The following is a 72,089-nucleotide window of genomic DNA, read 5'->3' as shown; positions in this document are numbered from 1 at the left end:
CCTGCCAAATTCCAATCAGAAATTGTGTCCCTGGAGACAGAGGGTAGCAGAAGTGGGTTGCTGTCTTTTTAAGCCCCTCATCAGGAGGAAACCCCCCCCCAAAAAAAAGAGTTCACCCTGCTGCCTCCCCTATCACTTTCAGCAACCCTCCTTGGCCTCTTTTCCTAGAAGTGGAAAGATTAGAGCACATCTATATAATAATAAAAACGTAATATACTGATTAGACCGGACAGCCAAATGACCATCGGACGTCATTCCAGACATCCTTCCGAATGAAGTTGCCATGGTGGGGGCTGAGGCAGAGGCTGTTAGGAGTGATCAAGCAGGCAGGTGAGCATATAGGGGCAATCAGGCGAGCATTTAGGGGCAATCACGCAGGCAGGCGAGTGGTTAGGGACAATTGGGCAGGAAGGCAGAGTGGTTAGGGGTTATCAGGCAGGCAGACAAGCAGTTAGGGGTGATCAGGCAAGCAGGCAGAGGTGGTTAGGGGCGATCAGGCAGGCAGGTGAATGGTTGGGGCAATCAGGCAGGCAGAGTCATTAGGGGTGATCAGGCAGGCAAGTAGTTAGGGGTGATTGGCAGGCAGGCGAGTGGTTAGAGGCAATCAGACAGTCAGGAAGAGGGGTTAGGGGAGATCAGGCAAGCAGGCAGGCCAGCGGTTAGGAGCCAGGGGTCCCGGATTGTGAGAGGGATGTCTGTTTGCCAGTTTGCAAGAGGGTTCAGGCCAGGTTGAGGGACCCCCCCAAACACACACACTCCCATGCACAAATTTCATGCACTGGGCCTCTAGTATATATCTAAAAGAGTAATATGCAAATTGACCAAACAACAGAATGACCAGAATGACCGCTTGACCAGTTGCTATGAGGTGCACTGACCACCTCTTGGTCCCTCCCCCCCCAGGCTGGCAGGCTCCAGTTGCCTGATAGCGAACGGGGAACCGGGGGTGGGTGGTGGCAGGTGACGGGGCTAGCTGCCAGCAGCTGGGAAGATGGCCCTGATCACAGGCCAGGCCTAGGGACCATAGCTGTGCATGAATTTCATGCTCCGGGCCTCTAGTATAATATATCCTTCAGAATCTGGCATTGCAGATCACTCAATAACACCAGCTTGCTAAAAACCAAACAAACAAACAAACAATAAAAGGAAACAGGAGGAAATAGACACAATACAGGTAAAAGATGATTCATCTTTTTATTATTTTTCAATCAATAATACATGTACATGATTCAAAGGTCAAAACAATATAAATAGGGACTCTCTGAAAGGTCTCACTTGGACCCTTGCCTCCATCTACCTTCCCCCCCTTCCCAGCCTCCTACAAAAAATCATTTTATTAGCTTTTTGTGTGTCTTTTTAATATTTAGGTAAATATAAGTAAATATAAATATATAATTTCTTCCTATTTTTATCACAAAATATAGTATACAATCTACTAGTTTTCACCTTAAAATTTTTTTCACTATAAATGTATCCTGATGATCTCTCCATATTAATACACGATGAATTTTTGTTTTTATTGTAGTTTTCTTTGGGGCGTTTCTACATCTGGACTTTGTTTGTGGGGGGCAGGGTTTGCCTAAAAGGGTTTACATTGTATACACATTACTGAACATCATATATATATATATATATATATATATATATATATAATATATATTCATATATATACTAATAAAAGACAAACATGCAAATTGACTGTACCCTCGCTATGCCTTAAGCCATGTCCACCAGCCAATCAGAGCAACTATATGCAAATTAACCCAACCAAGATGGTGGCCAGCAGCCACGGAGCTGGAGCGTGCAGGAGGCTTGGTTGCCCAGTGATGGAGGAAGCCAAGATTTCCACCTGCCGTGGCCAGCTCTGAGTTCCACTCAAGGCAATAAAGTTTCAATTATAGAAGATAAATAAAAACCCGAGATACCTACTTTCAGCCGACTGTGGTCATGGAGCTGGAGCGAGCAAGAGGCTTGGGTTGCCACTGGCGATGGAGGAAGCCAAGCTTCCCACCCCACCCTGGCCGGCTCTGAGCTCCACTCAAGGCTACAAAGTTTCAATTATAGAAGGTAAATAAATCCCAGAATAAAGAAAAAAAGAAAGAAAAAAGAGAGGCTGGGAGCTTCTGTGGCCAGGGGGTTTGACCAGGCTGAAAATGGCCCTCAGCCCCACACCCTGATTGGCCAGGCACCCCAGTGGGGACCCCCCACCCTAAAGGGGGTGTGGCCAGCCTAAAAACAGCCATCAGCCCCTCACCCAGGCTGGCCAAACCTCCATGGGGTGAGGGTCCCCACTGGGGGGGGGGGGCTGGACCAGCCTGCAAACAGCCATCAGCCCTTCACCCAGGCTGGCAAGAAACCCCAGTGGGGACCCCCACCCTAGAGGGGGTGTGACCAGCTGCAAACAGCCATCAGCCCTTCACCCAGGACGGCGAGGAACCCCAGTGGGGACCCCACCCTGAAGGGGGTGTGACCAGCCTGCAAATACCCATCAACCCCTCACCCAGGCTGAACAGGCACCCCAGCAGGACCCCCACCCTGATCTGGGACACCCTTCAGGGCAAACCAGCCATCCCTCACCTGTGTACCAGGCCTCTATCCTATATAATAAAAGGGTAATATGCAAATTGACCCTAACAGCAGAATGACTGGGAATGACTGGTCACTATGACACACACTGACCACCAGGGGGCAGATGCTCAATGCAGTAGCTGTCCCCTAGTAGTCAGTGCGCTCCCACAGGGGGAGCTCTGCTCAGCCACAAGCCAGGCTGGTGGCTGCCAGTACAGCAGTGGTGGTGGGACCCTCTCCCGCTTCCTCAGCAGCACTAAGGATGTCCGACTGCAGCTTAGGTCTACTCCCTGCTGGTAAGTGGACATCCCCTGAGGGCTGCCAGGCTTCCAGAGGGATGTCTGATTGCCAGCTTGGGCCCGTTCCCCCAGGGAGCGGGCCTAAGCCAGCAGGTGGACATCCTCCGAGGGGTCCCAGACTGCAAGAGGGCATAGGCCTGGCTGAGGGACCAACCCAAGTGCACAAATTTTTGTGCACCAGACCTCTAGTATGTGTGTGTATATATATATAGTATAAGATAGCCTCCCAAATGTGGGATTATTAGGTCAACAACAACAAAAAATAGATCTATTACTATTATACTAGAGGCCCAGCTCATGATAATGTGCGCGGTAGCCTGCCACTGTTCATAGCCCTGCCCACCCACCCGCCACCTCACCTCAGTAGCAGCCCCACCCACCCACCCACCACTGCTCTGTGTTTGCCACCCTGCCCACCCAACCTCATGGTGACTGGTCGTTTGGTTATCATGGTCGTCATGGACACTGGCTTTTTATATATATATAGATATAGTCCTAGATTTCTCTCCATAGGAATTGCGCTCTTTCCACCCAAAGCCCCATCAACAGATTATATTGTCAAACTTTTAGATTATTGCCAAAATGGTAGGTAAGAATTTATATTTCAGAAAAGTGTTACTCTGATTTTCTATGATTCTGAATGAAATTGGCATCTTTTACATATATATATATATATATATATATATATATATATATATATATATATTTATACTAGAGGCCCAGTGCACAAAAATTTGTGCACTCGGGGGGGGGGGGGTCACCTCAGCCCGGCCTGCGCCATTCACAGTCCAGGACCCTTTGGGGGATGTCCACCTGTCGACTTAGGCCCACTCCCCGGGGGATCAGGCCTAAGCTTGCAGTCAGACATCCTTCTGGCAGCCAGGGAGCCCTCAGGGGATGTCCGACTAAAGGCTTAGGCCCCCAAGGGATCGGGTCTAAACCATTAGTTGGACATTCTTAGTGCTGCCACGGAGGTGGGAAAGGCTCCTGCCACCACCACTGCTCTGGCCAGCCATGAGCCAGGTTCTGGCTGAGTGGCACTCCCCATATGGAAGTGCACTAACCACCAGGGGGCAGCTCCTGCATTGAGTGCCTGCCCCCTGGTGGCCAGTGCGCATCATAGTAACCGGTAATTCTGCTGTTCAGTCAATGTGCATATTAGCCTTTTTTTATTATTACTAGAGGCCCGGTGCACAAACATTTGTGCACTCGGGGGGGGGGGGTGTCCCTCAGCCAGGCCTGTGCCCTCTCGCAGTCTGGGACCCCTCGGGAGATAACGCCCTGCTGGCTTAGGCCTGCTCCCAGGTGGCAGAGGGCAGGCCCAATCCCTAGGTGCAGCTCCTGGTCGGGCTCAGAGCAGGGCCAATTGGGGAGTTGGGGCGCCACCCCCTGTCATGCACAGAGCAGAGCAGATTGGGAGGGTGCGATGCCACCCTCAGTCACGCTCAGGGTAGGGCCGATTGGGGGGTTGGGGCCCCGCCCCCTGTCACAAGCAAGGCAGGGTCTATGGGGAGTTGCGGCGCCACCCCCTGTCACGCACAGAGCAGGGCCAATCCGGGGGTTGGGGCGCTGCCCTCTGTCATGCACAGAGCAGGGCCCATCAGGGGGTTGGGGAGCTCCCCCCTGTCATGCACAGAGCAGGGCCCATCAGGGGGTTGGGGACCTCCCCCCTGTCACTCACAGAGTAGGGCTGATAGGGGAGTTGGGGCGCCGCCCTCTATCACCCACAGAGCAGGGCCGATCAGGGGGTTGGGGCGCTGCCACTCTCACACTCAGGGCAGGGCCAATGGGGAGGTTATGGCTCTACCCCATCACACACAGAGCAGGGCCTGTGGGGTGGGGGGGTTGGGGCGCCGTATCTTGTCACACACAGAGCCGCAGGGCGATCAGGGGGTTTGGGCACTGCCCCCTGTCATGCTGATCCTGGTGCCGGGAGGCCTCGCGGCTCCGCAGATCCCGGTGCTGGGAGGCATATTACCCTTTTACTATTTAGAATAGAGGCCTGGTGCATGGGTGGGGGCTGGCTGGTTTGCCCTAAAGGGTGTCCTGTATCAGCGTGGGGGTCCCCACTGGGGTGCCTGGCCAGCCTGGATGAGGGGATAATGGCTATTTGCAGCTGGTCACACACCCTTCAGGGTGGGGGTCCCCACTGGGGTGCCTGGCCAGCCTGGGTGAGGGGATGATGGCTGTTTGCAGCTGGTCACACCCCCTTCAGGGTGGGGGTCCCCACTAGGGTGCCTGGCCAGTCTGGGTGAGGGGCTGAGGGCTGTTTTCAGGCTGGCGGGTGACTGAAGCTCCCAATCGCTCCTTTTTTTTCTTTTTCTTTTTTATTCTGGGCCAGCTTTAGCTCTGGCTCTGGCTCTGAGGCCTCCACTGCTGAAAGCAGGTATCTGGTTTTTTTAGGTTCTATAATCGAAACTCTGTATCAACTCCAGCTCTGAGATCCCCACCGGCTGAAAGCAGGTTTCTGGGGTTTTGTTTAGCTTCAATATATATATTTTTATTATTATTAAATCTTTATTGTTCAGATTATTACATTTGTTCCTCTTTTTTCCCCCCATAACTCCCCTCCTCCCAGTTCCTGCCCCACCCTCCGCCCTCACTCCCCACCCACTGTCCTCATGCATAGGTGCATGATTTTTGTCCAGTCTCTTCCAGCATCTCCCACACCCCTTTCCCCCCCCTAGAATAGTCAGTCCATTCCCTTTCTATGTCCCTGATTCTATTATGATCACCAGTTCATTCTGTACATCAGATTATTTATTCACTTGATTCTTAGATTCACTTGTTGATAGATGCATATTTGTTGTTCATAATTTGTATCTTTACCTTTTTCTTCCTCTTCCTCTTCTTAAAGGATACCTTTCAGCATTTCATATAATACTGGTTTGGTGGTGATGAACTCCTTTAGCTTTTCCTTATCTGTGAAGCTCTTTATCTGACCTTCAGTTCTGAATGATAGCTTTGCTGGATAAAGTAATCTTGGTTATAGGTTCTTGGTATTCATCACTTTGAATATTTCTTGCCATTCCCTTCTGGCCTGCAAAGTTTCTGTTGAGAAATCAGCTGACAGTCGTATGGGTATTCCCTTGTAGGTAACTGAGTTTCTTTCTCTTGCTGCTTTTAAGATTCTCTCTTTGTCTTTTGCTCTTGGCATTTTAATTATGATGTGTCTTGGTGTGGTCCTCTTTGGATTCCTTTTGTTTGGGGTTCTTTGTGCTTCCTGGGCCTGTAAGTCTATTTCTTTCACCAGGTGGGGGAAGCTTTCTGTCATTATTTCTTCAAATAGGTTTTCAATATCTTGCTCTCTCATCTTCTGGCACCCCTATAATTCTGATGTTGGTACGCTTGAAGCTGTCCCAGAGGCTCCTTACACTATCTTCATATTTTCGGATTCTTTTTTCATTTTGCTTTTCCAGTTGGGTGTTTTTTGCTTCTTCGCATTTCAAATCGTTGACTTGATTCTTGCGCTCCTCTGGTCTGCTGTTGGATGTCTGTATAATATTCTTTATTTCAGTCAGTGTATGCTTAATTTCTAGTTGGTTCTTTATCACAACATCGAGGGTCTCATTAGATTTCTTGAGGATCTCACTACATTTATCGGCAGTTTCTAGCAAATTATTGAAAGACCTTAAAAGTGCGTTTTTTAGCTCTATATCCTCCATTTCTGTCATGTTTCCTTGTCTCCGCATTATTTATGCTTTCTTGGTGCACCCCCTTGTGGTCTTTGTGCACAGTCTTGTTGTAGTTAAGCCTTGATTGTTGTCGGCAATACCGGGGGTGATTTGACCTCCAGGATAACTTGCTATGAGAGTCAGCTGTATCTGCAGTGTGAGAGCTTCTGTGGTGGATCTCTAGGGAGGTGCTAATCTAGACTTTGCCTCAGGCTATCCGGCAAATGGCTCTGTGCAGGGCTTGGGCAGGGCAGGTCCCCAGGCATCTACAGGGTGGGCGGAGCGAGCAGTTATGGCTGCTCTCAGTTCTGTCCCCAGGGGCTCTGCCTCACAGAGTCCCAGCAACCTCTGCAAACCTCAGAGAGAAAGCTACCTTCGAGTTCCGACCAAAGCCAGACAGTCCCACTTCTCCAGTTTGAGTCTGGGTCCCTAGAGACTCGCCTGGATCTGGAGGTCAGAGTCTGAAACTCCCTCCCGATTGAAAACAACAACCGCCCCCTCTGCCGCCAGCCCGCTCAGCATGCACTCTGCACCTTAGTATTTCACTTCAGCACTGCGTCTCCTCTGAGTCTGGGTATGATATTCTCTTTCCTCCTAGTTGTAGAATTTCCCCTCAGCTAGCCTTCCTGTGGTTCTGGATGATGTCCGTTCCATCTTTTAGTTGTATTTTTGAAGTGGTTGTTCGAGGCAGCAAACTCCGGCGTTAACCTATGCTGCCATCTTGGTTTCCAACTCCTATATTTGTTACAATGTTTCAAACTGCAAGCTCAGAGGCCGGCAAGGCAGGCAGGGAACGTTTCAGTCCTCCGTCACTGAAGCAAGCAAGCCTCATGTTCAGTTTAAGCTGCCTGGCTGCCGGCCGCCATCTTGGCTGGCAGTTAATTTGCATATCGCCCTGATTAGCCATGGGAAGGGTAGCAGTGGTACACTAATTACCATGTTTCTCTTTTATTAGATATGATATAGGATCTATATATATAATATGTTTTTATTTATTTCAGTGAGGAAGGGAGAGGAAGAGAGATAGAAACATCACTGTTGAGAGAAAAATCATTGATTGGCTGCCTCCTGCATGCCCTCTACTGGGGATCAAGCCTGCAACTCAGGCATGTGCCCTAACTGGGAATCTAACTATGACCTCCTGGTTCAGGTCAACACTCAACCACTAAGCCACACTGGCAAGGCATATTTTTATATTTCAAGGGATCTTTGCATTTCTTAGAAATGTCTGTTTATGTCCTATGCCAGTGATGGAGAACCTATGATACACGTGTCAGAGGTGACACATGAACTCATTTTTTTGGTTGATTTTTCTTTGTGAAATGGCATTTAAATATATAAAATAAATATCAAAAATATAAGTCTTTGTTTTACTATGGTTGCAAATATCAAAAAATTTTTATCAATTTCAGGAGACATAGTTGCTCTACCTAATATAAAGAAACAAACACAGGAAAGCAGCCAAAATGCTGGGACAAAGAAATATGGCACAAATGAAATAATGGAAGAAATATCCAGAAATAGAAGTAAATGAAATGGAAGCAAGCAAACTCCTGGATACAGAATTCAAAACAATGTTTATAAGGTAACTCAAGGGTCTTCATGAGAGCTTCAAGGGGCTCAAAGAAAACTTCAAGGGATAGTGCCACTTTCAAGGATTTTAGTGAGAATTTCAAAGATATGAAAAAGGACCCGTCATAAATTAAGCACACACTAACTGAAATAAAGAATAATTTACATGGATTCAACAGTAGAGTAGAGGATTCTAAGAATCAAATAATCCTTTGGAAGATGAGAAAGCAAAAACACCCAATCAAAAGAGCAAAAAGAAAAAAGAATCCAAAAATAAGAATATAGTTTAAGGAGCCTCTGGGACAACTGCAAGTCTACCAACATTCACATTATAGGGGTGCCAGAGGGAAAAGAGAGAGAGAGAGCAAGATATTAAAAACCTATTTGAAGAAATAATGTCAGAAAATTTCCCATACCTGGTGAAAGAAATAGACTTACAAGTCCAGGAAGCACAAAGAGTCCTAAACAAGAGGAACTCAAAGAGGTCCACACTAAGACACATCATAAGTAAAATGCCAAGTGTTAATGAGAGAATCTTAAAAACAGCAAGAGAAAATCAGTTAGTTACATACAAGGGAGCACCCATATGACTATTAGCTGATTTCTCAATGCAAATTGTGCAGGTTAGAAGGAATTGGCAAGAAATATTCAAAGTGATGAATAGCAAGAACCCACAACCAAGATTACTCTACCCAGCAAAGCTATCATTTAGAATGTGAAGGTCAGATAAAGAGCTTCACAGACAAGAAAAAGCTAAAAGAGATCATCACCACCAAACCAGTATTACATGAAATGTTAAAGGATATTCTTTAAGAAGAAGAAGAAAAAAAGATTAAAAATATGAACAATAAAATTACAGTAAATACATATGTATCAACAATTGGATCTAAAAATAAATAAACAAGAAATCTAATGAAAAAATAAACTGATGAATAATATAGAGGCATGGAAACATGGAACAGACTGATGAATCTCAGAGGGAAGGGGGGACAGGGAGAGATTAACCAAAGACCTTTTATGCATATATGTATTACCTATGGACACAGACAATAGGGTGGTGAAGACCTGGGGCAGGGTGGGAACTGGGTGGAGGGGGGCAATGGGGAAACAAAAGGGGATATTTGCAATACTCTCAACAATAAAGATTTCAAATAAAATAAAGGAAAAAGATAAAACTAATATGCTCAGAGAATTTGGAAATTATTGCATCCATAGAATAATAACAGTAGTCTATGAGAAAATAATAAATAGCAAACAGATACATTTGAAATTTAAAAAGACCAAATAAAAAATTTAATCAAAACATAGGAAGATATTGTAGAGAAAAATATCCCCTTTAAAAAGTAAAATAGCTTAAAGTTACACAAGAAAAAATAGCATATGTTAATAGCTAATATTAAGGGATAAAATTATACCAATTTTCTACAATCTCTTCCAGAAAATAGAAGCAGAAGGAATACATCTTAACTTATTCTATGAGGCCAGAAATATCCTAATATAAATACCATACAAAGACATTACAAGAAAACTACAGATAAACATCTCTCATAAACATAGGTACAACATCCTCAGCAAAATATTAGCAAATCAAATCCAACAATGTGGGGACTCTTTCCCTCTCCCCACGTGGGAGTCTGTACTTGTTCTTCAATAAATCTCCACCTTTGCTGTACCATCTTAAGTCTATGGATTCATTCTTCGACTCTGATGGACAAAGAATCTGGGGAACCATCCTGCCCAGGGGAACACTGCGTGTTCCTGTCCAAAAATCATGTATCAAATTGGTGCTTCGGCCAGGAAATTCAGAGGTCAACCCTCTTCACATCAAAGGGTGAGTGTTCTCAGGGAGTCTGTCCCTTTTCTGTCTCTTGTATGATTTTGGAGGCTGATGGACGCCCGACAGCCACTTAAACTTGGCTGCCATCTAAAAAGTGGGCAGTTCTCGCTCCCTCTCTAGCTTCACATACAAAAAAGGGTTAAGGGACTTTATTACCACCAAGCCAGCAATGCAAGAAATGCTAAAGGGACTGCTGTAAAAAGAAGAAACAGGAAGGGAAGAAGGAACACAGGCATAAAGAATAAAAATGGCGACAAACAAGTACCTATCAATAATAACCTTAAATGTAAATGGATTAAATGCTCCAATCAAAAGACATAGGGTAGCTGAATGGATAAGAAAACATGACTCATATATATGCTGTCTACAAGAGATCCAACTCAGAACAAAGGACTCATACAAACTGATAGTGAAGGGATGGAAAAAAATGTTTCAGGTGAATGGAAATGAAAAAAAAAAAAAAAAAAAGCTGGGGTAGCAATACTTGCATCTGACAAATTAGATCTCAAAGTGAAGGACATAACAAGGGATAATGAAGGCCACTTCATAATACTAAGGGGAGCAATTCAAAAAGAGGACACAACTCTGGTAAGCATATAGGCACCCAATACAAGAGCACACAAATACATAAAAAAAAACTTCTGGAAGATATCAAGGGAGAGATCAACAGCAATGCAGTCATAGTAGGGGACTTTAATACCCCACTGACACCACTGGATAAATCTTCTAAACAAAAAATCAGCAAAGAAACAGCACTCCTAACTAACAAGATCAGAAGGAATTGACATCTTCAGAAAATTTCACCCCAAAGCTACAGAATATACATTCTTCTCAAGTGCACATGTGATATTTTTAAAGATAGATCACATATTGAAACACAGGCAAAGTCTCTTCAAATTCAAGAACATAGAAATCATATCAAGCATCTTCTCTAATCACAATGGCATAAAATTAAAAATCAACAACAATGAAAAAAAGCAAACACCTGGAGGCTAAATAGCATGCTAATAAACAATGATTGGGTTGCCAAAGAGATCAAAGAATTTTTTTAAAAGCATCCTGGTAGCAAACAACAATGAAAACACAACAATCCAAAATCTATGAGATACAGTGAAAGCAGTCCTGAGAGGGAAGTTCATAGCTCTACAAGCCTACCTCAAAAAATAAGAAAAAAATGGTAATAAATTATCTAACCCTATAACTCAAAGAATTAGAAACAGAGCAATAAGAAAAGCCCAGAGTAAGCAGAAAGAATGAAATAATAAAAATCAGAGGGGAAATAAACAATGTAGAGACCAAAAAATATATACAAAAGATCAATAAAACCAAGAGCTGGTTCTTTGAAAGGATAAACAAGATTGATGAACCTCTAGCCCAGCCGTGGGCAAACTAAGGCCCGCGGGCCGGATCCGGCCTGTTCGGCTGTTCTATCTGGCCCGCGGAGCCGAAAGAGCGGAGGGTTCTCTTGCTCTCCCCTCCGCTCCTTCACCAGCAGTAGTGTTAACATGGCAACGTCGGGGAAACACGGCTGCAGCTCCTTCTTCTGAGTGGGCGGATTTATATCCGCCCATTCAGTAGAAGGAACAACCTCTCAATCTTCCAGAGGCTCCTTGTAATGCCCGCGGATGCGTCTCCCGACATCACCCTGAGAATGCGTAGACATGTTATCATGGTGATGTAGGGAGACATGCCCCTGGAGAGCACAGTATCAGAGCCTTTCTGAGGTAAGATTAAGAGCTCTACTCAAACACAATTTTTTCCTGTTCCCACATTCTGTACATCACAATGACTTGTTAATAAAACAACAAAGACTTTCAGCTGTAAAAATGCGTGCTACAGGGCATTTGTGTTAACATGCACCACTGCACATTAGCATCAACACAAACATGATGGAAACCTGTGTACCCTGCATTAACCCTAGCTGCGCTGCATTGCAGTACTGCACCACACTGCAACGGCAGCATGGCTAGTGTGAACGAACCCTAATTCAGTGGGTTGAACAAAAAGATTGTATAGAAATGTGATGAACTAAAGATTTTATTACAAAATCGCTTAATTTCAGGGTTTCAGAAGTAATTGGACAAATGAAAAACTGAAAATCAAATGTTCATATCTAATACTTGGATGAAACCCTTTCCTGGTAATGACAGCCTGAAGTCTTGTACTTATGGACATCACCAGATGCTGGGTTTTCTCCTTTGTAATGCTCTGCCAGGCTGTCACAGTAGGGGTATATATATAAATATCCTGCCATTTCCAGCTTTTAATAAGAAAAACTGTTGCAATGGGCATTTAAAAGTGACACTTGGTTGTTTTTTTGTGTGTGTTTTTTTTTAATATATTTTATTGATTTTTTTACAGAGAGGAAGGGAGAGGGACAGAGAGTTAGAAACATAGATGAGAGAGAAACATCGATCAGCTGCCTCCTGCATATCTCCACGGGATGTGCCGCAGCCAAGGTACATGCCCTTGACCAGAATCGAACCTGGGACCCTTAAGTCCGCAGGCCCATGCTCTTATCCACTGAGCCAAACCAGTTAGGGCGGCACTTGGTTGTTTTTATAGAGTCCAGTGGATGCAATCTGACATTGATAATGGGCTCTTTCACACTATGTGCACTGCGGCTGTTTTTTGCCAGTAACGGAAGTGCTAGTGGTAACTACTGGTTACCCATGTTTTGCACTGCCCTAGCACCTCCCATACAAGTGTGTCTGGAAGACACAGCAATGTGCAGCTATGTGTGTTACCATAAACAAAGGGCCTGTGTGAAAGATACACAGGTTTCCTATGGAGGAAAGGGGTTGTTCTCTACGGTCAGGGTGTGCCTCTGTCCCATGTCTGAACTTTTTCAGATGATTTTGTTATACATATATTTTTTAGAAGACCAAAAATGTTATAGTAGAACAAATTTAATCACTTGTTTTTATACTTTACTGTCTTATTTTAGTAAAGAATTTAATAAGAGAAAGGTAGTGTTGGTTTTAGCCCAATATTAAACATGAGTGGACCAAAGAAAAGGAAAGTGGACAGTGAATGCGAGTGTTTAAGAGGGAGTGGACAACAAAATATTTTTTCACCGAAGTCCAATCAATGCCGGTATGTCTGATATGCCAGGAAACACTTGCAGTCTTCAAAGAGTACAATCTCAGCCGTCACTTGCCACAAAGCATGGCAACTATGCTAGCAAGGAGGAAACTGATGCGGATCACCACGACTTACTTTACCACTCTCGTGTCCGCTGGTTGAGTTTGGGCAAAGTTTTCCAACGAGTGTGGGAGCTCAAAGAAGAGATTGGTGCATTTTTGAAATTAAAGGGGAAGTCTGACGAATTTACTGAGCTGAGTGACAAGAATTGGCTGTGTGACTTTGCATTTGCTGTAGATATATTTTCACATTTGAATGAGCTAAATGTGAAGCTACAGGGAAAAGATCAGTATGTACATGACATGTACACTAATGTGAAAGCCTTCAAATCGAAGCTGATTTTCTTTTCCAGACAAATTTCAGACAAAGTCTTCACTCATTTTGCCACACTAGCCACACAGAAGGAGACCATCCAAAACGTGAAGAAATACAGCAAATCACTGGATGACCTGCATGCAGAATTCTGTCGTCGGTTTTCTGATGTTGAAAAAATTGACCAGTCACTTCAACTGGTGGCCTGTCCTTTGTCACAAAACCCTGAAACAGCACCAGTAGAGGTGCAACTGGAACTCATGGATCTTCAGTCTGACTTGTCCTAAAGGAGAAATTCAGCTCTCTTGAACTAAGAGACTTTTATGCTTCACTTAATGAAGCCACTTTTCCAAACATCCGGAGGATGGCACAGAAGATACTGGTGCTGTTTGGGTCAACCTATGTTTGTGAGCAGACATTTAGCGTCACGAACATCAACAAAGCCCCTCACAGATCCAGCTTAACTGACGAACACCTCAGATCTATCCTGAGAATAGACACAACAAAACTAACTCCAGACTTTGATGCATTAGCTAAAAAAGGAGACCAACAACACTGTTCCCACTGAAGTTGATGTTTTAAAGACAAAAAACCTTTCAACCCAGTCTACATTGCCATCTACATCTACGTCCCGGGCATAATTTGGAAGTTGCACTAAAGAAAATGTTTAATTTACTGTTTACACATTTTGTTCTTTTCTATTTGTTTTAGTTTTAAATTATTTTATTATATTTAAGTTTAATTTGAAAGGCTTTTGTACCTTTCCTTTGTTAGGCAATTTTATTTTGCCTTTGCCATCTTCAATATAAAGTATGTTATTGTGCTATAATTCCTTCATTTTTTGAAGTTTCAAATTATAATAATTAGTGTTTACATTCTTCTTGTTAAAATGTTTGAAATGAATAAAACTATAAAAAAAAGACTGTACCCTTTATGTAATGATGTTTACTTTGAATTTATATTAGTTCACACAAACACTCCATCCATGCTTTTGTTCCGGCCCTCCGGTCCAGTTTAAGAACCCATTGTGGCCCTCGAGTCAAAAAGTTGGCCCACCCCTGCTCTAGCCAGTCTCACCAAGAAGCAAAGAGAGAGGACCCAAATAAACAAAATCAGAAATGAAAGAGGTGAAGTAACAACCAACCCCACAGAAATACAAAGGATTATTAAAAAAACACTATGAACAACTCTATTCCAACAAACTAGACAACCTGGAGGAAATGAACATATTCTTAGAAAAGTAAAAGCTTCCAAAACTCAATCAGGGAGATTCTAAAAACCTGAATAGGCCTATAACTATGGAAGAAATTGAAGCAGTCATCAAAAAGCTTCCACCAAACAAAAGCCCAGGGCCAGACGGTTTCACAGCGGAGTTCTACCAAACATTCAAGGAAGAACTAAAACCTATCCGCCTCAGACTATTCCAAAAAATTCAAGAGGAAGAAACACTTCCAAGCTCATTCTATGAAGCCAGCATCACCCTAATACCAAAACCAGATAAAGACAACACAATGAAAGAGATATATAGGCCAATATCCCTCATGAACATAGATGCCAAAATCCTCAACAAAATTCTAGCAAATTGGGAAGATCATACACCCTGACCAAGTAGGTTTTATGCTGGGGATGCAAGGATGGTACAATATCAGCAAATCAGTAAATGTGATACAACACATAAACAAATTGAGAGATAAAAATCACATAGTCATTTCAATTGATGCAGGAAAAGCATTTGACAAAATCCAACATCGTTTCTTGATAAAAAAAACAAAAAACTCTTAGCAAGGTGGGAATAGAAGAATCATACCTCAACATAACAAAAGCCTTATATGACAAACCCACAGTCAACATTGTACTCAGTGGGCAAAAACTAAAACCATTACCCCTAAGAACAGGAACAAGACAAGGATGCCCACTCTCACCACTCCTGTTCAACATAGTACTGGAGGTACTAGCCATTGCGATCAGACAAGAAGAAGATATAAAAGGCATCCAAATTGGAAAAGAAGTAAAACTGTCTTTATTCCCAGATGACATGATATGTACATAGAAAACCTTAAAGACTTCATCAAAAAATTATTAGATTTAATAAATGAATTTGGCAATATAGAAGGATACAAAATTAATGCCAAGAAATCTATGGCATTTCTATACACCAATTGTGAACTTACAGAAAGAGAGACTAAAAAAGCAATCCCATTTACCATTGCACCAAAAAAATTAAGATACCTATGAACAAACTTAATTAAGGAGGTAAAAGACCTTTATGTGGAAAACTACAGGACGTTGAAAAAAGAGATAGAGGAAGACATAGACAGATGGAAGAACATACCATGTTCATGGATTGGTAGAATCAACATCATTAAAATGTCCATACTACCCAAAGCAATGTACAGAGTCAATGCAATACCTATTAAAATACCAATGGCATATTTCAAAAGATCTAGAACTAACTCTCCAAAAATTCATCTGGAATAAACTAAGACCCCGAATAGCCATAGCTATCCTGAGAAAAAAGAACAAAGTTGGAGGGATCACAGTACCAGACATCAAGCTATTATTACCAAGCCACGGTTCTCGAAACTGCCTGGTATTGGCACAAGAACAGACATATAGACCAATGGAACAGAATAGAGAACCCAGAAATTGACCTAAGCCATTATACTCAATTAATATTTGACAAAGGGACAAAAGCATACAATTGAGTCAAAATGTCTCTTTCATAAATGGTGCTGGGAAATTTGGTCAGATACATGCAAAAAAAAATGAAACTAGATCACCAACATACACCACACACAAAAACAAACTCAAAATGGCTAAAGGACCTGAATGTAAGACAGGAAACCATAAAAATCCTACAAGACTCCATAGGCAGCAAAATTGCAGACATATGTAGTAGCAATATCTTTACAGACACAGATCCTAGGGCAAGAGAGGCTAAGGAGAAAATAAACAAATGGGACTACATCAAAATAAAAAGATTTTGCACAGCAAAAGAAACCAAAAAATGGGCAAAGGACCTAAGAGGACATTCAGAAAACCAAGAGACATATGAAAACATGCTCAAAGTCACTAATCATTTGGAGATGCAAATCAAAATAACAATGAGGTACCACCTCACACCTGTGAGAATGGCTATCATCAACAAATCAACAAATGACGAGTGCTGGAGAGGATGTGGAGAAAAAGGAACCCTCGTTCACTGCTGGTGGGAATGCAGACTGGTGCAGCCACTGTGGAAAACAGTATGGCGTTTCCTCCAAAATTTAAAAATGGAACTGCCATTTGACGCAGTAATACCACTTCTAGGAATATTTCCCAAGAAAACAGAAATATCAATCAGAAAGGATATATGCACCCCTATGTTCATAGCAGCACAATTCACAATAGCTAAGATTTGGAAACAGCCTAAATGCCCATCAGCAGATGAGTAGATTAGAAAACTGTGGTACAGCTACACAATTGAATACTATGCTGCTATAAAAAGAAGGAATTCTTACCATTTGCAGCAGCATGGATGGAACTGGAGAGCATTATGCTAAGTGAAATAATCCAGTCAGTGAAAGATAAATACCACATGATCTCAGTCATTTATAGATAATAAAGAACATTATAATCTGGTGAATAAAAAGATAGATACAGAGGCAGAGAAGCATTGAACAGACTGTTAAATTACAGCGGGAAGGCTGGGGAGGTTTGCGGGGGAGGTGAGTGATCAACCGAAGGACTTGTATGCATGCATATAAACATAACCATTGGGCACAAGACACTGGGGGGATGGTGTGAGGGCATGTGCTAGCGGGTAGGGGAGGCCGGAGGAAGGTCAATGGGGAAAAAGAGGAGACATATGTACTATTATTTGTAATACTTTAAACAATAAAGGACACCCAGCAAATTAGAAATGGAGAATAACACAATAAAAAGATTTTTTTTAAAAATGTAGCTAACATAATATTTAAATGTGATAAACTATAATATTTTCCAATAAGATCAGGAACAAGATATGGGTGTACCCCCTAACCACTCCTTTTCAACATTGTACTGGAATTTCTAATTAGTGCAATAAGACAAGAAAATTAAATAAAAGGCATACTGTTTGGGAAGAAAGAAATCAAACTGTCATTGCATGATTATATGAAAAATAAAAAAAAATTGACAAAAAAAAACCCTCTTGGAAATAATAAGCAATGATAGCAAGGATGCAGGATATAAGACAAATACACAAAAGTCAATCACTTTCCTATATACCATCAATGAACAAGTGGAATTTGAAGTAAAAAACACAATACCATTTACATGAACAAAATGAAAAACTTAGGTATAAATCTAACAAAATATGCACAAGATCTATATGAGAAAAACTACAAAACTCTGATGGAAGAAATTAATAAAGAACTAAATAAATGGAAATATATCCCATGTTTATGGATAGGAATACTCAATATTGTCAAGATATCAGTTCTTCCCAACATGATCTATAGACTGAACGCAATCCAAATCAAAATCCCAGGACTTTATTTTGTGGATATTGACAAACTGATTCTGAAGTTTATATGGAGAGCAAAAAATGAAACAGAATGGTCAATGCAATACTAAAGGAGACGAACAAAGTTGAAGGACTGACACTATCCAACTTCAAGACTTACTATAAATCTGCTGCAATCAAGACAGTGTGGTATAGACAAGAGAGTAGACAGATTGCTGGAACAGAATAGAGAGCCCATAAACAGACACACGTAACTATAGTCAACTGATCTTTGACAAGAGACCAAAGGCAATAATGGAGCAAAGGTAGTCTCTTCAACAAATCATGTTGGAACAACTGGACATCCACATGCAAAAAAAGAAGAAGAAGAAGAAGAAGAAGAAGAAGAAGAAGAAGAAGAAGAAGAAGAAGAAGAAGAAGAAGAAGAAGAAGAAGAAGAAGAAGGAGAAGAAGAAGAATCTTAAATATTTTACATAAATTAACTCAAAATGGATCATAGATATAAATGTAAAATGCAATATTGTAAAAGGCCTAGAAGAGAACATAAGATGAAACCTAGATAACCTTAAGTTATGGCAATACCTTTTTAGATAAAACTCCAAAGGCACAATCAATAAAATAAATAACTGATGAGCTTGACTTCATTAAAATGAAAAACTTGTGCTCTGTGAAAGACATTGTCGAGAGAATTAGAAGACAAATCACAGACCAGGAGAAAATATTTGAAAAAGATATATCCAATAAAGAACTGTTATCCAATATACACAAAGAACTCTTAAAGTTCAAGAATAAGAAAACAAGCAACCCATTTGTTATTTTTTTCATTTGCTTTCCTTGCCTAAGGAAATATATAAGAAAAAAGTATTGCTACAAGAAATAATTTTGTTAACCAGTGTCATTGCAATACATTTAATAAAAAGAGGGGGAGGAGAAAACAAGCAACTCAATTAAAAAATGGGCCAAAGTCCTTGACACCTTATCAAATAAGAGATATAGATGATAAATGAGCATATGGAAAGATGGTCTATATCATGTGACTTCAAGGAAATGCAAATTTAAACAATAATATGATAGTACTGCACACTTATTAGAGTGGCTAAAATCCAGAATACTGATAACACCAAATGCTGGTGAAGATATGGAGCAAAAGGACATCGTTAATTGTTGGTGGGAACGCAAAATGGTTACAGCCAATTTGAAAAACAGTTTGATAGTATCTTACAAAACTAAACATACTCTTACCAAACAATCTGGCAATCATACTCCTTGGTGTTCAAAACTTATGTCCACACAAAAACCTATACACTGATTTTATGGCAGCTTTATTCATAATTGTCAACAACTTGGAAGCAATTAAGATGTCCTTCAGTAGCTGAATGGATAAGTAAACTGTGGTCCATCCGGACAATGGAATGCTACTCAGCACTAAATAAAAATGAGCCATTAAGCCGTGCAAAGACATGAAGGAATCTTAAATGTATATTATTAAGTGAAAGAAACCAATCTAAAAATGCTATGTATTATATGATTCCAACTATATGACATTCTGGAAAAGGCAAAACTATGAAGAAAGTAAAAGATCAATGGTTGCTAGGGTTTAGTGGGGAGAAAGTGATGAATAGGTGCAGCAGAGACGTTTTTAGGGCAGTGAAACTAGTCTATATGCTATGATAATGGTGGACACATATCACTATACATATATTTGTTCAAACCCATAATATGTACAACATCAAGCATATATCCTAATATAAACTTTGGATAATTATGATGTGTCCGTGTAGGTACATCAATTCTAATAAGACTGGGAGAGGCTGTGTGTATGTGAAAACAGGAGAAAATGGGAACTCTCTGCACTTTCTCTGGCTTTTGCTGTGGACCTACAACTTTTCTAAAAAACAAAGTCTATATTTTTAAAAGAAAATCAAAAGGTAAAAATATAATAAATGGGAGAGAAAAGATAATAAAATTTGAGGATTGATCCAGAAGGGTTCTATTATCCACTTAATTGTACTTTGGAAAGAGAATAAATGTGGGGGATGAAATTACCAAATAAATAGTGCAAGAAAGTTTTCCAGAATTAAGGGATACAAGTCCCTACGGTATCTGGTGAGTACTTGGTGAGCCCACTAAGTGCCCAGCAAAATGCACAAAAAAGTCTGACTACTCTGACTACTCTGAAGTGATTTGTTTATTATCAGTGGGAGCTGGTCTGTAGTAAACTCATGTTGTGAATGCTATTGCTCTTTTTCAGCAGCTCTAATTTTAGGCTTGGAAATCCATCACAGCCACTTCAGGGGAGCTTTCATTAAAATCAGTTGACAGAGCCAAGGTGCTAAGGAGGCACTAGTCATGGGCTCAACCCCTGGGTAGGCCATTCCATTTATTCTGTTCTCTAGCCAGCCTCTTAGCATTGAACATGAGGGAGGCAGGGTTAGAAAGTACTAGTACAGTGTGATTATTTTTTAAAAAGCAACAATCCAAGTACCTGTTCTAGTGGAAATTCTGCATCTTCATATATCAAAGGCAGCCCCCTCATTTTGCATAACCAAAATTTACAAATTATTTTATATACTTGATTACTAACCATATACTAGGGCTGATTCTGTGCCTTGAGCTATTCTTTGGAGATGGAAATAGTTGGGTTCTCTGTGTTTTTTGGTAGTTTCCTAGTTTTCTTTATTCAAGTAAAAATTCAAGCAAGAGCCCAAAATTAATTTTTTTCAGGCTAGTATTTCCAGGCACACAAATTTTATATGCCAGTCAGATTTATTGTAATAGGAATAGAATGAATTAAGTCAGCTGCTTCTAGATGATGTTTGTGATTGATTTTCCAGAGCCTTGGAGACTGCTCGTTTATCTCTTACTATTCTCAATTTTTTAAAAAAATGAAAAAATAAAAAGCCCTTTGGCCAGGCACATGCTATTTTCCACCTATCCTCCTTGGCACTTACCACTGCATAGCATCACATGTTCTTTTCACCCAAACTGCTTGATTTTACCACATCTCTCTGAGGTTTTCTTTTTCTTCTCTACAGTCGTTGCTCTTTCATTAAATTCTCTTTGAATTATTTCTTTCATTTCCTGTCTCTCCCTTTCATGCTTACTTTCTAATGACTCTTTTGGTAATATCCTAAAGGCTTATTAAAAAAAAAAAGATTAGTAGGAAGAAAAACAACTTATCTTACTCCAGATTATTCTCTGCTTTAAACTATGATATTCTATTCATCTTGGAGATTTTTTAAAGTATTCAAAAGTGAATATTAATCAAGTTATAGTATGAGGCAGTGAGGAGTCCAGTCACCTTTCTATAACTCAATCTTATCCTTTGTAAAATGGTGTCATTAAGCTGCCCAGAGCTAATACCCCTTGAATATAAATTATTTTCCTTTTTTCTTTTTTATTGTTTAAAGTATTACATATAGTATTATATATGTCTTCTTTCTCCTCCATTGACCTCACCCTTTCTACTCCTACCCCCAACATATTATTTACCTTTATTTTTTCTTAAACCACTTCTTTCTCATTGGTCTGCCTAAGCACCCTGAGTAGAGTCCTCCCTGTAAAATAAAGAAACCAAGGGACAGAGTTTCGTTGTGATTTGATGAGGGACACATGGCTGGTCCATGGCATTCAGAAATAGCCTGGTAAACCCAGTACACCAGACAGTCTTCCCACTCAATTGTAAATCATTTAAATTCAGATTTAAGTATAATACCTTTCCTTGGTCTCATTGCCACAGCAGTCATTTTATTGTTTCTGGCAGAGAAGGAGGAAAAAATGAAAAGTAATATAGTGGTTGAAAGTTAAATCTCTTTAACAGACTAAGCTTAAAAAGAAGATCACTATTTTCCTTCAGTTCTTCCTTTTGCACCCCAGACTTGGTCTTAGTTGAAGAACATATGAAAAATTATTAGTTTGTCATCTCTGGGGATAACTATCCTTGTTGTCTTGGACAGAACCCTGCAAAAGGAATCAGGAGTTCCAGAGGCTGGTTCTAGCTGGGTCACTAACTAGCTGTGTCACTTTGGATAAGTTGTTTCATGACTCTGGCCTTTAGTTTTCCCTATCTGTAAAAATAAGGGTTTGAGCAGAAAATCTCTAAGGTTATTTTAGTCCCAACATTTCTTGATGCTATGATCAATAAAAGAAAGAAAACTTTGTGAATGAGCACATGAAATAAATAGATAAGTAAAAAAAGAGAGAGAGAGAGAGACTAGCTGGTTGGCCAAGACAAATTGAAAGAAGCATGAACCTAAAAAGTGTGAGATGCTGTTAGCAACCTAGGAATGGATTTATATATTGTTTAATACAGGCCAGTCATTTTATGAGAACCTGAAGATTTGAATTAGGTGGTCAGTTTCCACCCCTTATCTGTCTTTTTTTAAAAAATTGATGTAGTTATTGATCAAAGGAGATATAGAATGGGCTAAAATCAAAGTCTTAACTTTAAGGGATGAAAAATATAAAAAGATGAAATCTGATCAATGAAAGACCTTAGCACCATGCAGTAACCTATAGAGGATAGGCACCATTGTTTCAGCCGAACACTGACGACATCATTGGTAACATATCAGAATGTTTGACACTTAGCAAACATGCTATGAGTGTGCATAGCCATATACACAAAGATAGCCAAATAAACTCATGTTGCTACAACCAGCATCTCTCTTAGGTATGTATTTCTTAAAGTGTTACTGGTGACTCTAATGCAACTAAAAGCATCCTTTGAGAAATTCTGGGGCAGAAAAAATAGATCAAGCCTCTTTTACCCAGGACCTGCTCATATATGGCCAGGTAGAAAAAAATTTTTTCAAGCAAAGAGTTCCCTACAGTGAGTACAGTGAGTTTTCCACCACATCAAAAAGACATAAGCAATCACCCTAGCCGGTATGGCTCACTGAATAGAGCGTTGGCTGGGGGCTGAAGGGTCCCAGGTTTGATTCCGGTCAAGGGCATGTACCTTGGTTGCAGGCACATTCCCAGTGGGGGATGTGCAGGAGGCAGTTGATCAATGCTTCTCTCTCATCGATGTTTCTAATTCTCTATCCCTCTCCTTTCCTCTCTGTAAAAATATCAATAAAATATATTTTTTTAAAAAGACATACGCAATGCACAGAGAAAATTCAGGTATAATCCAAATCCAAAGATAGCATTCACTGACTGAAATAAACACAGGCTGCTGATTATTCCCTCTGTCTTTAGAATCCTCACCATCAACTTTATTGATTTTGTTCCTTGAACATTTTGACATGCTCTAATCTATCTCAGACATTATTTTACTAATCTTTCCAGCAGCATTTGAAACTTTTCATATCCCCCAAACTAATGACCACTCCCACTTTTTTGAAACTTTCTTTCCTTGACTTCAATGACACAATGCTCTCATGATTTAACTCTTAATTTTCTGGCAGTGACTACTCAGTTTCCTTTATGATCTCTTGTTCCTATCCCCATTCCTTATGGAATATTAATCTCTGTTCCAGGCCCTCTTTTAATTCTAAGCACTCTTCTTGGGCAAGGTCATCTTTTTAAGCGGCTTCAATTAACATATCTCTGTGTTAACATCTACTAAACCTCAATCTCTGGACCAGATTTCTCTCCTGACTTGAATAGTCAGTTATCTACTTGACTTATCCACTTTCATGCTGTCCAAACACCTCTAACTCAGCATATACAAAGCTAAATTTGCAAGCCCAATAGATCTACTGGAGAATCTAGCCAGGAAAATTAAGCAAAGAAAAAAATTAATAGGAATCAGAATTGGAAAAGAAGTCTTAAAACTAAATTTGCAGATAACATAATCCTATAATGGAAAAACTTAAAGACTCCATTACAAATTATGGAAGCTAATTAACAAGATCAGCAATGGTGCAAGGATATAAGATCAAAATACAAAAAACTTCTGGCTGGGTAGCTCAATTGGTTAGAGTGTCATCCCAATGTGACAAGGTATGGGTTCAATCTCTGGCCAAGGCATATAAAAGAATTGACCAATGAATGCATAATGCATAAATAAGTGGAACAATAAATCGATGTCTCTCTATCTCTCTCTCTCTCTCTCTCTCTCTCTCTCTCTCTCTCTCTCTCTCTCTCATCAATAAGGCCTGGCCAGAGTTGCTCAATGGTTGAGTGTTTAATCATGAACCAGGAGTTCATGGTTTGATTCCAGGTCAGGACACATGCCCAGGTTGCAGGCTCAATCCCCAGTGGGGAGCATGTAGGAAGCAGCTGATCAATGACTCTCTCTCATCATTGATGTTTTTATCTCTCTCCCATCTCCCTTTCTCTCTCTGAAATCAATAAAAAATATATTTTTAAAAAATAAAATAAATAAATAAGGATAAATCTGCGACCCTACCTCTAGTCTTATGCAACTTCCTCTGACCCAAACTAGGTGGCCAGAGTTCTCTTTCTAAAAGATAATCTGAGCTATAGGGTATGAGCACATTTTATGCATGCTGAAAACGCCCTTCACAAAGTAGCCCCATTCTCCATTTTCAACCTTGTTTCTGCTTGTTTCTTCCAAAGCACGATGCACTCCAGACATATTGACCTGTCACTACCATCAAGAAGACAAGCTCTTTTCCCAACCTAATGCTACTGACAGTACCATCTGTGGAGTGGTCAGGTCTGGGTGTGAATCCTGGTTTCTCAAAGTGGTAACTCAAGTTATGAGACTTTGGGCAACTAACATAACCTTTCTGAGACTGAGTTTCCTCATGAACAAAATGAAGACAAAGATATGGACCCTATAGGACTGAATTAACTGACATGCAGTGGCTGGTACCCAATAGGCACTTAACAAAAGTTAATTCCATTCGCTCTCAGTATATCTCTTTGTCTTGACATTCTTCCTTCATCTCTAGTCCCTTTTTCACCTACAAACTCTTAGTGAACTTTCATGACTTACGTCACTGAAATGTCAGTTCTTCTAAGAATCATTCCCTGGTACCTTCTGGCAAAAGGGACTCCCTCCTCCACATTTCAGTAACCCCATATACACTCCTTTCACATCACCTTAAAGTTGTCCATGCATGATTTTCTCTTCCCTGCCAGCCTATACTTGGATATCCTTGATCCTAACACTGTGCCAGGCACATAGAAAGCCCTTAATAATGTTTGGTGAATGAAGCATCATAAAAAATAATAAAATCAATCAATAAAAATATACAAAACCACTTTCATTTCTATATACTAGCAATGAATGATCCAAAAATGAAATTCAGTAAAAAATTCCTTTTGTAATAGCATCAAAAAGAATAAAATCTTAGGGATAAATTTAACCAAAGAAATGTAATATTGTACACTGGAAACTAGAAAACATAAAAGACTTTAAAGAATACATAAATACATAAAAGACATCATTGTAGGTTCATGAATTAGAAGAAGACAATACTCCCCACATAGATCTACAGATTCAAAGAAATCCCCATCAAAGTTCCAACTACCTCCATTACAGATATTGAAAGACTGATCCTAAAATTTATATGGAAATGCGAGGAACCCATAATAGCCAAAACAATCTTGAAAAATAAGAACAAAGTTGGAGGACTCACACTTTCTGAATTTAGAAAATTATTGCAAAGCTACAGTAATCAAAACAATGTGATACTGGCATAAAGGATAGGCATATTGACCAATGGAATAAAATTGAGAGTGCAGAAATAAACCCCAAAACTTTATAGTCAATTGATTTTTTTACAAGGGTGCCAAGTCCATTCAATAGGAAAAGGTAGTCTTTTTAATAAATAGTGCTATGAATACTGGATATCTACATGTAAAAGAATGAATTTGGATCCCTAAGTAACACCATATACAAAACTAATTCAAAATAGGTCAAAGGGTTAAATGTAATAGATAAAACTCTTAGAATACTAGTAAAAAATAGGAATGAATCTTCATGACTATGCATTTGGAAATTGAATTTTAAATAGGACACAAAAAGCACAAGCAACATGCCAAGCTGGTGTTGCTCAGTAGTTGAGCATCAACCTACGAATCAGGAGATCACAGTTTGATTCCTGGTCAGGGCACATGCCTCAGTTATGGGCTCAATCCCCAGTATGGGGCATGCAGGAGGCAGCCAATCAATGATTCTCTCTCATCATTGATGTTTCTATCTTTCTATCCCTTTCCCGTCTTCTCTGAAATCAATAAAAATCTATTTTAAAAAGCACAAACAACAAAAAGTATATGTTGGAATTAATCAAACTTAAAATTTTGTGTATCAATGGATATAATCAAGAAATAATAAGGCTACACATAAAATGGGAGAAAATATTTGTGAATCATATGCCTAACAAAGTATTTGTATCCAGAATATATATAAAGATTATTTAAAACTAATTAATTAAAAGACAACTCAATTTAATAATGGATGGAGGATTCAAATAGACATTGAAAAGGATATACAAATGGGTAATAAGCACATGAAGAAAATGCAAAACATTGATAGGGATTAGGGAAATGCAAATCAATACCACAATGAAATACGACTTCACACTTACTAGGATGGATGTAATTTTTTAAAATAACAATTCTGGGCAAGGATATGGAGAAATTTGAACCCTCATACATTGCTGGTGAGAATGTAAATGGTGCAACCTCTGTGGAAAACTGTTTGGTGGTTCCTCAAAATATTAAACATAAAATTACCAAATGACCCAGAATTTCCACTTCCAAGTTTAACCCAGGGGAATTTTAAAGCATATGTTCACACAAAAACTTGAACATGAATGTTCATACCAACATTATTCATAATAACCAAAAGTGGAAGCAAACTAAATGTCCATCTACTGATGACTGATTAAGCAAGATGTTGTATGTTCATGCAATGGAATACTGTTAGACAATAAAGGAGAATTAAATGCTTATACATGCTGTAATATAGATGAAACTTGAAAATATTATGCTAAATGAAAGATGTCAAACACAAAGGTCACTTAACATATAATCCCATTTATATAAAACATCCAGAATAGGCAAATCCATAGAGACAAAAAGTAGATCAGTTGTTGTCAGGGGCAGGGAGAAGGGAGAAATGGGAAGTGATTGGTAATGGATACAGGGTTTCTTTTAGGGTGATAAAGATGTTCTGGAATTAGTGATGATGACTGTACAACTCTTGACTATACTAAAAAACCACTGAATTGTACAATTTTAAATGGTGTATTATTATGATACTAGAGGCACAGCTCACAAAATTCGTGAGCGGGTACAGTCCCTAGGCCTGGCCTGCGATCAGGGCCATCTTCCCCAGCTGCCCGCTGCCAGCCCTGTCCCCCACCACCACCCACCCCCGGTTCTCAATTCACCATCAGGTGATCGGAGCCTGCCAGCTGGGGAAAGGGACCAAGAGGTATTCAGTGCGCCTCATAGTGACTGGTCCAGCAGTCGTTCTGGTTGTTTTGCTGTTAGGGTAAATTTGCATATTACCCTTTTATTATATAGGATAGAGGCCTGGTGCATGGGTGGGGGACAGCTGGCCTGCCCTGAAAGGGGCCCTAGAGCGGGGTGGGTGGTCTCCCTAGGGGGGTGGGGCCAGCCTGGGCAAGAGGCCTCAGGCAGTTTGCAGGCTGGCCATGCCTCAATTGGGGTGGGGGTCCCTGCTAGGGGGTGGGGACAGCCTGGACAAAGGGACGCTGGCAGTTTGCAGGCTGGCCACGCCCCAACTTTGTCAGGAAGGATGTCCAGAATGACATCTGGAAGACATCTGGTCTATCTGCTCTAATTAGCATATTACCCTTTTATTAATATACATGTTAATTATATCTCAATAAGATCAAATTAAAAGAATAGAATTTGATTCCAAAATGGCAATGAAGTTTTCTCCCAGGACAAAACTGGAATTACAACTAAAATACAGAAAAACCATCCTGAATAATCAACTGAAGATTAACTGGAGAGAACCCCAATAACCAAGGACAGAAAGTAGAGACTGCACAGAGACTGCAAGGAAGTGCAGAGGTGTGAAAGGGCTGGCTGGGCTCCTACAGACAGCAGCTGAAGTGCTAAAAGGATATCTCAACTGTGGTGGGTTCCCACTGAGAACTCTGGGGTCTAAACCCTAAGCTGAGCTTCCCAACACAGACCACCAGAACTGAGAAAGGAGCCCACATAACATCTGGCTGTGAAAAGCATCAGGGTTGCTGATGAGAGATGCTTGGAAATGCAGCAGCCTCTTAAAGGGCCAATGCACAAAATTTTGTGTGCAGCCACTTACCTTGTACTCTGTCAGAGGGAGGGCAGAGTGGACAGGAGCTGGAGGACTTTAAGGGAAAGATTCACAACAGTACAGTCATAGTAGGGGACTATAACACCGCATGGACAGCACTGAATAGATCTTACAGGCAAAAATTAACAAAGAAAGAGTGACTCTAAATGAAATACTGGATCAGATGGATTTAATTGACATTTATAGAACATTTCACCACAAAACTGCAGAATATACACTCTTCTTAAGTGCACATGGGTCATTCTCAAAGATAGACCACATGTTAGGACACAAAACAAGTCTCTACAAATTCAAGAAGATTGAAATTATATCAAGCATCTTCTCAGATCCTAATGGAATGAAATTAGAAATCAACTACCATAAAAACACTAAAACACTCAAACACATGGAGGTTAAATAGCATGTTATTAAACAATGAATGGGTTACCAATGAGATCAAGAAACAAATAAAAAATGTCCTGGAAAAAATGAAAATGAAGGCACAACAACCAAAATTCTTTGGGACACAGCAAAAGCAGTCCTCAGAGGGAAGCTCATAACATCACAGGCCTACCACAAAAAAAAATATTAATAATAAACCCTATAACTTAAAGAATTAAGAAGAGAACAACAAGAAAAGGCAGAGTGAATAGAAGGAAGGAAATAATAAAGATTAGAGCAGAAATCAATGACATAGAGACTAAAACAAAACCAATACAAATATTAATGAAACCAAGAGCTTGTTATTTGAAAAGACAAATAAAAATCAATGAACCTTTAGCTAGACTCATCAAGAAACAGAGAGGACCCAAATAATTACAATCAGAATGAAAGTGGAATAACAACTGACATCATAGAAATACAAAGAATTGTAGCAAAATACTGTAAGCTGGACAATGTGGATAAAATGGACAAATTCCTAGGTAAACACAATCTTTCAAAACTGAATAAGGAAAAATCAGAAAACCTGAATAGGTCAATAGCAATTGAAGTTGAAGTAGTAATCAAAAACTCCTAATGAACAAAAGCCCTGATACAGATAGCTTCACAGGGAAGTTTACCAGACATTCAAAGAAGAACTAACACCTATCCTCACAAACTATTCCAAAAAATCCAAGAGGAAGAAACATTTCCAACCTTATTTTATGAAGCCAGCATTATCTTAATTCCAAAACCAGATAAAGACACCACAAAGAAAGAGAATTACAGGCCAATAACCCTGATGAACATCAATGCTAAAATCCTCAACAAAATATTAGCAAATTGCATCCAGCAATATATTAAAAAGATCATACACCATGACCAAGTGGGATTTGTTCCAGGGATGCAGTGCTGGTACAATATCTGCAAATCAATAAACATGATACATCACATAAACAAATTGAAAGACAAAAATCACATGATGATATCAATAGAAGCAGAAAAAGCATTTGATACTATCCAAATTTTTGAATTAAAAAAAAAAAACACCTCTCAGCAAAGTGGGAATAGAGGGAGCATACCTCAACATAATAAAACCATATATGACAAACCTACAGTGAACATAATATTTAATGGGCAAAACTAAAACCATTTCCCCCAAGAACAGGAACAAGACAAGGATGTCAGCTTTCACCACTCTTATTCAACATAATACTGGAAGTCCTAGCCAAAGCAATCAGAAAAGAAGAAATAAAAGGTATCCAAATTGGAAAGGATGAAGTAAAACTCTCATTATTTGCCGATGACATGATATTGTACATAAAAAACAGCACTTTCTCCCAGAAGCCTGCCCTGAACCCTCTTCCCCTCCCTCTATCCTTGCAAAGCTTGTTTAGGTGTCCTCCTCTGTGGTCGAAATCATCCTGAACTGCTTGGGAACAGGGTACTTGAGATAGCACTTACCACACACTGGGCTGTGAACTTGCCTTACATGTCTCCCTCACTACACTGTTTTATGACTACAGTAGTTCCTTCAATATTGAATATTTATTGAATTCATTAGTTGATTTGTGAACAAAACATAACCAAAAAGCCAATTCCTTTTATCCCCCCCAAAATAGAAAAATATGTAAGACACTAAATGAGGGAGCAAAAGAAAGATAACTTAGAGATATTTTTCTTCAATCCAAATGAAGAGCTAGGTGAAGAGGCAGAGGGGGGAAAGCAAGGCTTCCTGAAGGGGAAAAAAATCTGAATAACTTGATTTGTCATAACTTCATGCAGAGGTCCTCAAACTACGGCCCGCGGGCCACAATGCAAATACAAATATTGTATTTTTTCCCGTTTTGTTTTTTTACTTCAAAATAAGATATGTGCAGTGTGCATAGGAATTTGTTCATAGTTTTTTTAAAAAACTGTAGTCCAGCCCTCCAATGGTCTGAGGGACAGTGAACTGCCCCCCTGTTTAAAAAGTTTGAGGACCCCTGACAATGTCTCCCATGCAATCAATATTTCATCTATAATGGACTACTCAGTATTCCCACTCCCCAAACACTTACTTAAATACCTATATGACTTTGCTCATTTTATTCTTGCAGCCAAGAATGCTCTTCCACATTTCCCCCATGCAAATCCTATTTTTCACAACCTTTCAACCTTGCAGAAGCTTTGCTAGAGTTCACCACTGCCATCTTTATCAAACACATTCTTCTCTTGGCTTTTGTGACACCTCAGTGTTTTCTTCCCATTTTCCTGGCCATTCCATTTCAGTCTTATTTGCCAGCTCCTCCTCCTCTATCATCTGACTTCTAATGCTGGAATTTCTACAATAAAATATGGCCAACCAAAGGATGAAATGAGAGGCCATTGTCAAAGGACCAGTGTAACCCACAATGACAAAAGACCATGAAGTAATACTGACAGACTCCTGAGGGAACCAAAGGGTGACTCAAGAATTTTATATTCTACATTTTTCCCTTTTACAGGCAGATATTCTCAAGCATGAAATAGTGCAAGAAATGTAACATTTATAAGTGCCTCATTTAAAAAATCACAAGTAGATGAAAAAATCTAGACAACCAAAAGATACAGAAAAATAAAGAATTCCGAAATAAAGAAGCAAGCTAGCAAGGATGTACTTTTGTAATGGGAAGAAAATGTAATAAAAAGACTAGTGGTAAGCATTGAATTCATTTAAACACCAAACTAAGACCAAACAACTTAGATAATTCTAAGTGGACAAGATATCAGTGTTATCAAATATGAGAAGGTAAAAATAGCAATATAGCTAACAAAGATCAGGAGATGGGAAAGGAAGTGCAAAGGGGTTCATTTCTTCATGTTTATGATAATAATTTATTATATTCCAAGCACTGTACTAAGTATTTTATATGTCTTAATTTTTTTTATTCCTCACAGCAACCCAATGAAGTAGACTCTTTGTAATCCTCATTCTAGAAATGAGAAAACTGAGGCACATAGAGATTAATTAATTTACCCACCTGATAATGAGTAAGTAGCAGAATTGATTTGAGTCCAAGTAGGCTATCTCTAGTATCCATAATCTTAACTAACTACCCAGGGAATCAGGTAACACTATCAAAATTTGAAACATAGAGATAAAAATATAGTGCCTACAATCTCTTTTGCAAATCTTTGATCTTAACTTTAAAATAGTCTTTCCGGGCCCTGACCGGTTTGGCTCAGTGGATGGAGCATCAGCCTGCTGACTCAAGGGTCCCAGGTTTGATTCCAGTCAAGGGCATGTACCTTGTTTGCGGGCAAATCCCCAGTGGGGAGTGTGCAGGAGGCAGCTGATCGATGTCTCTCTCTCATCGATGTTTCTAACTCTCTATCCCTCTCCCTTCCTCTCTGTAAAAAATAATAAAATATATTTTTAAAAAATAGTCTTTCCGGGACTACATCTCTTGAGGGGTAAGAAACATTTATCTGGAGTTTATCAATTTCTTTACTTTCACTCTGATTTTTCTTTGGTTTAATTCAAGTATGTATATTATTGTTATTAAAGTTTTTCTATCTATCCATTTACTAATCCTGTATAATATAAATGATATTTAGAATAATGTTTATTAATCTTAGTTGGTAATGTTTATGAAGGGTTTACTCTCTGCCAGGTAGCAGAGTAAGCACTTTAAATGGATTATCCTATTAAATTATCACAACAATCTTATAAAGAAGTACTATTTATATCCTTCTTTACTCACATAAGAAAACTGAGGCACAATAATGGTTATTCTTAGTTGGTGCAGATTTGAAGGGATTTTCCCCTCTTTTTTGCACTTTTGTATATTGCTTGCTTTTTATAATGAGTATGTATGTTCTTTTTACAAAAATATGAAAACCATTCTAAAAGTATTTTTTAAAATAAATAACTATGAAGATTCCCCAGAACTCAGTCTCTTTCTCTTTCTATTCTGTGCTATTTTTCTAGACCATGTCATCAACTACCACAGCTTTGAATACTGTCTATAGGCAAATGGCTCCCAAATGTATTTTGTCACTTCATGCCTTTCTTAGCTCTAGACACATATGCCCAATTGCCAACTAGACATTTCCTCTTATATGCTTCAAACATACCTCAAATTCAATATGCAAAAAACATTACGCATCACCCCAAACTGGTCCTCCTCTGTGTTTACGAATCCCCCAAAATGGCACCATTCTCCATCCTCGTGCATAAAACAGAAACATATGAATCATTTTTTGTTGTTTTTAATCCTCACCTGAGGATATTATTTCCATTGATTTTTTATAGAGAGTGTAAAAGAGAAAGGGAGAGAGAGAGAGAGAGAGAGAGAGAGAGAGAGAGAGAGAGGTGAGAGAGACCCATTGATTGGTTGCCTCCTATTCATGCCTCAACTGGGGTGGGGATCAAACCTGCAACCCAGGTATTTGCCCTTGACTGGGAATCAAACCTGAGACCCTTTGGTGTGTATTCCCGCACTCTAACCACTGAGAATACCGGCCAGGGCCATGAATCATTTTTTTTATTTATCCCTTTCTCTCACCTTGTATGTTTAATCTATCACCAAGTACATGCTACCTATAAAATATATCTCATCCCAGGCTGGTTTGGCTTAATAAATAGAGCATTGGCCTATGAACTGAAGGGTCCTGTGCTGGATTCCAGTCAAGGGCATATGCCCAGGTTGCAGGCTCAATCCCCAGTGGGGCATGCAAGAGGCAGCCAATCAATGATTCTCTCTCATCATTGACAATTCTATCTCTCTCTCTCTCTCCCTTCCTCTCTGAAATCATATATATATAAATCATATCCTATATCATTTATATATATCCTATATATTAAAAGGGCAATATGCAAATTGACCCTAACAGCAGAATGACTGGGAATGACTGGTCACTATGACACACACTGACCACCAGGGAGCAGATGCTCAATGCAGGAGCTGCCTCCTGGTGGTCAGTGTGCTCCCACAGGGGGAGCTCTGCTCAGCCACAAGCCAGGCTGATGGCTGCCAGTACAGCGGTGGTGGTGGGAGCCTCTCCCGCCTCCTCAGCAGCGCTAAGGATGTCCCACTGCACCATAGGCCTGCTCCCTGCTGGCAAGTGGACATCCCCTGAGGGCTGCCAGGCTGCCAGAAGGATGTCTGACTGCCAGCTTAGGCCCAATCCCCCGGGCTGTGGGCCTAAGCCAGCAGGTGATCATCCCCTGAAGGGTCCCAGACTGTGAGAGGGCACAGGCCGGGCTGAGGGAACCCCCCCCCCAAGTGCACAAATTTGTGTGCACTGGGCCTCCAATATATATATATGAAATTCATGCATATTAAAAGGGAATTAGAGGAAATATTTTAATATTGCTATTTGCCCTTTCTGTATAATAGAAGTGTCAGAGATGAAAGAAAATTAGTAAAATGTATATGAAAATCTTCCTCCTGTCAGAGTCTGGGGCATACCACAGGAACCAGAGTCAAGTCCCGCCCACCCACATGCACATCAAAATCATGCAAGACCAGACCTGGCTGGCCCCACCCCCACTGGGCTAGATCCAGACCCGGCCAGCCCCACCCCATCAAGCCCCGCCAGGTGGGGATCACGGCCTCAGGTCGTCTGGCCTGGTGCTGGTGTGGGGAGCACAGCCTGAGGTCCCCCAACCTGGGCCAGGGGGTGCACCTTGAGGTCCCCTGGCCCAGGCCAGGGGGTGCAGTCTGAGGTCCCCCATCAAGCCCTGCCAGGCAGGAAGTGCAGCCTCAGGTCTCCCGGCCCAGCACCAGGATGGGGTGCATGGCCTGAGGTCCCCGTCAAGCCCTGCAGGTGGGGGGCACAGCCTGAGGTCCCCTGGCATGGCACCAGGGTTGGGGGCACAGTCTGAGGTCCCCTGTCAAGCCCCACCAGGCAGGGAGCATAGCCTCAGGTCCCCTGCCCTGGCCCAGTGCCACTCAGCCTCAGGTCCCTGATGATTGCTTGTTAAGGCTCATTATGGTAACTTGGCCTTCACTGTGGGAGCAGCCATCTTGTTATGGTGTGATGGTCAATTTGCATATTCCCTCTTTATTAGATACGATATTCCTTAGTCCAAGCCACCATCACCTCCTAACTTGTCAACCTTTTACAATTCTTGGCCCCTTACAATGTATTCTTCTCAAAACAGCCAGAAGGATGCTAATAAACATAGAAGGAACTGTGTATCCTCCATGCTTAAAACCTTTTAGTGAATTTCCATTGTTCTCAAAATAAACTTCAAGCCCCTTCCCATGGCCCTTGTGATAGAAACTGTAAGTTGCCTACTCAACGTTTCCCCCTTCTATAATAAAACCAGGGTTTTGTTAGGGATAGTAATATACTGAGTTGAAAAATAAAACCTCCCCAGACTCCATTTTAGCTAGAGGTGGTCATCCAACCCAGTTCTGGCCAAGAAAATAAGCAGAGATCTATAGGATAGGGATCCAGGAAAACTGATGGAAACAGACAGACTCAGAAGGCACATGTCTTGCCCTTTGCATTATCTCCTGTTTTCTTGCCTGGAAGTAAAGCAACCATCTTAGAAGCATGAAAAGGGAAGTCATGCTCAAAGGACCACAGAACAAAAAGGTGGAACTTGCATTAACCCTCAACTACTGAGATTGAGGCTCTATTATATCAAAAAAATAAACTCGTTTTGTTAAACCACCATAACTTGGTTTCTGTTACATGCAGCTAAAAACAGTCTTAATAGATACAGTTGTGTGTGACATGGTTCCTTCCCATGTCTTCAGCCTTATCTCAAGCAACTCTCATATTCATTCATTGTATGACAACCATATCTTTTACTCTTCAAACACAACCTCTTTCTGCTTCTGTCTGCATGTGCTTTTCTCTCTACTTGGAATAATCTTTTCCCAATTCTTCACTGGCTAACTTCTACTCATTATTCTGGTCTAAGCTTAAGGGACATCTCCTCAGCATGGACTTCCCTGACCTTTCTATTCCAAATTAGGTGCTTTCATAGCACCTTGAGCTTTCCCTTTTTAGTGTGATTTATAATGTATACTTTTTAATTTACTTACAGGATTTTCTCCCTTTAGTTTAACTTCTGTCTCACCAACTAGACTGAGCTCTATAATGTCAGGGACTGTGTTTGTCTTGTCCACTACCAAATATGTATCCAGCCCCAATAACAGTGCCTGCAACATAGAAAAGGCACTGAATAAAAGTACTAATGAATGAACAATCTACTTAAATTTCATGTGTTTTGTGCCACTTTCCCTGCTCTCCCGAATCAGAATTAATCACTCCTCTTTTTATGCTTCCATGGCACACTGCTTTGACCTCTATTTTAATTCAATCCTTTTAATAAATAAGGCATGTTTTAGAAGATCTCAAAATCTGTTCAAGAGGAAAATACATAAAACTAATTATATGCAGTATAATAAGTGCAACATTTGAAGTCTGAACAAGATATAAAAATAGAATAAGGGAAAGGGTAATGAACTCAATGAAACAGTAGAGATGAGACCAGGGAAGGGTTTCAGGAACTGGTAACCTCTAGGCAGCATTTTGAAAGTTAAATGGCAATTTTCCAGGTAGACAAGGGGAGGAAGGAAAATTCAAAAAGAGTATATCATGTTTAAATGTCCTAGTGTTAAAAAGCAGAGGGTGCTCAGTATCAATAAAGTATAACAAAAGCATTGGGGACATGGCATGAGTAACATTGTTGAGGAGGAACCACCTAACACAGTAAATATAGGTTTTTCCATATGAGACGTCTCTCATAACTTTCCTTTTTTAAAAGCTTGGCCAAAGAATTTTACAACAAATGGAACCATAACTTATATCTCATAAATTGCATAATTAATTTCCTACATGATAATGTCTGCAATAATTAAAAAATTATTTTCCTTCATGACATTAGGATGTAGATGAAGTAATATATACATGCTCCATGACTCTGCCCTGCTGTGAGTTCCAGTTGACTCCATCTCTATGGAGAAAATTATTCAAAGTCAAGGATGGAGAGATAGACAGGGTCCAGACCAGGAAGTGGCTATGATGTACCAATTTCATAGACAACAAATAGACACAAAAGAATTTTAAGCAAGGTAGAGATTATACTTACATTTGAGTCTTAGTAAGATCACCTTGAAGGCAGTGGATCAAAGGCAAAGAAATCAGTGAGGCTTCTATTGCAATAGTAAAAGTAACTATGAGAACCTCAACTAAGGCAGTGGCAATTAAAGAGGGAGAGAATAGGATTGGTGAGATAATTTAGAGGCAAAATTGGCTAGAGTTTGTAATTGATTAAGCATGGGAGTGAACAAGAAGAGGAAGAAATAAAGGATCATTTGGAAGTTTCTAATCTAGAGATTAGTCATTGTGTCATTTAGTGAGAGGTAATACAGAAGGAAGTATGTTTGGAAATGAAGATAATTAAATCAGTTTGGTATTTGAGGTGCTCCTGAGCTATCTAAGTGGAGATATTCAGCAAGTTAGATGAACACATTTGTCTGGAGCCCTGAGAGAGCAGCCTGGGTTAGAGATAGGGATTTGAGATTTATCATAGAAGATGACAACATAAACTAAGGCTTTAGCAGTCAACATAGAGAAGAAATAACTGAAATTGTAAGAATTTCTAATCAATAAGATTTGGTGACACTTTGGCCATTGTGGCTAAGTTGGTTGTGCAAAATCCCATGCACTAAAAAGTTGCCGGTTTGATTCCCGATCAGGGCACATGCCCAGGTTACAGGCTCAATCCCTGGGCGGGTTGCATACTAGAGGCAACTGATCAATGTTTCTTTCTCACAGTGCTATTTCTCTCTCTCTCTCTCTCTCTCTCTCTCTCTCTCTCTCTCTCTCTCTCTCTCTCTCTCCCTCTCTCTCCCTCTCTCCCTCTCCCTCTCTCTACCTCTGCCTTCCTTTCTCTCTCTAAAAAATCAATACAAACAAAATTTTTTAGATGACTTGGTGAATTATTAGATAAAGAAAATGTGGAAAAGAAAGTAGAATCTAGGACAAATCTCAGGTTTCTGGTTTTGAAGATTGGATGAGTGATGGTTCCACTGTTATTGGCTGAATTGCCCGCCCGCCCCCCCCATGCCCAACAATTTCATAAGTTAAAGCCTTAATACCCAGTATCTTAGAATGTGACTATTTGAAGATAGGGCCTTTAAAGAGGTAAAGAAAAATAAGGTTCTATGGATGAACCCTAATCCAATGACTGTGTTTTTGTAAGAAGAGGAATTAGGATATAGACATGAATAGAGGGAGAATGCCATGTGAAAATGAAAAAGGCTATATACAAGGCAAAGTGGGAGACCTCAGAAGAAACCAAGTCTGCTGACACATTGATCTTGGACTTCTAGCTTCCAAAGCTGTGAAAATATAAATTTATGTTGTTTAAACCATCTAGTCTGTGGTACTTTGTTATGGCAGTTCTAGTAAATTAATATAGCCACCAGCCAAGATTAGGAATAGAGGAAAGAAAGTAGAATGGGAGAAGGGGGTATTTTAAAAAAGAAGAGTTTGATGCAGGACATGTTGCATTTATAATTTCTGAGGCACGTCTTGGTAGATATATTCAAATTACTTTGAAATTCAAGAGATAGAAAGAGGTTATAAATACAGATTTGAAAATCATTGATGCATAAGTGATATTTTAAACTGTAAAAGTGAATAAGATCATCTAAGAAGTGTATATAGCATGTGAAGGTCATCAAGGATAGAACCATACGGAATCTCAACATTAAGGAATAGATTAAGGAAGATAACCTCGGAAAGGAAAATAATCTGAGAGATAGGACAAAGAGAGAAAGAAAACGTATATTTAAAGATTTTAATATATTTTTAATTATAATTCGTTGAATACATATTGATCTCAGTCCTCAAAGAGCTTTAACATAATGGAGGAGAAAATACCTTATTCATTTCTGACTCTCCAATGCCAAGCACAGTGCCTGACATTTGATATCCCTGCAATAAATATTTGTTAAATCAAATGGAATTGAAATCAGGACTTCATTTCTCTTCTTGTTTTGTTTGCTTATTTCTGGAGTTTACAGCATGTATTACCATTTATATTTTAAGTTCACAGTGAAAAATCATTTCAATGTGTCCTAGGCTTGGTTCCCTTCCAAACCAACCCCCAGGACAATAGTTTTCATTATAACCTTCTGTCTTTGCCATTCTGGATTGAATTCTGTGCACAGAAGTTATATACATATATGGGTATATCTATGTAACAAATCACAGCACAGGATCCCCCTGGGCTCCCGCAGGCTCTTGTATGACATATTTGAGCCATATAAATTCAGCTTCTTCTCTGGCATCTGTTAGGCGACTCACTTGCAACTCCACCTCAGCAGTGGTCTCAGTTCTCTCAAAGCCGGGAAAGAGTACTGTGTGCTGAGAGACCATGGCAAAGAATCCTCCAGAGAACTGTGAGGACTGTCACATTCTAAATGTAAGTTGATTCATATTTTTCCCTTTTGAGCAGAAGTATGGCCGTACAGATTTATTGTATTGCAATGCAAACATTAGAAAGTGAAATCAAAGGTGACTTTGAATTATGGCTTGCTATTTTAAGGATTATTGTGTATTGTTTTATTTTCTCTGTTCTTTGTGTAGGCAGAAGCTTTTAAATCCAAGAAGATATGTAAATCACTTAAGATTTGTGGATTGGTGTTTGGTATCCTGGCCTTAACTCTAATTGTTTTGTTTTGGGGGGGCAAGCACTTCTGGCCAGAGACACCCAAAAAAGTAAGTAAATGCACATTATGCTCCAATGCTTGTTTTGAATTTTATTGAATTTAATTAGTCATTGACATGTATATTGGTCTGAAAATGAAAGTCATTAAGTCCCTTTTGTGTTTATTTTCTGGTGATATAAAAAGCTGAATCAAGATTTTGCTCTTTTTTATTTGCCTAATTATCTTGGTAAAGGAAAAAGGTGTTTTGTTTTTATTTCGGTTAGTAATGATAGACTGTAGAATTAACCCATTCTTTTGTAATTCCTGGCTTTAAGGAGTAAAGACTCTTCCTAGAAGCAAAATTTTTACTGTAAGAAAATATTTTCCATCTTTCTTTCAATTATCTGGGCAGAAACTGATGGAAAAGTAATTATACCACCGCATAAGAAGAAACCACCAGAAATGGCAGCAAAGGATTTTCAGGGATTATGTTTCTGACTTAACGCATCTGCTGTGAGGACAGGCAGCAAACTCCTTTTCAGAAGGAGTGATTTTTATACCTGAGTTTACATTTATTTATGACCCCAAAAAATAAAATGAAGTTTTCAGCACCTCACCAGCCACAATTGTTGCAATCCCACTGAGATACTAAAGCCACAAGTTAGAAATAAGTGACACAAGTCATAAATCACAGGTATCTCAGAAAGTTTTAGATATTAGGGTCGTTTGGTGAAGCTTGGCTGGCCTTTGTAGTTGATATTAGTGTACCTCAGTGTTCTTGTTACTCCCGGGCCCCCAAGCAATGGGAAAGTCTAGATGTGACTTAAAAAAATCAAAGACCCTTCATGCCAACAATTTTCATTTGAAAGAGAAGTAATAAATGTACAAGCTACAAGGTCTCAAGATGTTTTTCTGGCTCTGCCATATTTTTATTTCTGCATGTGGGTTGCTATTGTTGTTGCTGTTGTTATTAGTTTGTTGTCATGAGATGCTCATTTATATTTGACAACAGATGTAGGGAGAAAAAGGCATGAGTGCAGGAGGAAGGATTAGAGACAAGAAGAAAATGGGTTGGCACGGACCATTAGGAGCCAAAGGAGCGATAGGAGCAGAGAAGAGAGAATATGGATTGATGTAGAAGGAAAGTCAGTGGGGAAGAAAATAGAAAATCAATTGAACAAGTGTTCAAAAGAAAGACTCCTTGGATTCTTCACCTCTGCTGTCATACCCACTTTCATTTAGTCCCAGAAGCAACTTTACTTTAAGTAGTAGGGAGAATAAAGAGGGAAACAGCCTACTTTGTTTGCCTTTTTATTTATATTTTGTTCCAGAAAGGATTTCAGGTATCACCGAATTCCTATAATTAGCTCTTTCTAGATAGATGATAGATAATGATGATAGATAGATAGATAGATAGATAGATAGATAGATAGATAGATAGATAATCACTGCTACTTGCTTCTGAACTACGTACTGTTCACATGTCTTTCTAGAGAAGTCACCCATATTCAGCCTGGCAAAGTGGGCAAAGCAGTAGAGATCAGGAATGAAATAGCAAATAAACAAGAGTGCCAAAATACATTCGAATCCAATTCTGCTACCATTTAGCTAATTCACAAGGTGATACGTTATCCCACTATTGAATTCCAGGTCCTCCTGACAATTATAGATGAGTTAGAGGACAATAAATACTTTTGCTCTCCATGTCCATATGTACTTAATTGAGTATGCTAGGTAGCTAGCCCTTTTGATCACTCATACATGCCCACCTAAACTTGGAGCCAGATGGGCTTTCTTGTTTTATTGTAGCCATTGGTACTGACAATACTATTCTGAGTTTGTGTTTTTCTAAACTTACAATGCTATTTGCCTAAGTGCAACTATAAATGACTAGGTGGGGACCTTATCTTGCAAGTTGCCAAACTCACTAACAGTGCCCATGACCCCCTTTGTTTCTGTATTATACCACCTTTGTTTCTCACTTCAGTTCTTTTTTTATGGATTATAAGAACCAATTCTGTGATTTCTCAAACCAAAAGTCAAACTTAGTCAATGTATATACAAAATAGGTGAGATATGCTACCAAATGAAGTTTATCAAGAATTAAATCTCTCATGAAGTAATCCATCTTGAGATATAATTTTCAACAAAGGGATTCTCAGAAATGAACAAAGTTATTACAAAGTAATCTTATAAAAGAGCGTAGATGTCTCTTTGGGCAATCCACCTTGAACGAAGGTTATTTGTTCTCAATCCTAATGGGGAGTTGAAATTTACTGTATTTAATATTTAAGTCCTGGCCTTCACAAGATTAGGCTGGATCCATTGCAACATAAGGAACCAGCTGGAGATGCATATGGTTCACTCAGTCTACAAATCCCTTCAATTCCCAAAGAGTCCATGGGGCCATCTATGATCTAATATATATGGTCTAATTATTAGCTAATACTGCTAATAAGCCTGCCTCAAAGTTGACTTAGGAATCCTAAAAAGAGCAGAGCAGTCAGATCAGTCTTGGAAAAAGATATGCAGAGGAAAAGGACCCAGGCATTTTACACAAATTAAAGAGCTCCTCTCCCTTAAGAGCATGACCTAGCAGGAAACAACAGTTAGCAGATTAAAACCCAGGCTTTTTTGGACTTTCCTTTAAAAATCTGTGGAACCTTTGGGGGCCATTGGTCGAGGGAACTGTTGATGCTGTTGTGATTATAAATGGCAGTGACTTATTTGCTGTCTTGGGGCTTTCTCCAAGCTCTTAGTGTTTGCTACTTTAACCTCCACCACACCTTCTTTTTATTTTGTTTTTCAACATCTGTTTTTTAACAGTGTTTATTTAACAATCCACATCTGGTGTTGACATTTCCATGCCAGTAAGTCCTCTCCCTCCCTCCATCATTTCCCACCTTGGTATCTACAAAAGATCCAAATCCTTGATCCCAAATGGGGACTAAGCCATACTTGACTCCCTCTCCTCACACACTTCAGACACAAGCACAAGTGCCTGTGTGTGTGTGTGTGTGTGTGTGTGTGTGTGTGTGTGTGTGTCCGTGCGCATCGGAGAGAGAAATGGATAAAAATAAAGCGAAACAAAGAAGAATAACTCTGGGTGTGCTGTTGCACTCCGCTATAGGCTAACAGGCCCCCTAAACCACAGCCACATATAGGAGCCACTTGAACTGAATGAAAGCCAATCCATTGATCCCTTGTTTTAGCTTTCTTAACCAAGCAGAGGGGACCTATTCAGTCTCAGAGATTTTGAGAGAGCATTACAATGAGGTTTCACTTCCAGGCAGTGACTGCACAGGGACTTTGAAGCAGTCATTCTTGCTTAAAGCGCCCTGTATTGCACACTTAACTTGAAACAATCAGGAGCCAACATTCTAGTTAATTAATCCAACCTAGAGAAAACAAGTCGGAAAAATGCAAGCCCTTAAACTGAAAGTTTTTAGATGTAGCAGATACCTTGTAACCTATCCTCTCCAATGTTTTGTAGAATGAGGCAAAAGAACAATAAATTAAATTAATTAAAAGCTGTTAGTCCTGCCATACCAAGGAATTTCCTGGTAACGTTAGGGCTATTTGGAAACCATAAGTTCTAAGGCCCACACAACAATAAAAAAAATTCCTGGGGAGGTCTCCTCAAATCTCCATACTACCAGAATGAGATAAGACGTGATAGAGATAGGTGGGCATCCTTCTGCCCTCTCCACCACCTCAACTGCACACAACCATTAAAACAGTCTAACTCAGGATTGCGAGCCCAGTATCATTCTAGGCTGAAAATCATTTGCTCAGAAAAAACACTCTTTGGCTAAGTCTGGGTCCAGCTTTCTTATGCCTAAGTCTCTAATGCTAGCATTGGCCAGAGACCAACTTTCTTCACTCCTCTTTGAGACACACAGGAGATACAACTTTCCTCCCTGAGTACCCTGGGCTTTCCAACAAAGCAGTTTGGTGGGTGAAATGTGGGTCTGGAGAAGCATTCACACCCTCAAGGAAAAAGTTGGAGTTGTAGCTGGAATCTCTTTAACAGAGCGATTGAGCTTCACCAGATGGTGCCATGTCAGCATTTTAAAAGAGAATACTGCTCTTCATTTTATTTTCCTCCTAAACTAATGTGGGAGAAAGCCCACTTTTGAATAGAAACTCTTACTAGGCCAGCTCTTGCTCTAGGCTACTCAGCGTCACTCTGATTATGTAGATCAGGACTCTGGCTACTATGGGCACATTTTTTATATATATTTTATTTATTTTTTACAGAGAGGAAGGAAGAGGGATAGAGAGTTAGGAACATCGATGAGAGAGAAACATCCATCAGCTGCCTCCTGCACACCTCCTACTGGGGATGTGCCCGCAACCAAGGTACATGCCCTTGACCGGAATGGAACCTGGGACCTCTCGGTCTGCAGGCAGATGCTCTATCCATTGAGCCAAACCGGTTAGGGCAATGGGCACATTTTTATTCAGTCCCGTCATTCTCTTAAGGCAGCATTTTGTAAGCAACGCACGTAGCACCAGGAAGGAAAGCCTGGTTCTACAAGGGAGTTGTCCTTTAGTGGTTGAGAGTAGAATTGGGCTCTATGGAGAAAGCAACCCAAGAGTTCTAAAGGTAGTGACAGTCCACTGGTCAACCTGACAGGTATCAGCCCAATTCTGAGCAGAACTGATTTTGTCAGCTATTCAACATTCAACTGAGCCTCCAGAAACATTTGATGACTTGCCCAAAGTCACACGGCTTATAAGTGGCAGAGTTGAGGCTAGAACTAGAATCTGGTCTGAGGATTCTTTCCACTGTTTTTCAGCTGCATTTAAGAATAATGGATACGTGGGGGAGGGAGGGAGCAGGGGAAAACTTCCCAGCCAGTCTGTAGATGAAAGAAATGGTATTTTTCTTGTTGAACAAGAGGAATGTCTGTGCTGCTTATGCCAATTTTTTTCAGGGCTGAGAACTGGTGATTGAAGATGCAGAAGTCCAACTTTGCATAAGAAACAATCTGTCTGCTCTGTGTTGGTAAAGAAATACCCAGAAGCCCTTTAATTCCCACAGGCTAGGTTGGTAATGATATGGTATCATACATTCCCTTCCCTTCCTTTCAGTTTAACACCTACTAGCCAGCTATTCTGAGCATGTATTTCACCTTTGGAGAGTGTATCTCATAAACAGACAGTAAAGGATGAAGGTGGAGAGAAGAGCAGCTAGATTAATCACAGGCTTCAAAAAACAAACCTAAGCCAAATGCCCTCAAATCCCTTTCAGTACAGGCTAAACCTACTTGCCTCCAAACAGATCCATCACACTGAGGTCTGAGGCAGTGTTACTCTTTATAAAAAGCTTACTTTTATGATCTCAGATATTGTCACAAATTGAGGCAAGAAAACAGGGCAAACTGTGAAAGGGGGATGTTAGGGTTCATTTGCTGCCTGAGTAGAGGATTTAACTGGACTGAGGAACAATGAATTCCTGGGCAGGGAGGAGAAATGAGTTTGTGTTCTCTCCATGTTTTGTCAGTGTGGTCTTCTTACATCTCTTACTGCCTAGGCCTAGCCATGTACCTATCTCATTTCACTTCTGAGTCGTATTTCACTCCATTGACTTACCTGTCCCACTCTACTGTGCTGGGCCTTATAGTTAAAACCAGCCTTATGCATGGGTGAGGTAGGAACCCATTTGAGTGGTACTGGAAAGATGTCTTCCCCCCCCCCCCCCAAATATCTCCAATTCCTAGTTTCCCGGTACCATTGTGCTTAAAATTCACCATTAGTAATTCATTCCTTTGAGTTAAGTATTATACTAAATTATTTTGACAGACAAATACCCATAACTACCATCTTAGTGTGAAATAATTTGTAAGATTGACATTTTTTTTTTACATAAGGTAGCTGAAGCACCAATAGATTCTTAGATGTTTAGACAGAAAACAAAGTTTTTAGAAGGAAATGGGAAAAGGGAAAAGGACTAGGAGGGTACAAAGTGAACAGGATATAAAAAGAACAGAAAAGGGAAGCTGGAAACACCTTCCTAGATCAACCTTCCCAATCTGCCAATTTGACAGAAGTGTACTTCTTATCATATTCTGTTCTTCCTAGAATAAAACTGAGTTGGGAGCACTCTGAGATGAGCTAGTGGGGTCCCACTCAGACCTCTCTCAGGCCAGCCTCCTGTCTCTGTTTTAGTTTGTGCTTAGGAGAAGACAAAACCATTTATTCCTTTATCTCCAGAAAGACCCTCAGCCCCTGAGCCAGCAAGCTTAGTAGAGAGAAAATTACTTCTAAGGTCAAAGGCATGAGCTCAGTCTTCATATGGGCCAGTGAAGCTTGCATAGCCATTACCAAGGCAATGTGCTCCACAGGGACCCAGGCGAGACAGTATGTCTGGATTTGCTCAAACTCATCCTCAACCAGTCCAAAATGAGACACCAGCATCATCTTCCTAGACAAAAGATAGTCTGTTCCAAAAGGACACCTTTGATAGTGGAATTCCATCTGGGTGAATATATAGTTCCCCACCCCACCCAAGATTCACACATAAATGAAGTCATTCTGACCCCACTCTATTTAGCAACCTACCATTGCTAACAAAAAAGCCAACAAGCTGGTTAATTAATATAATCAGAATGGACCCCTCCTCCTCCACCAAAAACAAAATAAAACAAACTCTGTTAAGGAATGTTGAAAATAATCAAGATCTGCTGAGCTTGGCAGTTTCCAATAGCTTTCATCTAGCAAGGTGTCCAAGTGAGGTGCATTGCCAACAATGCAGGAAAACTCATTCCACAAAAGTACACTGAAATTCTAAATGTCACCAGTATGGTTCCATAGTCTTCTACGATTGATTGAAAATACAGCCTGTATTTTCTTTTGCCCAGGTAGGCAGCCTTCCAACATCCCCTAGTCTCTAACCTCATTTTTCCATGCAATAATCCATCAGTGGTGCTACTGATGAAACAAACACCCCACCACACCCCCAATGACTAGTAGTGTCGACATTTGTCTCAACAATGGATAGTATTTCTAAAGAAATTCTCCCTTGCCTGGAGATCTGACAAGACTGGAACTGAAGTAGATGCCTCTCTTCTCTTCTTAGGTCAGGCCAAATGAGAGCTCAATTTGTTGCCATAGGTAGAAATTTCTCAAGTTGGCTGCAGAGCTGGAACGGAGGACATATTTATAACTAGAAGCAAATAACAAGCCTAAAGGAATTTCCTACCTGTCACAAATCAGGCTAGACTTCCTGAGTTAACTCTGCAGTTGCTGGGAAATTCCAAATACTGTTTTCCTTTCTCTTTTAAAATACAGGTCACTTAAAAAAATCTTGCCAATGCTCAAAATCTCTCTTTAAGAAGATGAGAAATAGCCGTTGGTGGGAAAACCTCATTCAACAAATACTTAAGTGCGGGCCATGTCCAAGGCACTGTAGGGTTACTAAGAGGTAAAGGACATTGTCTCTTGTTCTCCTATTCAGCAACTACACAGACATCTCATGCTTGAAGTAACATTGTTTCTACAAACCCTTCCAACTTGTTTTTCTACTTGAGTTAGGGAAAATTTGACCAGGTTAAACTAACATTCAGCTACAGACACCAGCGGACATGAAAAAACAATGTAAACCAGTGCAAGCTTTAAACAGCTGCCACTGGGAATCATGTCATTAGAAAGCAACATTTGCTCTGGAGATGTCTTGCTTTTTCAGGCTTTTAGTTTACCAAGCTTTTTTTTTTGTAAGAAAAAATGAGCATAAAGAAACTTGATAACTAAAGGTCTCCTACCGACAAGGATAAGATAGACTTCCACATGGCACCAAGTCTGGCCTGGTTTGTGACAGAGAGCAAATTCCTTCAGGCTTATTATTTGCTTTGGCTGTAAAAGTGTCCTCACTTGCAAGTGATGGGCTTACTCCTAAACTGGGACACTCTGTAGGACTGGTCTTCTTGGTCATTAGAAAGAGAATTGCCTCTTGTAGAGGGCAGGAGAGAGTCCGGGGTTTTATTTCAACCATTCAAGAATGACCTGATAAGCAGCCTTTCCAGGGCACTCTCCTTGGGAGACTCCATATTACTTAGTTCAAGGCGCTTGAATTCTATATACAGTGGGGCCTTGACTTAAGAGTTTAATTCGTTCTGAGACCGAGCTTGTTAAGGAGCTCATTAACTCAAATTACTCTATCAACTCAATGCAAAAAATTGGCCAAGAGACAGCCGGTATCTCAAAAAACTCGTTAGTCGGGACACTCATAAGTCAAGGCCCCACTGTATAAGAGAATCTGGAGAACCTGAAACCAATTATCAGGTTTGGCAAACAAAATTCAGGAATAAACAGAGGGGGGTCGGTTAGCCTATAAAAGAGAAGATTAGGGGGAGGCAATAAATGTTTCCTGGAGTTTAAAGGGCAAAAGGAAGCAATTGGGGCCAGGGTAAGATTATTACCTAAAATTGGCCAAGGAGAATGGTTTTCAGATCCTAAAAAGATTGTGGAATCAATATTAAAGCCCCGGGGAGATAAGGAGATAAAGAACAATACCTAAACATTCTAAATGGGTTCAAATTTTGTCTCAGCCCTAATGAATTTCATGGGGAGTGAGGGGTGACCACTAAGCACTTAGGCAAGTATGCGTAGTAGCTTAAAGGAACACCACAGGTTTTACTTGATCCTTCTGTTCAACACAAGGGAGAAGTACTTTACAAGCTGTTTTTGCAAAATATCATGTTCTATTTGTTGGAATTCTTATTAATTAGTTTAGCAACTTGGCTCAAATACAAAATATTGGCTCCAAAGAGATCCTCATATCAACCCCAGTGCCCAAAAGCACCTCACTTTAATCTCCAGTCTCAGAAAATTCCCAACAGCAAGCTGCTGAGATGGCACCTCACTACAAAGACTCTGGAAAGCAAAGGCACCCCAGATGTTACCCAATTAAAATGTCATACGAAGGAACACACTGAGTATTTTAGACTTGTTTTCCTTTGTTCTCCCAGACATATGACATGGAGCACACTTTCTACAGCAATGGAGAGAAGAAGAAGATTTACATGGAAATTGATCCTGTGACCAGAACTGAAATATTCAGAAGTGGAAATGGCACTGATGAAACATTGGAAGTACATGACTTTAAAAATGTAAGTTGGATATTTCCCCCCAAAGGCTTCCCACTGAAAATATTAGAACATTCTAGTTGAGTTAAAAGTACCCTCTAGCCTTCATTTAATTTATAAGACAAAGCTTTCCCTTGGAATTAAAATTTTTCCAGCCTAGGGCCCTGATAGACAATGGGACTCATTAATTATGGCTATTTCAGGAGGTATTTTTTTCTATTTAATAGGGATACACTGGCATCTACTTTGTAGGTCTTCAAAAATGCTTCATCAAAACTCAGATCAAAGTGATTCCTGAATTTTCTGAACCAGAGGAGGAAATAGATGAGGTATGTAAGAGTAATAGTGGCAATAAAAGCCATCATTTATTGGGTGCTAACTATGTGCCAGACATTGTACTAAATGCTTTACTCTGATTTGATTCTCACTTGGACCTTATAGGTAGGTACTATTAGTGTCCCCATTTTCAGATAAAGAAACTAGGACTCAGAGCCAAAAGTGACTTGCCCAAGGTCACAAAGATAGTGAGGGACAGATTGGAATCTTGACTCTGGCCTTTCAAACAAATCAAGTTCATGCTTTTAGGTGCAACACTGTACTTTTATACTAGTGTAGCCTTTAACATTATGTATCTCTGCTCCCAAACCAAAGATTTCTAGTAAAAGGGGTGAGCAGAAGCACAAAATAAATCCTGCCTAAGATAAAGTCTTAAAAAGAAAAGTTCCAAGGCCACTGAGGATCTTTGCCACTTTTGTCACACTGTAACATTCACCTATTTTAATGATTTCAGTTAATTCACCATGCCATTTTATGCTGGGCTGCTAATGGATTAAATAACATTTAATCTCACTAGGAAAGACAAAAACAAAGAAGGTGAGAACTACAGTGTAATACAATTTCTCTGAAAATATACCACTAGGCCAGGTGCAATTATTGAATGGCCCCTGAAAGCCTAGTGGGACATAAAGGATTATTGCCTAAAATATAGCGAGCAATAGAGCCCCAAGGCTCTTAATTTTTCCCTCATATTCTGTCTGTAAGCACAGTATGTTGCTATCAGTGGAGGAAGAAGTGGAATGTTAGCTAAGGCCATAGTGTGACAGCAAAACCCCGCTCCCCACCTGTAGCCAGGAAGAAATGAATGTTTGTTTGCTTTGGCTGGTTTTGTTTTAGAGTTTAACTAGTAAATGTAGTGATATTATGGCAATAATACAGTGGCCTCTCTATATACTGTAAATACCTCTTTTTTCTCTCTCCCCTGTTCTTTTTCACTTTTCTCCTACCCACTCTCTCCATCTTAATTCTCATCCACCAATTTATCATTTATTTTTCTTATTTTCAGGGGAAGGGGTAAGATGGGGTAAGGAGCACTTTTTCCTTTCCCTTACCCAAGTATCAGAGCTGTCATTAGCTCCCATGGACATGCTACTGGTCTCCTTATGGCCAGAGAAGTTATAGACCTTTGGTACTAGAATGTCTAAGAAAAATATTTCCTAAGGTCTATGGTAGTAAAAACTTTGGAGATTTTTTAAAATAAGCATAAGTTAGATGCATCTGAGGAACAGAAAAATTTACAGGATATTAGAATTAATATGGGAGGTAAGGGTAAGATGAAAGGAGAATGAGTAGGTTAAAAAGCTACTACACCCAATATCATATGCTGCTTTTTACAGAAAATAATGTAAGCTGTTGAATAGGGCCAGCCAGAAATTAGAGTTCAAAGTGACACAATAAGATTTATTTTTCTGAAAAAATAAATAGTAAAGGCAATGATCCATAATGTCTCATCTTGACCCCAATTTATTCTTCAGTTAATTTTGCTGGGTCTTTTGAATAGCACAAGTATTTTTCTCATGATAGTGAGATTACTTTATCTTCAAGAAAAACCTATTTTTTATATTTAGCCTACAGATTTTTTTTTGAGACAAATTTGTGGTCCTGAATGACAAAAAAACCTCTTATTCTGTATTTCCCTACCTCTGTATCCATGGTTTGTGCATGTTAAACATGCAGAGCAGGTATAAAAATAGCCCTGATTTTGCTAACAAAGCTAGCCAGAATGCAGACCTCATTTTATACAGTCCCTTTCAATGCCTCCCAAGGTCTTTATACAAACTCAAGGGCAAAGGAACTAAGACTTGATAGTTTTAGGTGACTAGAGAAGAATTGTACAAAGCTATATTTCACGGAATAAATTAAAACACTGAAATCATAAAGCTAGAAGGAAACAAAAGAGAAAAGGAAAAGCCTAATTGGGGGGAGGGGGGATATCGGAGCCCAAAAGACAAGGAGTAAGAACTAGATATTGTCAACATAAAAAATGTCCAAACCTGGAAGAATTTTTATAAGTTCATTTGAATCAAGCTGACAATTTCTGGGAAGCAAAATCTCAACATATTGAAAAAATACTCCAGAAAATGGTAGTTTTGCACCTTATTTTATATATTACAATCAAAGAAGCAGGCATGAGGTGGTTACATGAAATCCATTGGTGATAGATTAGAGAGGCAGGAGCAAGCAATGTGGGGAACCTGTAGTACTGGGTAAAAAGTGAAAGGAATAGACACATTCTTCTTTTCCATTGGTGGGTATAGGATAGTTAACAAATGACAATAATAGTGAAGGGTTTGGGTGGGGGGGTTGTTTTGTTTTGTTTGTTTTTCCTTTGTTTGGAGATTGTGCCCTGAGGGGACTGGGAAACTGAAATTACCCTGACATTCCAAAGGTATATTATCATGTTATCTTAGATGCAAAAGAAAATAGGCTCAGTAAAGGTACAGATTGACCTTTGTCAAGGAAGATACCAGTCTAGGACATAAGTACTGGTATCACTTATAGTTGGGAAGTTTTCATTTCAGACCATCCTGTGTGGTTACTTTAGGTCTCTGAGTTTGTAAGGCCCACCATACAGACCTCCCCTAGCTTGTCAGGTTTAGTATGTGGCTACTTTTTGTCCATAGTATACAAGACAACTACTTCCAATACTAGAAACTGAGCAGAAGGGGACATTCTTGACAATACAAGAAAGTCTACCTAAAGGAAAAACACTCTGTGAGACAAACCCTAAGTTTGTCTAGAATGAAAGGAGTTATAGTGTGGTAAGGGCAGTCAAGCCAAGAGCTGGAGTTGACTTTAAAACAGAAAGGACATCTTTTGCACTCCACCTAGCTATTATTAAAAGGCAAATCTTGTAAAACCTAACTATTAGGTTTGGTTGCTAGTTCACTGATCTCACCAGTTTAGATTATAGCAGTTTTTTCACTTTTAGATAAAATTCTGTTTGCAAGCCTAGTTTCAAACCTAAAACAAGGCAGGCACTCACAACTTCCATTTAAAAGAGATAAAACAAATGTAAATTACTTAGGATTCCAGAAGCCCAAATTAAAGCATACTTGGCCCAATTGGGGGGGATGGTGGTTTAGATATTGAAGAACCTTCCTGACTTTAAGTGAATGGTAGCAGAGAAGGCTGTTGTGTCAGTGAGCAACCTTACTGCAAGGAGGGATTGGTTGTTAACTCTCCAAGGGTACCACCTACTGTGTGCAAAGCACAGAGCTAGTTCACTGGGAGCCCTGGGATGGAAACTGTTATTCAGACTCAAAATACAGGTGTGGGGGTTATTTTTTTCATTATCCCATAATGTCTCACTCATTTTATTAGTTTCTCTGCCTATTCCCACTCTGAACTACTTTTTTCTCTCAGAATGAAGAAATTACCACAACTTTCTTTGAACAGTCAGTCATTTGGGTCCCAGCAGAAAAGCCAATTGAAAACCGAGACTTTCTTAAAAATTCCAAAATTCTGGAGATTTGTGATAATGTGACCATGTATTGGATCAATCCCACTCTAATAGCAGGTATGGCTTTCTTCTCCTCCTTTCCAAAGTCAGTAACAGGTTAATGTTCCCAGCATTCAGAGACTACATTTCTAGAAAAAATAAATGATCTGCTTATATCTTCTTAGATGAAACTGTATATGCTGACTGCCAGTGAGGAGGGAATTTTTCACAGCCAGGTTATAAATTAGATAAATTAATGCTGACAGGCTTTTAAATATCCCAGCAAAGGTAACACCACCTTAATGTGACCAATGATAGCAAAAAGCTAATCTGTCTTTCTTAGTACATCTATGTTTATTGCACTCAGGATACTAGACTACTGCTCAAATCACTGTGTATTCAACCCAAGACCAGAGGAGAGAAGAGCCAAAACAATGCTCTGTTGTCTCAAGAAGGATTCTCTGTGTCAAATAGTGGCCTTCTTCCCAGATGATAAGACAGTCACTGCAATACAAATTTCTTTGTGGCTGTTTTAGGAATCACTATAAAAGTAATTGAAGGCTAGAGGTTCAGAGTAGAAGAGTTCAGCTCTGAACTTCCAGTCAGCCCATAGAGAAGACAAAGGTCTCTGGATATATTTTTCTGCCAGGCTAATGTATAATTTGGCTTCCCTCATTGTGTACAGCGTAGACTACTATATTACTCAAGAGGGGCCACTCGAACCGATGCAGGCATCTATTGGTACTCTTGTGCCTTGAAAAAAAAAAAGGCGACTAAATGCAATGTGGTGCCCTGGGTTGGATGCTAGAACTTCTGCTTCAGCGTTGTTGTTTTTTCTAAAGGACATTGGTGGAAATAATTAACTTGGAATAAAGTTTGTAGTTTAGCTAATAGTATCATACCAATGCTAATTTCTTAGTTTTGAACTTTGTATTATGGTTATGTAAGATGCTAACATTAGGGAACTGGGTGAAAGGTATACAGGAACTTTGTACTATCTTTGCAACTCTTCTGTGAATCTGATTATTTCTAAATAGAAAGTTTTAAAATAGTTAAAACAGGGAAGAGTAAGGGTGACAGAGGGACAGAGAGTACCAAATCAAATTAGGCAACATAAACATATTTGAGTACCTACCGTGGATAAAATCATTTTGGAAGACACAGAGATCCCCTGTCCTCAGTCTCTAATGTAGTGTGCTAACGAGGCAAAGCAGTAAGTGTTTGATGCCAAATGAGCAAAGAAGAGGTCTGTTTACGTGGGAATAGTCAAATTTGTTTTGAAAAATCTCTTCAAGATATCAGCTGAAAGAGTTTGGAAAAGTGGTTCATGCATGTCTAAATGATGATAATGAGAAGACACAGGGAAAATCTCTACCCCCAAATGCTAATCTCCCAATCACTTCTTTCAGAAACTTTTGCAAAGCAGTTGTATCCCAACTTTGTATTTATTACTTTAGTTTCAGAGTTACAAGACTTTGAGGAGGATGGTGAAGATCTTCACTTTCCTACCACCGAAAAAAAGGGCATTGAACAAAATGAACAATGGGTGGTCCCTCAAGTGAAGGTGGAGAAGACCCGTCATGCCAGACAAGCAAGTGAAGAAGAACTTCCAATAAATGACTATGTGAGTTATGTTTCTGTTTTCTTGGTAGTGGAAAAACAAAACCCTCAAATTTCATATGCTAAATTAGTATCCCTCAGATCAAAGTCATTGAAAGGAAAATAATCATTGTTTTAACAAAAAATATTTAAGAAACTTGAAATCTCTAGGAGGCTCATTTAAAATCAGTCTTGATCCCTACTGAGATATCTCCATGATAAGGCTAACAACTAAATTTCTAACCAGTCCCCAACTCATATAATCTTATAGTCCTCTTCCTAGTGAATCTTCTCCTCCAACACTGGCTTCTTCTTCTTTCAGACTGAAAATGGAATAGAATTTGACCCCATGCTGGATGAGAGAGGTTATTGTTGTATTTACTGCCGTCGAGGCAACCGCTACTGCCGCCGCGTCTGTGAACCTTTACTAGGTTACTACCCGTATCCCTACTGCTACCAAGGAGGGCGGGTTATCTGTCGTGTCATCATGCCTTGCAACTGGTGGGTGGCTCGCATGCTGGGGAGGGTCTAGTAGCAAGTTTGAGCTCATTTCTTAAACTTCAGACAGCCAATATATAATAAATGCATGCTATTCAATGAATTTCTGCCTATGAGGCATTTGGCTCCTGGTAGCCAGTACTCCAGAATTACTTGTTGGTAATTCCTCTCTCATGTTCTAATAAACTTCTACATCATTGTCAATGGCCTGATTGCTACTGAACACACTGGGTACGTGCTTGCTGAGAATATTTCCTGCAACTGAGATGGAGCATATCTGAGATGGAGCAATGGAAACTTGCATTTCATCAGGTTTGGGGAGTAGGAAAGGGCAAAGCATAAGAATTCTTAAATACCATATTTTACTGTGTGGTAATGAGAAAGTGGGAATGAGAGGCTGATGATAAAATGTCCCCCTAACTAATGCATAAAAACGTGTCCTTTTGTGCATAGCCCCAACGTTTAATTATGTGAGAGACATACTATGGACTCGCTTAAGCATTTATTAAGCCGCTGGACAGGCAACACTAAAATATTCCAAGTGCTCAGACTCAGCAAAGGAGAATTCTAACCTAGCAAAAAAGGGGTTCTGGGCTCTCCTGTGAACAGAAACTTAACTTTGGACAAATTCAACACTTCATAACCTTTAAGTCTGACCTGTCTTTAGATTCGCATCTAGTTACATAACTTTCCAAGGCAATTGTCTGGAAAAGGTAGACCCATAAATATCATTCAGAGAAACAGGCATCATAGGAAATTACTGAGATGAGGAGTCAAATGGGATTTTTCCCCTCCAAAACCACTAGGAACTAGCAATATGCCACTTTCTTAAAAGGAAGGGCCAGGCCTAATTCCTTATTCCCTGATATTTTGCTTGGGAAAGGGAAAAGGAGTAAAGGGGAGACAAAAAGAAGTGGTTAGAGGGTAATGCTAACCTCGATGTTCCAGTCAATCTGTTCAACCAATCCGTCACTCCTTTCGATTTCATTTGAATGTAGCCCCTTTATTGCTCAACTTCAAAGTTATTGTGACATGAAAATATCTGACTGGCACTTTCCATCAGAAAAGCATTTTCAAAGAGTAAAGTCTTCACCAAGATGCCTGTGGGCCAGGAACCATCCCCCCATTTACTAGTAGTTGAGGAAGCAAATAGAACAAGATTTGGCCAAGGATGAGTTAAAATTAGCTAGCCATTAATTGATAATTAGCATACATGCTATAGTTGGATTTCCAATTTTCACCAAATAAGAACACAATAAAGCATAACCAATGATGCAACATTACTGAAAATATTTTCTTTTTATTAATGATTTAGAACACATCTGAGAATTTTGGAGTACTTCAATGATTATAATAGGCATTAATTTATAGTTGGAATAGAAAAATGTAAAACATATGAAATTAATTTGAGGTTGTATGGAATTTATGATGTTCCCTATCATTGTTTTTAATAAATTATTCATTTTTAACATTGATTTTTAAGATCAACCAATAATTTTAAATTCCTGTGATGCTCAATTTTATGCAGTCTACATTTTATTACATATACTATGCTCTAAGGGGGATACATGAAGTGATGGTATACTCTATATTTCCAAAGAAAAACAAGACACCAAATTTTATATAAGCCCAAGTAAAGAAACTTATAAACAATAACTAATTATAGTTGTATATGGCATGCTATATACATGTACACACACACACACACACACACACATGAGTTATAGAAGTTTCCATGTCACATTTTAGGGCTAACAATTCCATGTAACATTATTTTAACTCAGGAAGTATTTCTTGTTCAAATAGATTCTTCAGCCGCCACATAATTTCACATTGGGAAAGTATGATCCCCTTAATGAGACAGACCAAGAGTGCAAAAGAAAATACAAGGACATGCTTAAAGAAGCATTCAAATCATTTCAAGCTTAGGGGGATGAACTAATCAAAACAGCAAACAAACAAGCCCAAACACTGTCACTTCATATAAGCTGAGGCCAAGTTGGAGAAAGTGTGATATTGTTCTGCTGTCCTAGATTTTGTACTCTCTTTCAAATCCTGTGCAGACTCCTTACATCACACTTTGCACTTCTCTTAGGCCAACCCCACTGAAGCTAGAGTTGCCTCTCTTACTTCTACCACCCTTCTCTAAACCAAGCCTTGCCCATTACAAGGAGGGACAACAAAGTAAATTTGACCTTCCAAACCAGAGACCTCACAGTAATTCTAATTATCTCTGTCCTCCTCCACTTGTCTCATGCCAAATACTTCCAGCTTGTTCTCCTAAACTACCCTTCAATTATGCTTATGGTCCAGACCACAGTTATGCTTATTTCTTAGCACAGCTGTTACAACCTCCTCCCTGTTGAAGTTCCCAGGCTATAGACTGAATGTAGAATGAATATTTTTATATAAAGTTTATTTTTCACTTACAGACTTTATAAATGCCATTTCCTTTCCTGAAAGTCTGTAATAGTTACTTACTACATTAAGGTTTAGGCCTAACTTGCATTCAAATAGTTCTTCCTCAAACCACCTTTAACCACCATCTCATATCCCTTTTCTTCTCCTATTACCCTACCCACCCTCTTTGCTTATCTGGGGGACATTAGCTTCCTGCTCTATTTGTGCAGTCATTCCATCTCTTTTACAGAGTTTTCTCTCACTTATTTGAAGTGATTAAAAATCCCGTTTTTCTTTTACCTAAATATGAAACCTAAATTTCCTCTACTTCATTTTATGCCTGTATGCGTTAACATATTACTCACTGCATGTACCATTTACATATGGGTTTACTTGCAAATTCTAAAAGAAAGCCTACATACTCCCCCATTTTGCTCTGTCCAGAGCCTAGTACAGTATCTAAAGCACAGAAGTGGCTTTTAATTTTTGTTTTATTAAAGGCAATGAGAAAGAAGAAAGGGAAGAAGATAGAGGAAAAAGAGTTGTTGTAAAATAGTACAGTTACACTGCATTTCAGAATATTAAAAAGTTAGCCTAGCCCTAGCCAGTATGGCTCCATGGATAGAGCGTCAGCCTGTGGACTAAAGGGTCCCAGGTTCAATTCTGGCCAAGGGCACATGCTAGGGTTGCAAGCTCAATTCCCCCACCCCCCACTGAGTAGTGGGCATGCAGGAGGCATCCAATCAATGATTCTCTCTTATCATTGATGTTTATATCTCTCTATCTCTTTCTCTTCCTCCCTGAAATCAATATATATATATATATATATATATATATATATATATAACTATATATATAACTATATATATATAACTATATATATATAACTATATATATAACTATATATATAGCTATATATATAACTATATATATATATAAAACAGCCTTGAGTTCTGTTAAAATTTGTGATGAACGTTCTTATCTTACTCAAATCTATTTTGGTATACCTTATCTTTTGACACAGTCTATTTCTACAAGTATAAAGAATTACTCTAATCCCAGAATGATCAAAAGCAGAGATGATTGCCCACAGCTCAATTATCTATTTCCATTATACAAAGGCAGATTTTTTGCATTTTCTTCTCAATTTTCAATGACTCCATGTGTAAAAAAGATGAAAAAAAGCAAAAAAACAAGGCTGCCATGAAATCACAAGAAATATATTACCTTTCAGATTCTTTGGGGATCTAAACTTCAATCAAGAAAAGCCAGGTAAGGCAACGCTATCCATTGTTCCCACTCAGCATAAGGGCACTATGCATTAGTGTGCTCAGTGCCTTTCCTGAACACCTAAAATGGCTCTTTGGCAGGACTAGGGGCAAAGGAAATCTATTTGGAGTCTTTATATATAAGGCTTACTGTCTGGCTGAGTCCAAAACTGTCACTTTGGCTCCTAAAGTCTAATGCTGAAAGCTTACTGAGATAAATATGGACCTTCTCATTCAGGCTGTCAGGAAATGCGTGGATCTATTTTATTTATACACTTAAAATGATTTCATTTGGCCTCTTTTTTTGGAAGAAGTTTTATTCTGGGGCATAATTTTGCAGACAACATTCTGTTCCTGAACAAGAAAGTTAAGCAGCTTCACATTAAAAACCAGGTATGAATGTACACACACAAAATATTGTTGTGGCTCATTTCAAAGTTCTGCTCCTCAGTCTCCTCCAGTATTTTTAATTAATTCTCATGAAAGCTACTTACCCAAGGACTACATTGATAATTTATTTAAATCAATAGTCAAGTCTGGCATTTGTAGTGTAATGAGTAAATTAGTCATTTATATACTTACTAGAGGCCTGGTGCACAAATTCATGCACCAGTGGGGTCCCTCGACCTGGCCTGCAGAATCAGGCCAAAACTGGCTCTCTGATATCCCCTGAGGGGTCCCGGATTGCAAGAGGGCACAGGCCAGATGGAGGGACCCCACAGTGCACAATTGGGGCCAGGAAGGGACCATGGGAGGGCTCTAGGGCATGTCCAGCCCATCTTGCTCAGTCCCAATCAGCTGAACCCCAGCAGCAAGCTAACCTACCGGTCAGAGCGTCTGCCCCCTGGTGGTCAGTGCACATCATAGCGAACGTTTGAGCGGCCTTAGCATATCATTAGCATATTACGCTTTGATTGGTTGAATAGCCTACCAGTCAACTGAACACTTAGCATATTAGGCTTTTATTATATAGGATTGCTTTGATATTGGGTTCCTTTATTGAACACTCAAGCCTATTGTCTTTCCTACAAGGCCTCAGAAAGAAAGGCAGTTGAAACAAGAGAAACAGACCAAGCCACAATAAATCCCTCAACCAAAACAAACAAAGTCCAGCAACTCCATAGTGTTGAGATGATCTCTAACAGTGATATGAATATATTGTTTATATTTATCCTTCCTTGCTGATGCTATCATTTGCCATTCTGAATTTTCCACTGACAGCAGTATTTCTGCTAGTCTTACTTACAGAGATGTTAGCTACTAAAACACATTCAGGCTTATATCATTATCAATCATCAGTGAACCGAGAACAAGACACTTGCCAAAGGTTGGGGATTTAGCTCTGGTTGATTTGCTGAAGCAGAGAGTAAAAAAGTAGTAGTGTGACTAGCTACAAATAGAATACAGGGATTTGAGCTTGTTTATTTTGCATAGGGTATGCCACTCACAAATTCATTATGTCCACAGAAATCCATTTATTGGGGTGAGGGTTGCTTCTTCATAGCAGTATTGCTCTAGCTTTGTGTAGCTATCTGGTATACCAAGGTGATATAAATCCCCCATGTTGCCAATAATAGCTTTTGATGTTTTGGTTATGCTACATCATATCATGTTCAAATCAGAATGGTTTGTAGTAGACCTTTTACCTTCCCTGTTCCTCCAAACTACTTATCTCTTTGAGGGTGTCTTTCTACCAAGGTATGCCAATCGAGGGTAATTGTTACACTAATGATCAGCAAGCTGTGGAGAACAGAGCATTTGGCTCTGCTAGATACTGTGGCAGAGAGAAAACAGGCTACCCTCATTATTGTCTAGTCATTTATAATATACTAGAGGCCCAATGCATGAAATTCATGCAGGAGTAGGCCTTCCTTCCCCCGGCTGCCGTGACTGGCTTCCCACCAGCGCCCGGGATCCGGGCTTCCTTCACAGAGGGAGGCCCTGCCTACCTGCCACAGCCCATCAGTTTGTTGCCTGGGCCTCCCTCGTTGGGGTGATCATGGAGACCCCTGATTGATCGCCCTGCTGGCCGGTGGCCTGGGCCTCCCTCTGCGGGCGATCATGGAGCAATAGCTGGGCCCCTGACCAATTGCATCACACCTGCCTTGGCTGGCCTGGCGCCAATGGGTGTCATAGCATGGTCCCAGATGGTCATCTGGATGGTCAACCAGGTGGTCGTCCCGCTGTTCAGCCATTCAGTAGATTTGCATATTATACTTTTATTATATAGGATGGCATGATAAGATCTATATCCTCTAAACAAGAAAGTATGACAGATTTTTTTCAGAAAGATTCAAGAGACAAGAATTCTCCATATACTTTCAGAGACGGAAAACTTCTCTTTCAAAATCCAACAGTGATGGCTTTCTCAGATTAGTCTACCAATTTTGTTGAGAGATACCACAAAGCCCTGATTTCCCAAATATATGTGTTTTCTGTCTCTTTAGGATTAAGTTCAGTTGCATATAACAGAAATTCCCCAAATAACATGACTAACACAAGGTAGAAGCAGGTAGTGCAGATAGTCCAGTCAACTGACCCACACATCTATCTTTCTGCTTCACCATCCTCAGTATGTGATCACCATCCTCAGTATGTGATTTCCATCCTCAAGGTCATCTCATGATCTGAGCTAACTCTAGTTCAATTATCATGTTCAAATTCCAGATTGTCATTAAAAAAAAAAAAAAAAAAGCTGGGCAGGACCAAAGGCCACTCTCTATCTTTTTATAAAAAAAATATTTTTTTACCAAAGAAGACATTTATAGAGCAAATAAGCATATTGAAAAGATGCTCAATATCATTAGTCATTACAGAAATGTCATTTAAAACCACAATCAAATCCTATTGTCATTTAAAACTACACCCTATCATATTGGCTAATATTTAAATAATAATACTGATGATAATAAAAACAATAAACAAGACCAAGAGCTGGAGAAAATTTGTATATGTTGAGAATATGAAGCAACTGGAACTCTCATACACTGTTGGCAGGAATACAAAATGTTATAGCACCTTCAGAAAACAGTGGTCATTTCTTATAAAGTTAAATATATACTTACCACATAATCCATATATCCCACTCCTAGGAATTAACCCAGTGTAATAAAAACTTATGTTCACACAAAAACTAGAATGCATATTTTGTAATGGCTTTCTTCATAATCAACAAAATATAGAGAAAAAATTTCCAAAGGACATTGGTTGAATAATAGACAATGGAATATTATTCACCAACAAAAAACATAAAAAACAGCTGCTACATATGATAATATGAATGAAACTTAAATACACAATCCTAAGTGAAAATGCCAGAATCAAAAAGCTACATACTGTATGATTCCATCTAAATAAAATTCTGGAAAATGCAAAACTCTAAGAGTAGGAAACAGACCAATGGTTGACAGAGGCTGGGTTGGAGAGAAGAGTTGACTATAATAGACATAGGGAAAGTCTGCAGGTTGATGAACTCTTCTATATCTTGATGTGTTTGTGTTTTAAAACTGTGTTTGTCAAAACTCACAGATTAGAACCTGAAGGGGGATGAATTTTTATGTGTATAAAGTATGCCTGAAAAATAGGAAAAAAGCAATATGTATCTATTTAATAAAATGATTTTAGCTGAAAAAAAAAATATTTTTAATATATTTTATTGATTTTTTTTTTTTACAAAGAGGAAGGGAGAGGGATACAGAGTTAGAAACATCGATGAGAGAGAAACATCGATCAGCTGCCTCCTGCACACTCCCTATTGGGGATGTGCCCGCAACCAAGGTACATGCCCTTGACTGGAATCGAACCCGGGACCCCTGAGTCTGCAGGCCAATGCTCCATCCACTGAGCCAAACCGGTCAGGGCCACTCTCTATCTTTTAGGGAGACTTTTGCTTACATTTTATGAGCCTAAACTCATAAACTTAGTCACATGGCCAAATGTAGCTTCAAAGGAGACTCATAATAGTCTTTGTTCTAGGTAGCTTATCACACCAAATAAAATCAAGATTCTGTTACTGAGGAAGAAAGTGAGAAGTCATGCTGGGGGAGGCAGTTGCCCATATTGGCCACACCTAGTAACTTGTTACAGGATCTAGAACAGGGGTGAGCAAACTTTTTGACTTGAGGGCCACAATGGGTTTTTAAACTGGACCGGAGGGCCGGAACAAAAGCATGGATGGAGTGTTTGTGTGAACTAATATGAATTCAAAGTAAACATCATTACATAAAAGGGTACGGTCTTTTTTTTTTTTAGTTTTATTCTTTTCAAACGGGCCGGATCCAGCCCGCGGGCCATAGTTTGCCCATGGCTGATCTAGAATCTCTATTATTAAAGACTAGAGGCCCGGTGCACAAAAATTGGCACTCTCACAGTCTGGGACCCCTCAGGGGTGACCACTTTCTGGCTTAGGCCTGCTCCCCGGGGGATTGGGCCTAAGATGGCAATCAGACATCCCTCTGGCAGCCCGGCAGCCCTCGGGGGATGTCCATTTGCCAGCGGGGAGTAGACCTAAGCTGCAGTCAGACATCCTTAGCACTGCTGAGGAGGCAGGAGAGGCTCCCACCACCACTGCTGTACTGGCAGCCATCAGCCTGGCTTGTGGCTGAGCAGAGCTCCCCCCTGTGAGAGCGCACTGACCACCAGAGGTCAGCTCCTGCATTGAGCATCTGCCCCTTGGTGGTCAGTGTGTGTCATAGTGACCAGTCATTCCCAGTCTTTCTACTGTTAGGGTCAGTTTGCATATTACCCTTTTACTATATAGGATAGAGGCCTGGTGCATGGGTGGGGGCTGGCTGGTTTGCCCTGAAGGGTGTCCAGGATCAGGGTGGGGGTCCCGCTTAGGTGCCTGGCCAGCCTGGATGATGGGTTGATGACTGTTTGCAGCTGGTCACACCCCCTTCAGGGTGGGGCCCCCACTGGGGTGCCTGGCCAGTCTGGGTAAGGGGCTGAGGGCCGTTTTCAGGCTGGCGGATTACTGAAGCTCCCAGCCTCTTCTTTTTTTCTTTTTCTTTTTATTCTGGGATTTATTTACCTTCCATAGCTGTCACTGGAGCTGAGAGGAGGCTCCAGCTCTGAGGCCCTGGCTGCCTGAAAGCAGGTATCTGGGGTTTGTTTAGCTTCTATTGAAACATTATTGCTTCCAGAGCTCAGAGCAGGGCCACGGCAGGCGGGGAACCTTGGCTTCCTCCATCACTGGAGCAAGCAAACCTCATGTTCGCTTCAGGTGTGTGGCTGACGGCTGCCGTCTTTGTTGGCAGTTAATTTGCATATCCTGCTGATTAGCCCATGGGAAGCGTAGCAGAGGTATGGTCAATTACCATGTTTGTCTATTATTAGATAGGATATCCCTTTTACATTAAGTTTCTGTCTCTCACGATCTCTGTTAAATGCAAATATATTACTTGGAAAGTGATAAAACAAATTAAGAGCCCTTCTCATATGATCACAAACCAGTCTCTAAGATAAACTTTTTCTCTGAAGAATGTGACCATAAGTAAAGGGAACAATAACACTAATGAGGAAACAAAGAACATGTTAAAGAAAAGCATGCACAGGACTCTGTGAAGTCAAGGCACTACAGGTTGAAAGGCTGAAGATAGGGAGAGAACAAAAACAAATTTTGCTTACTTCACAATTTTCCTGAGGGCTAACCCCACTCATCTAGATTGATACATTGGTGTTCAGCTGCTATAGAGTACAGGTTATACCCTAGACAGTATATCACAAAGCAAATAATTCCATTTACTGCTATCTTTTACAAGGATTTTGTTTGTTTTGTTTTTACTTTTTACCAGTGAAAGTGGTGGGAGGGGTGTTATACTAGGAGATTTATAACTAGTTAGGAAAAGAAAAAACAACTTTCAAATAACTATATGGAGTTCTTATTTTGAAATAAAAAAGAGAGCACCATTTTGAAGAAAAGCAAGGGACAGCTTTGTCCTTTCAAAAATCCTCATCAGTTTATATAAAATGAATATTATTCATCAAGAGGTTTAGTTTGATAGAATTTAATTGACTAGAGAAAGTTCATATTCTACATTATAGGGAATCAAAGTGTGTCTAGTAGAGCAGTATAAATTTTACAACACATCATACTGAGAGCAGTTGTGAAAATCTAAGGCCAGAAAAAAACAAGTTCTATTTTACTGTCACCCAGGGAATTTCCCTTTTCTTTCAAGCAGCTAATAATCCACACTTATTTTTCTAAGTCTTCATTTTTTGCACCATCAATAGATCCCATCCATCATGCCAATGAGTATGGCTTTGGAGATATAAAAGTATGTAACCAATTTATAGACCAATTCCAGGAGCCTTTGTATTCAGAGAAATTACAATGACTATTTAGGCCACCTCAGGGGAAAAATAAATTAAAAAATTATTAGTTTGAAACATATTCATAGTCTTCAGGGCAACCAACACAAACTGATTCCCTACAGCACATTCATAGTGAGTATTCAGTAAGTATTAACCAGCATTCCCCAGTGTTTTGACCCAGTATTACATTTAGGCATTTTATGAATGAAGCCCATTTCAAATACTGAGACAATTCTTCATAGAAATTCTACTTTTCGTGATATTCAGTCCAATATTTTTTTTAAAGCTTGTTTTTCTAGTGTCTACATTGTATTAATGAACTAATCCTTCCCTTTGAGTTTATGAAAAGTTATACAGAAAGGTTGTCATTGGAGAGTATTGCTATCATGGTCTAAAGGTATTTTGACTTTGAGGGGTTGGGAGATGGGGAGGAAAAGCTGATCTGTGTTTAGCTTTTTTGCAAAGCCACCCAAACCTCCACCTTTCCATTTCCTTTTAGATGATAATTAAATGGCCTGTAAGAGCTGAGCAGAACACCTCAAAACAAAGAAAATTGAAATTTATCTTTCATCAAACATTCCAGTATTTCTCTCCAGGTGCCTAATTCCACATGTCAAAATACATTGCTTGCAAAAGTAGAATAGTCCATTGGATGCTTCTCTGCCTCTGTATCTATTTTGGGAGAGGGGTGAGGGCATGTGCCGGGGGCGGGGAGGGGGGGGAGGGGAGGTTAGGGGGAAGGTCAATTGAGAAAAAAAAAGAGACATATGTACTACTATTTGTAATACTTTAAACAATAAAAAATAATATATATAAATAAAACAAAAAATAGAATAATTCAACATCTCATCATTTTTCTTATCTTTTTCTCTACATTTCACATCCTATTCTGAAGTGTTCAACTGGAAAGCATGTTACTCATGAAACAAGGGCTCTGTTTCATTTTATAGAGTGGCATGCTTATGAGACTATACTTTTTTTAGATTTAAAAGTTTTATTTTGTGTCATCTTTGAAAAATGAACAATCCCAACTTGAGAATAACATTCCTACCCCACACAGAAGTGCCCCGTCCCTTATTATCCAGCTCCCAGGAAAATATTCCATACTAAAATAGAGAAAAGACCATCTCAGACTTCTTTGTTATACAGAGCCTAACATCAATAGACTGACTGTGCTCCCTACTGGTAAAATCAAGAGCTACAGCCAACATCAAAAATTTATTTGACAAAAGCCTTATAAAGCTAGAAATTTAAAATGTGTTTACTGTGTATGCCCAGGATACCTTGCCAACTGAGTTCAAAAATTGCAAGAAAATATTATTCATTCATTACCCTGAGAGCAGAAGCTAGTAAAGACAGAACAGCTCTTGAGTCAAGCAGAATATGGATTCATATACTAGGACGATTTGACATTATTATCAGTGTTACTAGCTGCTTACTGTGTTCTGACCAAACCATATCTAAATATAAGCAGGCCCAGTGTTTCTCAAACTTTAGTCTACATCAGAAGCTCCTGGGATACCTGTTTTAAATGTACAGTCTTAGATCCAAGGCCCAGAAAATCTGGTACTGCAGGTTTGGGATGAATCTCTGAAATCTGCATTTTATCAATTCTTTCCTCCGCTAGTGATTCTCATGCACATAGTTCAAGGAATACATTTTAAATAACATTGACATATTTTTAAACAAAATATCCTGGTATGGTCAAAATAATGACTGACTTGTATGTCAGCAACACCATCATCAGAACTATGATCTCCCTGATGGGATTGCAGGAAAGCCTCTGGTTTCCTGGCTTTTATACATATCAGCTCTCTGCTTCTACCTGCCTTACTGGCTACTGTTAGGTGACTGGACAAAAGAGAACATTTTTAAAATGTATAAATTTTTATTGATTTGAGAGAGAGAAGAAGGGAGAAGGAGCGAGAAAAAAAAAACACATCAGTATGAGAGAGAAACATTTATTGGTTGCCTCCTGCATACATCACAACCAGAGATCAAACCCACAACCTGGGCATGTGCCCTGACCTAACATGGGAGGACACTCAACCAACTGAACCAGGGCATGAGAGCATCTTTAATTAATAATACTAACAATACTAGCTAACATTAACTGAGTGCTTTTTATTTGCCCAGTACTAAGTGCTTTTCTTTTATTAACTAATTTAATCTTATAAATCCAATGGGTGACATAGGAACTATTAATATTCTTATCTTACAAATGAAGAAACTGAGATATTGCCCAAGGTCACATACCCTGCAAGTGACAGAGCCAGGATATGAAGGCAGGCAGTCTGGCTCCAAAACCCATGCACTTAACCACTATGTTATACTAAGAGCCTACATTTAAAAGGGAAAGTACAAGCGTTTTTTTTTTCTTCTTTGTGATTATATGATTTTCACTTTACTAAGGCCCAAAAGTACAAAATTACTGTGAGAAAAAAAAGATTTAAAGTATAGCCCTTTATCAGAGGCTTACTTGATCAAGCTCAATTTCTCTGAATAGTATGTGATCACGGTAACACCCACTATAATGCTTTTTATAATGCTTTCCGTGTTCCTTGCTAATTCATTGCCTCACTTAAGAGATTTGAAAACTGAGACATTAAGCAAATTTCCCAAGGTCACCACGGAGTTGATGGTGGCACCTTAGTAAGACCTGCTCATCTTCCCCTCCACCTCTAATTCCTGCATGCTCTTCACTCAGTCCCTCTACAGCTGGCCTGATTTAAGTAGTACAATATCCATAGCCTGGGAATGGCCATGCATGGAGGATATAAAAGAACAAACTGTGTATTAAGCAAATTTGTCATGGCTTTTGGAAACCATGATTGTGCCCCAAAGACAACTAACATAATTGAAGACATCAGCCTAAACAAGGGAGATGTTTTCTTTATAGTAGTCATGATAAATCTCTCTCTCTCTCTCTCTCTCTGAACTTTACCTGGCATTCAGGTATATTAGGTTTTCAGTTGCAGACCTCAGATTTTTTTTTCCTCATTGTTTTTTAAATATTCATCCATGGATATGTTTTCATTATTTTTTAGAGAGAGGAAAGGATAGAGAACAAGAGAGAAACATCCATATGAAAGAGAAATCTCCAACAGTTGCCTCCCCTGTGTGCTGACCCGGGATGAACCCACAATCTAGTTATGTACCCTGATCCAGAATCCAACCCACCATCTTTTTTGGTGCATGGGATGATGCTCCAACCAACTTAGCCACCCAGCCAGGGCTCCTCATCTTTTTTAACCTCACTTTAAACATTACTATTTCCTTCTGTTGGTGTAAGAAATAAGCAACTCTGTAGAAAAATTTTATGAGTTTATTTGAGTCAAACTGATGACAATTGCCAGGAAAGAAGCCAGAAATCAACCTAAACCACTACACTCAATTAATATTTGACAAAGGAGGCAAAAGCTTACAATGGAGTCAAGACAGTCTCTTTAATAAATGGTGTTGGGAAAATTGGACAGATACATGCAAAAAATGAAAGTACACCACCAACTTACACCATACACAAAAGTAAACTCAAAATGGATAAAGGACTTAAACATAAGACAGGAAACCATAAAAAATCTTAGAAGAATCCACAGGCAGCAAAATCTCAGACATATGCCAAAGCAATATCTTTACCAATATAGGTCATAGGGTAATGGAAACTAAAGAGAAAATAAACAAATGGGACTAAGTCAAAATAAAAAGCTTCTGCACAGCAAAAGAAACCATCAACAAAACAACAAGAAAGCCCATTGCATGGGAGAACATATTTGCCAATGTTATCACTGAGAAGGGTTTAATCTCCAACATTTATAGGGAACTCATACAACTTAACAAAAGGAAGATAAACACCCCAATCAAGAAATGGGCAATGGACCCAAATAGATACTTTTTGAAAGAGGACATACAGAAGGCCAAGAGACATATGAAAACATGCTCAAAGTCACTAATCATCCAAGAAATGCAAATCAAAACGACAATGAGGTACCATTTCACACTTGTCAGAATGGCTATCATCAACAAATGACAAGTGCTGGCGAGGATGCGGAGAAAAAGGAACCCTCGTGCACTGCCAGTGGGAATGCAGACTGGTGTAGCCACTGTGGAGAACAGCATGGAGTTTCCTCAAAAAACTAAAAATGGAACTCCCATTTGACCCAGTGATCCCACTTCTAGGAATATATACCAAGAAATCAGAAACACCAATCAGAAAGGATATATGCACCCCTATATTCATAGCAGCACAATTTACAATAGCTAAGATTTGCAAACAACCTAAGTGCCCATCAGCACATGAGTGGATTAAAAAACTGGTACATCTACACAATGGAATTCTACGTTGCGGTAAAAAAGGAAGGGACTCCTACCATTTGCAACAGTATGGATGGACCTGGAGAGCATTATGTTAAGCGAGATAAGTCAGTTGGAGAAAGATAAATATCACATGATCTCACTCATTTGTGGAATATAACGAACAACATAAACTGATGAACAAAAACAGATCCAGAGACAGAGAACATCGATCAGACCGCCAAACCTCAGAGGGAAGGCAGGGGAGGGTGGGGGGAAAGGGGAGAGATCAACCAAAGAATTTGTATGCATGGATGTATGCATAACCAATGGACACAGACACCAGGGGTGGGGGGTGAGGGAAGAAGCTGGGGGATGGGGAGGGGGCAATTGGGGGATAAAGTCACATATGTAATGCCTTAATTAGTAAAGAAAAACAGAAAAAATAATCTCAAGGAATTGAGAAAATGTTCCAGAGAATGGGAGTTTTGCACACTGCTTTATTTTTATTTTTTGAATAAATCTTTATTGTTCAGATTATTACAGTTGTTCCTCTTTTTCCCCCATAGCTCCCCTCCACCCAGTTCCCATCCCACCCCATGCCCTTACCCCCCCCCCCATTGTCCTCGTCCATAAGTATAAGATTTTTGTACAATCTCTTCCCGCACTCTCCACACTCCCTTTCCCCCTCCCCCTAGAATTGTCAGTCCACTCCCTTTCTATGCCCCTGATTCTAATATATTCACCAGTTTATTCAGTTCTTCAGATTTTTTATTCACTTGATTTTTAGATTCACTTGTTGATAGATATGTATTTGTTGTCACATTGTTGTTCATAATTTTTATCTTTACCTTTTTCTTCCTCTTCTTAGAGAATACCCTTCAGCATTTCATATAATACTGGTTTGGTGGTGATGAACTCTAGTTTTTTCCTGTCTGTGAAGCTCTTCATCTGACCTTCAATTCTGGATGATAGCTTTGCTGGGTAGAGTAATCTTGATTGTAGATTCTTGCTATTCATCACTTTGAATATTTCTTGCCACTCTCTTCTGGCCTGCATGGTTTCTGTTGAGAAATCAGCTGACAGTCATATGGGTACTCCCTTGTAGGTAACTAACTTTTTTTCTCTTGCTGCTTTTATTTTTTTTTAATTTTTTAAAATATATTTTATTGATTCTTTACAGAGAGGAAGGGAGAGGGATAGAGAGTTAGAAACATCGATGGGAGAGAAACATCAATCAGCTGCCTCCTGCACACTCCCCACTGGGTATGTGCCCTCAACCAAGGTACATGCCCTTGACCGGAATTGAACCTGGGACCCCTGAGTCCACAGGCCAACGCTCTATCCACTGAGCTAAACCAGTTAGGACCTTTTGGGGCTTTTAATATTCTCTCTTTGTCTTTTGCCCTTAGCATTTTATTTATGATGTGTCTTGGTGTGGTCCTCTTTAGATTCCTCTTGTTTGGGGTTCTCTGAGCTTCCTGGACTTATAAGTCTATTTCTTTCACCAGGTAGGGGAAGTTTTCTGTCATTATTTCTTCAAATAGGTTTTCAATATCGTACTCTCTCTCTTCTTCTGGCACCCCCATAATTCAGATGTTGGTACACTTGAAGTTGTCCCAGAGGCTCCTTACACTATCTTCATATTTTGGGGTTCTTTTTTCTTTTTGCTTTTCCGGTTGGGTGTTTTTTGCTTCTTCGTATTTCAAATCTTTGACTTGATTTTTGGGATCCTCTCATTTGCTGTTGGTTGCACCCTGTTTTATACATTAGAATCAAAGGAGATGTAAGGAGGGTTATATGAAATATATTGGTGGTAAACTAAGTGGTAGGAGAAAGCAAAGCAGGGAAATCTCTGGGACTGGATCAAAAGGTAAAATGGAGAGGCACATACTTCTTTTACATTGGCAGGTACAGGATAGTTAATATTAACATTTACAGCTCATAGATATGAAATTTGGGGAATGAGATGACAATAAGGGGTTCTGTAGTTTTGGGCTCTAGTGTAGAATGTGTGCCCTGAGGAGTCTGGAAAAGGAGGTTACTCTGACACTTTGAAGGTATGTTATCTGAAGTGCAAAAAGACAATAGACAAACTCACTTAAGATAAAGATTGACCTTTGTTAAGGAAGCCACAAGCCTAGGATATGACTACCCACCATTACCCACTTTTAGTTAGGAATTTTAATGTTCAGATCAGCCTATGTAGTTGCTTTTGATCTCCCATGCAGGCCTCCCCTGAGCTTGTCAGGTTTAGTATGTGGCATCTTTTTTATCCACACTTCTCTATACCAGTCTCATAAAAGACTTTTTTCTTTTAATTCTTTATTGTTGAAAGTATTACATATGTCCCCTTTGTCCCCCATTGACCTCTCCCAGCCTGCCTTCCATCCCCACCTCCCAGCCCAGGCTTTTACCCCCTATTGTCTGGGTCCATTGGTTATGCTTATATGCATACCAGTTCTTTGGTTGATCTCTACCCTCCTCTGCCCACCCTCCGCTGCCTTCCCTCTGAAGTTTGACAGTCTGTTGGATGCTTCTCTGTCTCTGGATTTATTTTTGTTCATCATTTTATGTTGATCATTATATTCCACAAATGAGTGAGATCTTGTAATACTTATCTTTCTCTGACTGGCTTATCTCACTTAGCATAATGGTCTCCAGGTCCATCCATGCTGTTGCAAATGGTAAGAGTTCTTTCTTTTTTTACAGCTGCGTAGTACTCCAGTGTGTAGATGTAACATGGTTTTTTAATCCACTCATCTGCTGATGGGCACTGAGGCTGTTTCCAAATCTTAGCTATTGTAAACTGTGCTGCTATGTTCATATGGGTGCATATATCCTTTCTGATCCGTGTTTCTGTTTTCTTGGAATATATTCCTAGAAGTGGGATCACTGGGTCAAATGGGAGTCCCATTTTTAATTTTTTTTTTTTTTTGAGGAAACTCCATACTGTTCTCCACAGTGGCTGCACCAGTTTGCATTCCCACCAGCAGTGCACAAGGTTCCCTTTTCTCCACATACTCACCAGCAGTTGTCATTGTTGTTCCGTTAATGATAGCCATTCTGACAGGTGTGAGGTGGTACCTCATTGTTGTTTTGATTTGCAACTCTCGGGGGATTAGTGACTTTGAGCATGTTTTCATGTGTCTCTTGGCCTTCTGTATGTCCACTTTTGAGAAGTGTCTATTTAGGTCCTTTGCCCATTTTTTGATTGGATAGTTTATTTCCCTTTTGTTAAGTTGTATGAGATCCCTATAAATTTTGGAGTTTAAACCCTTATCGGTGATAACATTGGCAAATATGTTCTCCCATGCAGTGGGCTCTCGTTATTTTATTGATGACTTTTAAAGTAACCTGAAGATAATAATAGTCTCCTCATGCCCTCTACAATCAATTTGTGAGCCCAAAGCATATGCAATCCTTTCTAGTTGCAATTGTGATAGAAACAGGTCCCTAGTAGCTAGCCAAAATATTTGTGAGCAACTATAAATTCTAGTCAGTGCTTACCAGGACCACAGAGCAATTTATGAGAAGGAGCTGCACTCACTATCCTGAGGCAAAATGCCAAATTCCAGAGCTTAGGACTCCATTTTTTCCAACAATCCCCATGACTGTTAATAGCGTGAAGTCATCCAAATCAATGAAACAATGGCAATAGCAGGTTTTGAATGATGGCTTTATCCC

The 72,089-nt window shown here is 39.7% G+C and overlaps 1 protein-coding gene across 1 annotated transcript; it reads left to right on the top strand.

Annotated features, from left to right (window-relative positions):
- The first annotated feature begins 38,823 nt into the window (after positions 1-38,823).
- TNMD (tenomodulin) lies at positions 38,824-54,313 on the top strand. The gene is made up of 7 exons (XM_036305805.1): positions 38,824-38,942; positions 39,107-39,238; positions 48,141-48,281; positions 48,485-48,586; positions 51,960-52,113; positions 53,493-53,659; positions 53,957-54,313. Exons 1-7 carry the CDS (start codon positions 38,895-38,897, stop codon positions 54,164-54,166), a joined length of 954 nt encoding a protein of 317 aa, XP_036161698.1. The 5' UTR covers positions 38,824-38,894; the 3' UTR covers positions 54,167-54,313.
- The last annotated feature ends 17,776 nt before the right edge of the window (positions 54,314-72,089 follow it).

The sequence above is a fragment of the Myotis myotis genome, unplaced genomic scaffold, assembly GCF_014108235.1.
Source record: "Myotis myotis isolate mMyoMyo1 unplaced genomic scaffold, mMyoMyo1.p scaffold_m19_p_4, whole genome shotgun sequence".
NCBI classification, from domain to species: domain Eukaryota; kingdom Metazoa; phylum Chordata; class Mammalia; order Chiroptera; family Vespertilionidae; genus Myotis; species Myotis myotis.
This window is presented reverse-complemented; position numbering and strand designations above follow the sequence as displayed.

What these genes read in the sequence shown, in the direction of transcription:
- TNMD (XM_036305805.1), top strand. Translation starts at nt 38,895, where the DNA reads ATGGCAAAGAATCCTCCAGAGAACTGTGAGGACTGTCACATTCTAAAT. An exon ending in AGGACTGTCACATTCTAAAT is followed by an intron (nt 38,943 to 39,106) that starts GTAAGTTGATTC and finishes TTCTTTGTGTAG; the next exon opens with GCAGAAGCTTTTAAATCCAA. An exon ending in CAGAGGAGGAAATAGATGAG is followed by an intron (nt 48,587 to 51,959) that starts GTATGTAAGAGT and finishes TTTTTCTCTCAG; the next exon opens with AATGAAGAAATTACCACAAC.